Source organism: Tachypleus tridentatus, chromosome 7 (assembly GCF_004210375.1).
Source record: "Tachypleus tridentatus isolate NWPU-2018 chromosome 7, ASM421037v1, whole genome shotgun sequence".
NCBI lineage: Eukaryota > Metazoa > Arthropoda > Merostomata > Xiphosura > Limulidae > Tachypleus > Tachypleus tridentatus.
The window spans coordinates 188,075,737-188,147,825 of NC_134831.1; the positions used below are offsets into that span (position 1 = coordinate 188,075,737).

Here is a 72,089-nt window from a genome sequence, read left to right on the forward strand (position 1 = left end):
ATGACTTGTTTTAATTTGATACAAATAACAACTACAAATCTTCTAGTGACTGTTATCAACTCAGAACCCTCTTTATCTACATATATGATCCATGACTACTTTTAACTTGATACAAATAACAAGCATAAATCTTCTAGTGACTGTTATGAACGCAGATCTCTCTTTATCTATGCATATGATCTATGACTAGTTTTAATTTGATACAAATAAGAAGTACAAATATTCTAGTGACTGTTATCAACTCAGATCTCTCTTTATCTATGTATATGATCCATGACTACTTTTAACTTGATACAAATAACAAGCATAAATCTTCTAGTGACTGTTATCAACTCAGAACCCTCTTTATCTACATATATGATCCATGACTACTTTTAACTTGATACAAATAACAAGCATAAATCTTCTAGTGACTGTTATCAACGCAGATCTCTCTTTATCTATGCGTATAATCCATGACTACTTTTAACTTGATACAAATAACAAGCATAAATTTTCTAGTGACTGTTATCAACGCAGATCTCTCTTTATCAATGTATATGATCCACGACTAGTTCTAATTTGATACAAATAACACGTACACATCTTCTAGTGACTGTTATCAACTCAGATCTCTCTTTATCTATGTATATGATCAATGAATAGTTCTAATTTGATGCTAATGACCAATAGCTACTGAGATTCAGGTAAAGTTGTCCATAATTTTAATCTACTTCTGGAAAAGAAGGCAGTAATTCAACAGTTCTCTCCTCCATGAGGAACTTCTCTAGCTCCATGATCCGATCAATAAGATTAATGTTCCACGCCTGAGTATGCTCATTTGTTTTACACTTCGACCCCTGGGCGCTATGATCCGCTTATCCAACACGCTGACCGCTATGTGACGTCCAACCAATGAATTGCGGCACACGATAAATACGAGGGTTTAGAAAGATCTAAATTAGGTCTCGATACCAGCGATGGGTAAAGCACTACTATGTAGTTTTGTGAAGCGCAAAAACTGGAACTTTCGAAATTATCGAATACGACATAGCTATGTGTAGCCAAGGTTGAAAACACACATTCTTTTTAGAATGGGGCCTGGCCTGGCCAGTTGGTTAAGGCACTCTACTCGTGGTACGAGGGTTGCGGGTTTGAATCCCCGTGACACCAAATATGCTCGCCCTTTCAGCCGTCGGTGCGTTATAATGGGACAGTCAATCTCACTATTATATGGTAAAATAATAGCTCAAGAGTTGTCGGTGTTTGGTAATGACTAGATGACTTTCCTCCAGCCATACACTACTGAGATACAGAAGGCTAGCGCAGACAGTTCAAATGTAGCTTTGGCGCGAACTTAAAAAAAACAACAAAAAAGCAACAAATAATCTGATATAATTTACAATCTTTCTCAGTGTCAATCGAGCCAAATCTGTTAAGTCATTACTTCTTAGCACCGTAATATCCTTCATATCAAGTTACTGAGAAGAATTTCGAACAGACCATAAACAAGAATAACTTGGAGAAACCAAGTGGAACATGGGATCTGAAAGATATGTGGTCCAGTTTCCCTGAATATGTTCCTCACGAAAATAATCTGTAACTTCGTAGTGTAGCCAAAAGTTTGTGGTTTCTCGTCAACTTGTGACCATTGTTCATTAAATTGTAAGCTTTACCAACAGATAAGTCCAGCTTCATCGCTACGACAGGAGCCTAGTTCTAAATTGAGTTGGATTGTGGTTTCGAAGACTTGTAGTATGAGTTTTTCTATTCCCCTGTAAGAATTCGCTTTTTTTCAAATCGTTTTTTTTTTTCCCTCATGTCGTTGATACGTCTCATTACAAATATTTGTTGTGGAGAGCAGCTCTTTAGAAATGCAATCAGATACTAGATACACTGCTGGCCAATGAACATAAAGAAAAAATATGCATTTTGCGTTGTTAGACTAAACTACTTATTTGAGTAGAGCTTCCAAAGATGGCAATAAGAAAAGGAAAAATAAAAATAAAAACTGTTTTAGCATTTAATAGGAAAAATGTGAACACTATGAAATTAGCCTAAATACTAGCTGGTCAAAAGTTTAAGACCATACTGAAACGAAGCGTTAATCGATAAACACCTAACGAAATTTAGTCATTTGTGTTTAAGCACTAGCGTTGTCAACATCTCTCACCGACATCTCCTATGTTACATTGGGTAAACACATGGGAAAAGCTAAAAGGTTGACAGAGTTTGAACGTGGCAGAATTTTCGAGCTGCAAAAGCAAGGTCTCTCTCAACGTGCCATCGCTGGTGAGATTGGGCGTAGTAAAACTGCTGTTGCAAATGTCTTAAAAGACCCTGAAGGATACAGAACGAAAATTTCAAGTGGTCGGCCTAAAAAAATTTCGCCGGCGTTGCGCAGGAGGATTCGATGGGTTGTCCGGCAAGACACTAACCAATCGTCGAACCAGATTAAGGCCCTTACGGACGCAGAATGCAGCTCAAGAACAATAAGACGGCATCTGCGAGAGAAAGGCTTTAAAAACCGTAAACGTCTTCCACACCATGAAACAGTTCGGTTAAACTTTGCTGAGAGTCACCAAACATGGGACGTAGAAAAGTGGAAGAAGGTTTTGTGCTCTGATGAGAAAAAAAATAACCTGGATGGTCCAGATGGCTTCCAACGTTACTGGCACGATAAGGATATCCCACCGGAGACATTTTCTATACGATACAGTAGAGGAGGTTCCATTATGATCTGGGATGCTTTTTTCTTCCATGGAACAATGGAGCATCAGGTTATATAGGGCGTCAAACAGCAGCTGGCTACATTGGCATGTTGAAGAGAGCATCCTCATTGACTGAAGGGCCTCGCTTGTGTGGAAATGACTGGATCTTTCAGCAGGACAACGTTGTAATCCACAATGTCCGCAGGAGAAAGGACTTTTTCATGGCGAATAACGTGATTCTTTTGGACCATCCAGCGTGTTCGCCCAAACTGAACCCCAATGAAAATGTTTGGGGTAGATGACAAGGGAAGTCTTTAGAAATGTATGATCTTCGTGAAGTCATCTTCACCACTTGGAACAATATTCCAGCCATTTTTCTGCAAACGTTTATATCGACCATGCCAAAGCGAATGTTTGATGTTATTCGCGATGACTGCCGTGCAACTCACTAATCAGACCTCTTGTTGGGCATTTCCTACCTTGTTTAGGACTTCTTAGGAGTTCGTAGACAGCGGACAATTTCGCACCCAGGAAAATTGGCAGTGGATGATTACCCAGCCAAGCAGTACATAGTTAAGTTATGGTGTTGTTCATGATGTTACTAATGTTAACTTTACAAAAAACTAACATTCATTTAAAAATTGACGTCACTGTTAAACCTGGAAAAGAACATAAAATGTCTGCGTTTACTGTTAGAACTTCAACACGTAGTCTTCTCGTTAAACTTTCATTGATTTATTTTAAAACAGTTTCAAACAGCCGATTAGTAACATCATGAACAGCACAGTAATTTACGTAACATTAAACAGAGGAAAGCCGAAGGCATGCAACAATGGATACGTTTAATATATGTGTAAAAACGGCTGTTTGGGCTGAGAAAAATTTTTACCTCAACCCAAACGAGCCATTTTTACATATATATTTCTCTACAAGTGGGTTTTCTCGACATCACGGAATAGATACGTTTATTTATTTGATAAGGGTAGCAAGAAGCACAATCAAGTAACTTTCTACATGTGTGAAAATTACAGAAGTTTGCACTGCCCAGCGCGTATTCATGTCCGAGACGATACAGTTACAGCTCGTCTCAAGGAGCACAGCCACGCACCCGATGGACCCAAGGAAGAAGGCAAAGTACGAGACTTTAAATCAAAGAGTCCAACGTATGGTTAACGAATATCAAGAAAGGGATCTTATTCAATTCCTTCGAGGAATTAGCTACTGCTTTAAACTGTGAACAGATGTGGCAGCATGGCTGTATGATATATGAGTCTTTTTTCTTAAACTGTAATATTGATGTAAATATTCGGCTGGGTAATCATCCACTGCCAATTTTCCTGGGTGCGAAATTGTCCACTGCCAACGAGCTCGGCTGTCAAATTGTTGGCTGCCAAGAGTCGGGTGCGAAATTGCAGATGCGAAATGTCGGGATACCATAATACACAATGCCGGTAAATGGATAACATCATTCTTTTGGAGTTTATATATTAACAACACTAGCAGTCATAAATGCAGTAGAGCCCAGGATATGAGGAAATCTGGGATGAAAGACAAGTTAAATTAATGTGAAAATAAACAGTTTAATGACCAACATACATCATATTTTGTTTATGTCTTATTCTATATATATTATTATTATTTCAATTCCTTACATTCAGCTACTACATTTATTTGAAAATATTTATTTATTTATAGTTAGTTATTTTTTATTAAGACTATAAAATTCTATCAAAGTGGGGGAAACCGCATACTTAATGAAATTAATTAATGGGGAGTGAGAAATTATAGAAAAGATTTTGTCTTCCCCTCCCCATACCAGAGATGGGGACCTTGACCCTCCTACTTCAACACCTACGTGAGACTTGTAAGTAGAGATTAAATGTGATACACAATCTATACCGTATTTGAATCCTATATTTATAGATAACTTTCATACTATGATACCTCTCCTTTCTGTTATTACAACACTTTACATTTTTGTATTTTCAACACTTGTTTTTAGGTTATATGTATAACACAGACACACACATCCTTAGATATAGTAAAGGCTATAACTTCAATTTTGACTTCCTTATGCTTGTGACATTTTCTACCAAAGAAATAATTTTTGCTTTATGAACCATTTTTACCTGATTAGCTTACCACCCAAACTTCTCGAAGTTCGAACATATTTTGAAGAAATAATTTAAATTTTGATAACTGTTTCTACATCAATAGCTTGGCACTCAAATCCCTCAAAGTTCGAACACTTTTCCAAAAAATATTTTTAGCTTTATTATAACTTAACACATTAACACCTAGAAGTTCATACCTAGCACAAGACTGTCCTTGTTTGTACTGGTATTGTAGAATCTAAGTTTTTTTCTAGGTTTTTAACATTCATAAAATAATATGTCTGAGTAATTTGCGAGGAATCATTGAACCTTAATTTCAACACGGTTTGATTTCCCCTCATAATGGTAGACTGAACATCCTGTTTATACATACTGCTGTATTAACCAATCTATCCTTGTTTTAACGAATCGGTGGGCCTGAGACTGGGTCGGTTTTGATTTCCTCCCAAAATGGTCGATTGCTACATCCTGTTCAGACATACCGCTGAAATAAACGTCCTCTTTGTGTTCTCAATCAACATTAAACATGCGTGTCAAAATAACCTGTTTAACATTTCCTTTGTATGCTAACATTTTACACTTATGTTGAAACTTGACCATCTCTGTAGATTCTTCAAAACTTGTTCCTAATATTTTATAATTTTGTTAAAAATAATACGGATGTGACAACGTTATTTTCTAATTTTAGATTGAAATCGTTTCTTGGTAGACTTTAAAATTTCACATGTCAAATTTTATATCAATACATTGTTGTTTTGGAAAAAAAAAATAAACGTTTTCAGTATAAATACTATACAGGAAGTACTAAATAGAGTATTATTGTATAACAGCAGGGATACCAGATGAATATAAAAATTAAGTTCCTTCATTTGAAAGTGGAATTCACACACTACATTCTATGTTTGGAAGTGTTTAAAGCTAGCATAAAATTATATCTCACTATGTTTTATTGCGACTAATATATTAACTACTGTGTTTTGTTTTGTTTTTAAACAAGAGTTGAAATCTGCTCAAGTGTTGAATTTCGCTCAAAGAAACGCGAGAGCTATCTGCGCTAACTGTACATAATTTTGAAGTAGGGGACTGGAGGGAAGTCAGCACCACCTTCATCTAACTCTTGCTTCACCTCTTTGCTAACGAAAAGTGGAATTGACCATTACATTATAATGACCAGCGACTAAAAGGGCGAGGATGTTCAGTGAGGGGATTCGTACCCGTGACTCACAAGTTGTGGGTTCTAACCACCAGGCGATGTCAGTAGTATGAAAAACACAACAATGAACTGTTACTATGATAAACTTAGAATAAAAAAATAAAAGCAAGATGAAGATATATTGTTTCGTTTTGTAGTTTACTATATTTTTTTCATAAATTATTTAGACTGACTGTTGAAATAAACCATTCCCAGTGCAAAAAGTATTATTCTAAAAAATCGTAAAACCAGACGAAATAAAACAGTCTTAAAACGTGTCATGACCTAGCAAATATTATTTTCAGAAACGAATTGCATGAAGGTACGGAATAATGGAAAGCACAGTTGAGAAGCTGCTAACAGATAAAGAGAAAGACAATTATAACTGATAGACGAACGAAGCACCTATACTGATGTGATTCGAAGACACGGACGAGAATCTTGTTTATGGACTGTCACTGGCACAGTCATTGTTCTTTACACAGTTTTCTAACTTTTTCTATCCTCCTACTAGACCTACTGTATTCCTTCTTATAAACGTATTCACTAAAGGACTTACAGACCTGAAGCAAATCACTTAACCCACCACCGTGAAAATTTATATCCTAACTCCGGCTTCAAATGGCGTTCGATATCCGGGAGGTAAGCACGTGAGAGTGGAAGAAGCAGCAGAACCTAGGCCCCTATAACGCTAGCGACCGTTTTTCTAGCTTTCCCTTGATCCTTCGGCTGAGTGGGCCTGATGGCCTTTCGTAAGACAGCCGATCGAGGAGCATTACGTTCTTATTTACGGCAATTAGGGATAACGCCCGAAAACATGGTCCCCAGATGTACGACGAGTCCGTTCCTTCTTTTATTGCACTCGACAAAACAGAATCGATGAAGCTCGATTTGTCACAGAATCCGCGTGCGAGGGAAGTTAAGGTTTTATGTTGGCTCGTCTACCTTTTTTTTTATCTTGTTCGAGTCAGTTTTTTCTTTAGGAAAATCTCAAGGCTGACGAGGTCTCTATCACAATTTTCAAAGCAATGTTTTGAAACAGCCACAGGCTTTCATATTAGAACACTTGATAACGTTGTAAGATTAACGTGTATGTATTTATAATCTGTAGAAGTTATCTCTAAAGCAATGTTTATTATATATTTTTACGTTCAACTTAGAGCGGAAAAGAAGGCAGAAAAAAAAAAGAAAAGAAATAAAGGTGGAAGTTTTATACCCGTCGTTAGAGTCCGGTTCAAGATGCACGAAATCCGCCATCTTTTAGGCTATTCATTACCAATAATGGTATTGCCCGTTATATTATAACGTCCTTACGGCTGAAATGGTAAGGATATGAAAGGGATTCGAACCTACGACCCGCAGTTTGCGAGTCGTGCGCCAAAGCCACCAGGTTATCCTCTACGCATTTTGAATTAATCTACAACAATGAATTAATAGTTATTTCATGCAAAAAGTTTCATTGTGATCCCGGAAATACAGTAAAATAACTATTTCAAAGTTGTTTAAATATTAATACAATATAATTAAAGTAAACAGCTAAAAATAGGTATACTCAAATCTCATTAAAATTCAAATATTAGTAAATATAATATAAACTAAAGGGTTACTTACAACCGTGAAACATGGAGATAGGCTATATTCTGGTGTCAACACCATGTACGCAGATTAAAGCTTCAAAGTGATATTTGTGATGTGTCTTAATGTACCTTTATATTTTACTGAGATGTTGTGTTGTGTTTAGTTTTACGCATTCTAATTATACAACTACTTGAACGAGGGGGCGGTTAACAAATTAGTACACTTTAAGTATTTGAAATATTTGATATAAAACTGAATTAGGAACGTAGGCAAACTCAATATTTATACTTCGTACATATTTATACTACAAACATAATTTCATTCTTTTGCTATACAAAACTTATATAGTTATGCTGAATTTCTGTTTTGTGTACCTTCATGTTTTTATAGCCTTAGATTCAGAGTTAAGAGTATGTTTTATTTCATGTCCATCGATCTTGGATTTAGAAAATGCTGTAAATCAGGTAATAAGCTCTCTGGTACACTTGGCGTTTCTGTTATATACTCTCTGACACACTTGGCGTTTCTGTTTAAGGGTTTTCGGAATTATTCTGTTCAAAACCCTCATCTACACTATATATATGATAATACTAGTAACCAAAACTCATTCATTCGCTAATGATTCTGGGTATTACGAGGAGCAAGATGTTTAAACGTTTCTATTATAGTTTTACAACGCTGTAGCTGTATATAAATCATGGCGAAACGTCCAGGAATGACATAAGTTTTGATAACAAACATAATGAGGAATAAAATAAGATACTTGAGTCAACTAGGTGCAGTTCCCTGGTTGTAGAAGATTGTACAGTGTTATTCACCAACACAGAGGAACAGTGTAGAGCTGACACTGTGAAAGAGGGAAAAAAAAAAAAAAAGACTACAATAACAGTCGATGTTATTGGACATGAATTATGCAGTAATTGAGGCCATTTGGTGGAAAACGGTGTTTTGTTAGCTCATCGAGTTACACACTAAGTGAATGTGTGCGGTCAGAAGTAGCGAGGGCAACTGGTGAGGAGAAACCTGCTAGTCACGTGACCCACGTCCGGCCATCCGAAACCTTCGCACAATGAGGGTGTTTGCAGCGGGCGTTACGTTGTATTATGTGTTTGGAGATCTCATTTGGACAATAGATCCGATTCTCTATGACATCTCGCACGGCGCGTGTGAAAAATAGAGGCTATTACTTGCGAAAGAGCTGTCCCTTAGGGCCGCGCCGACTGCAGAGGTGGAGAACCAATTACCAGCTTGAGCTTCCAATAGGATGCCCTATCACTCTTAACGAAGGGTGACGGCTGAACGCTGCTCCAACTGCTGGTCACTTGGGATCTCGTGAAACTCCGAGGTGCACCAACTAATACGTAGTGTTTAGTAACTGTATCATAGGAATATCGTGACGCATCTTTATATATATATACATATATGTATGATACAATCTGCCAACTAGAGTGTAAAACAAGATCCATTTTTCTGTTGGTGCTGACATTAATTTAAAGATAAAAAAAATCTGAAAAAATTAAAGAAGATTCGAGAGTGCACATATATATATCTTATATATGAAACTAAATATATATATATCTTATATATGAAACTAAATATATATATATATCTTATGTATGAAACTAAATATATATATATATTTTTATATATAAAACTATATATATCTTACATATGAAACTAAATATATATATATTTTTATATATAAAACTATATATATCTTACATATGAAACTAAATATATATATATATATATATATCTTATATATGATCAAAAACCGCGAAAATATCTATCTAGTTTATCTAGAAGAACATTTAAAAGAACAACAACAAAAACTACTTGTATTTTGAAAGGAATGATTTAATTTCATAATAATATGTTTATCTATCTTAAAATATATTTAATCTTAAGTTTGCGTTATTTTAATTTTTATCTTGCTCAGACATGTTTTTTTTCAGACTTGAAGCAAACAATAAAGAAAAGAATAAATGCATTTGAAAGAGTATTATATAATTTGTCTGAGATCGGTGTAATATTAGATCAATACAGACTTTATTGTACGTAGTAACAGCCAGATGATGTTCATTCGTTTTTACTTTAACAACATTTCTTTCGTATTGAAATGCCACTGTATTTACTTGTTCGTATTTCGGTGTTAGACGTCTAATAACCGAAAGAAGTGTTTACAATTAGAACAGAAGTCGGTGCTGTGGAGTCATTTAAAGTAATTAAAACATCTTGAAAAGAGTAAAAGGGCCCCGGCATGGCGATGTGGTTAGGGAACTCGACACTTAATCTAAGGGTCGCGGGCTCGAATCCACGTCGCACCAAACATGCCTACTCTTTAAGCGGTAGGGACGTTACAATATGACCGTCAATCTCACAATTCGTTGGTAAAATAGTAGCGATGGGTGGTCGCGACTAGCTGCCTTGACTCTGGTTTTACACTGCAAATAGCCCTCGTGTGGCTTTGCGCGAAATTCAAAAACAAGCAAAAGCATAACATATAAAAAGAATGAGTGAATTATGATGATGAAAAATGCCACGTGGTTTGTTTATTCCTGGCTAGCAACAGATTCGTAGAGGAATACGGTTCTTTAGAGACAGGTTGTACCTTACTAAAGAGAAATCTACAATGATGGATCTTTTTAATGTTTTATCAATTTGATTTTGGGTTACTCTTTTATTTTTGAATATATAAATTGATTATTCCACAAGAACACACCCAGTCAAAATATTTATAGAGAAAGAAAACTATTTCACAAGCACCTAAGAAATATATTTTAATATTTGAATGGTCGGTTTTAAATATTTTAAATACATAAAGTAACAAATTTACAGTATACAAAATAAGGATTCTTTATGTCTGATGGCGACACGATTGAAGGACGTGGCAGAATTTTCTTGTTTCTTATACCACTAAATTTAAAGATTTGTAACGGCTTGGTTTGTTTTAATCTCTAACCTGCTGCATTGTCATTATAATACAGTTTGCTTTCAGACTGTGAGTAAGTTGTATGGTTAATACACTTTGTTTCTGATTGGAAATAAGTTACATGGTAAATACAGTTCGTTTTCTGATTGAGATTAATGTAATAACTGTAGTTAAAATCAATGTCTCAATAAAATCTGTAATTTAAATTCTTGCTAACTTTTTTATCTATCTGCTTATTCCTTCACTTTATTTCACTCTATTTTTACCTGTACGCGATTCTCTATTTATCTAAGGATTAATTTTTACAGCCTTCAGTATTTGAAGTTTTGTCTGTCTTTCTCACCCCACACATATCTCTCTCTCTCTGGTGTTAGGGAGCTACATTATTTCCTGACATCTATCCTATATCCTTTACCTCATCGGACATATAACACCACTTGCAACATCTGCCAAGTCAAGCAGTAGTCAATAGCGGGAGTCCAATAATCGCCTTGATGAATAGTCATTGAGAACAAATTGGCTAGTGTACCGCCCGCACGCCTCGCAATCTGACACGGGCTCTGCGCTCGAAATGATTGGCTTATTCGCTGGCGAGCTCCGAACAGCCTTTCATTTCCAAGCTCAACGCTTCTCTAACCCCAGTAATTTCACGCAATTTGTCTCCAAAACCCGGAACGGCAACGTCGTTAATTGGCTCAGAGTGCTTCGTAATTTGAAAATAAAATATCCGAGTGAAACCAGCCCTGTAATGGGCTTAAAGTCGAGTCGGTTGAGATCCTTGAGAAATGGATAGAAATAGGGTTGTGTTATCCCATGCTACTATATATCGGTCAATAGATTTCCAATGTAATGTCTCGAATCAAAAGACAGTAGAGTGATAACTGTACATCTGCGTTTTTGGTTTAACGCCAAGAAAAACAAGAAAAAACAAAATGAAAAAGAGTTAATTCGAATTTGTTGTAGCAATTCCCTGCTTTTAAATTATGAGTGTTTGTATATATCATACTTTGATAAGTTTTATCTAAAACAAATAATAATAAATTACCTCAGAAATCACAGAATGAAAATCAACAAAACTATTCTGTTCAAAAGAAAAGTGACATATTGATTTTCATAAAATCGATTATTATATGATGAGGTAAAGGTCTCCTGAATATTTTATTTTTGTTAGAATTAAGTAAAGTAAGGATTTAGAGATAATTAGTATAACTTAGTTATATCGAGACTTTTGTAATATTAATAATTCGTAACATAGAAATCACGGACATACAAACATGACACTATTATACAAAGTTATATATCTGTGTATGATGTACACAGACTAAAGAATTGTACAAATAATGTTTTGATCTATGAGCAATCAGCACAAATATTGCACTTGAAGAGCTGATCTTGTATACAGCAGATATATTTAAAATAATCCGATAAAAGACTGTAGCTTTAGCATAATTCAAAAAGGAAAATTATAATTGGATTGCATGTTTTACACTAGTTATCTAACAAGTACGACATTTCGTAAAATATGACTATAACTATAAGTTTCATCTTCTGAATCAAGATTGGTGTATCTAGCTTGCTTTATTTTATTTTATAAGATTGTATCCAGCAGACTGATTTGATTTGGAACGATTATTTATCACTTTATATTACAGTAATCAGTCACACTCATAAAGATTACAGATCTGTCTAAAAGAACTTGATGTGCTTTAACCATCAGTATCACCACTACCTCAGACACGTGGTCTATCTAAAAGAACTTGATGAACTTTAACTATCAGTATCACCACTACCTCAGACACGTGGTCTATCTAAAAGAGCTTGTTCTTTAACCGTGACGAATTTTAACCATCAAAATCACCATTACCTCAAACACATGGTCTATCTAATAGAACTCGTTCGTTAACAGTGATGAAATTTAATCATCAAAATCATCACTACTTCAGACACGTGGTCTGTTTAAGAAATCTTATTCATTGACAGTGGTCTGTCTAAAGAAGCCAGTTTTTTGTTGTTACAATGTCTTTAATCATTATGACTTTATATATGTTACTTCCGACAGAAATATTTAGTTGTGGGTAGTGACTACTGTGGAACATATGTGGACAATAGTTTTTATAATAAGAAAATAGCATTATTTAGTAAGAAACAGTTAAACTTTTAATTGGTCTGTTAATAGCTTAGAGAAAGAGAGATAAAATAAAGAGATAAAATCACACAATCACTAAATTAGCACTGACAGATTAAACTATTAAAATTTTCCTGAATCGAGACAAGTCAATAGTAAGTAAAGTCACCTAGAAGACATTTATATAAGAGTAGGAAAACATTACAACAGGATTTATTGTTTCTCTTATAAGAACAAGTTTCGTCGTGGCTGTATACATTATCGTTAGCTAACGTCGTAAAGAGTAACTGGTCATTATAGACTTTAATATGATTGGTGTAATAAATAACGTTGTCCCTGTGATAGAGTAAGCAACATTGAGGTTAACAGAGAAAACATAGTTGTAAGAAACATAAAGGTTTTGTTTACAGTACAATCAATTGCAGCAAATACTTTGAAGGACTGCGAAGAAATTATATTTTCGTCTTCATGTATTTTTTTCATCTGTCGCTGTAATCCACGAAGACAGACGGAAAAGAACTAATTACTTGTTGCGGCTGAAAAAAAAATAGTTGCACGAAACCTTAATCTGGGAAACTTCCTGAAGTGCAAGAAAAGCAAGAACGGTTATGGTTAAATATGTCAGCATCCAAGAACAGTCTAGTTGAGAAGACTTCAATGCATCTCATTGGGCAGGGTTTGGAAGTCACCATCTTGACAAATTTCCTGCCATCCGTGACGGTTGATTGAGCAAAAATGCTACTGACGATCACTGTTTCTTCCCGCTTCAACCAATAAAACAGCCGGAGTCGGCCCACGTGTTGGCTGAGGTCCACATTCCTAGGTTTTAATGAAGCAAAGTGTCGCTCGTTTAACCATCGTTGGCAGTTCAATTAGACGGTGAAAAATGTATTTCCGCGTAATTTGATGAGATATATCTGCGTAACGGAGATCGGTAGTCTCCAACGCATTCTAATAAGAAGATTGCCATACAGTGTTGTTAGTTTTATTGTGTTTAGTTTCGCAAAGACTTCTAAAAATGTGTATACAAGCTTTATCTCTTAATCACCAGAGTGCTCGAACCTCAACTTAAAAGAACGGTCCTTAAAATTAGGCAGAAACAATTCTTTAGATTATTATTAACTCAAATGATTCAAAGTTTTAGCCAAGGAATGTTCGCTATGTGGTATATGTCGATAAAAACATAACTAAGAATGAGTGGGAGTATTATCTCTGTCAAAAAATATATAGCTGAAGTAATCTTCAGAGGCATATAAGTATGCATTTAGAAAACTCATAGTCTAGAATAAGGGGGCAGGGAGACAAAGGGAATAATGAAAACCCGATAGAGTTTTTTATATAAATTCTAGAGTACCTAGATAAATCCTAAGAGAACATGACTTCACAAATACAGATGTTCACACTTTAATTATTTTCTCAGGACATACAAGCGTACAAATGTGTATTTTTCATATTCTAGGTATTTTTCAATAACTGTGTGTGTATCTGTGTGTTTCTTATAGCAAATCTACATCGGCCTATCTGCTTAGCCCACAAAGAGTATCGTACCCCTGATTTTAGCTTTGTAAACCCGTAGAATTACTTCAACAATTATGGGTATATTAATATAAATGTTCACACATTATATAATTCCTGAGAAATTCATAAACACAACTTATTATTTAGGGATTTGAGCGCATAACTTGAGATTTTCATGCTCTAGATAGTTTCTCAAGGAATGTGGATCCAAATACGTAAATTTTCACACTGCATATAAATCCAGAGGATATTTCAGTGAAAAATAAATATAATATTTTTTACGCTCTAGACAGTTCTTCAGAAAATATGGGTGTTATCATAAGTTAAATAATTTCTCAAGGAATACGAGCACACCAACACACATTTTCATACTTTAGATGATAATTTCTCATGGAATTTCTGAGAGCTATCTGCGCTACTCGTTCTTTATTTAGTAGTGTAAGACTAGAGGGAAGGCAACTAGTCATCACCACCTACCACCAACTCTTGGGTTACTTTTTTATCAACGAATAGCGGGATTGACCGTAACTTTATAACGCCCCCCCCAGCTGAAAGGGCGAACATTTTGGTGCGATGGGGATTCGAACCCGCGACCCTCAGATTACGAGTTGAGTGCCACCTGGCCATGCCGGGCCCTAATGGAGTAGAATGATATACAATAAGTTGTTTCAATTATCCATGTTTGAATTTCGAGAATAATTTATCAGGTGGCTTTTTTTGTTTGAGAACGTTTTTAATGTTCGTGTCAGTAAATATGCATATATTTGTTAGTTAAAATATTACTTTATTTTTCAATAGAAATTAAAGCTTCGGAAATTAAAACAAAACGACACAGATAACTTAACTTTTATTATTATAATTTTGAAATTTTAACCCACAGGATTATATAACATGACATAGTTGTCAGAATATCAGCAAAATGTTTGTTTATTTGTAGTTAACCACAAAGTTACAACAAGGGCTATCTGTTCTCTGCCAATCATGGGTATCAAAACCGGGTTTCTAGCTCACAAAAACACTACCGTGTCACTGGGGAGCTGCCAGAAAATGATATGCTAACTGTAAGCAAACAATGCATCGAACAACCTATAATTATGATACATTGATTTTAAATACATTATGTACGTAATTAATATTATTGACTAAGACTTATTAACGTGGTCATTGGCCAAACGTTGATTCAGGTTACTATGCGGGACAACGCTCGTATTCTGTTGTTGGAAGACAACTATCAAATTTTATTTATGTTCTTTGGGACCAAAATGTTCAAATACATGAGCTAAGGAAATGACAAGAGTTCTTTGAATCCGATATCCAGTTGTGCTCAGTTCCTGTAGTATACGAGTTGTGACAATATGAGCTTTCTAATTATACACGATAACGTTTGTATAATAGTTGTGTTCAAAAAGTATTTGGCAAAAATAGAACAACGCTTTTATATCTAGATTAAACATCATATTTGAAAACGTAGAATGAAGGATGTAGGAAACACATAGGTTGCTAACGCAACTATTTAGATAAGACATCGTATTTGAAGAACGTAGAATGAAGTATGTAGAAAACACATAGGTCACTAAGGTAACAGTTTAGATTAGATGTCGTGTTTGAAGAACGCAGAATGAAGTATGTAGAAAACACACAAGTTACTAAGGTAACCATTTAGATTAGATGTCATATTTGTATAGTTCTATATTCACAAGATGAGTGAGAATTTTTAAGGTGTACAAGTTTCTAGTTTAAGATTAGTTTAATTGTTATGTGTCATAAGAGTCAGTGATCTTGAAGGGACTTATATGAATATCGCAGGTTTTGTAACTCACAACTGAGTTTATACACTAGGGATGATATGAGATTAGAAATGTAGTTTATTCGTATATTTTACTGAGACAATAATTGTATACTATGCCTAAAATACTTCAATTTGTATTACATATGTTATTAGGAAAGCTAAAGAATAACGTAACCTGGGAACCTCTGAAATGTAAATATATACATTTCTTAAAAGGTTGATAATCACCGGAATTCTACTTCAAGCTAATGCCCCTCTGTATCTACACAATAAACAATACTCAGTGAAGTAAACCTTACATTGTTGATCCCATATAGTTTTACAATAAATTTATAAGTTACTATTCACCTTAAGGAAACCTGACATTGTTGATCACAAGAATAAATGTGAGTTACTATTACGTGAAGTGAATCTCATTTTGTTATACAACGTAATTCATCCTATTTTTCAGGTCCCCTAAAGGTCATATCTAATTATGAGTATAATGTTATATGTGGGATACTTTCTTGTCAAACTAACTAAAACTTGCCATGGTTTCCTTCGATATGAAATAATACTAACTCATTCTGGTTTTACCTTGGAGTACTATGGTCGTCAGATGTTCTCTTAATTCTAATAGGTTAATTTTTCGTAGCCCCATTTTAAATGACTACAGAGGGTTTCACTTACAAGTTCTCCAGAACAGTGAAACAAATACGATCTTCTTTCTTAACTCTACATCCGGGTCCATGGTTGAAATGCCACTTATCCTTTACGTTTCTATATTTTTCATCCACCGTTTCACCCAGTTATGTCTCATTCTAAGTTTGTCTTTGAAATTGTGGTATATATTAAAAAAAGGATAATTTCCAGACTTTTCCTGGCTAGGTTGGAGTCCTATGACGATGTCAACACTCAAGTTACAAATTTAAAACAGTTCTGAACATCAATGAGAAGAATGTCAGTTGAAATCCTAACTTTGTTTAAGTTCCGGTAGTTGTTTCAAAAACTTGTGTTGATACACCAGTCATACACGTTGTTACACATGCAAACATGAAATAATTTCTATGATCTGATACACACATAAACATAGAATAATTTATATGATTTGATAATCAAACAAACACAGAATAATTTATATGACTTGATACACATAGAAACATAGAATAGTTTGTGCTCTGATGCATAAACGTAGAATAGTTTCTATGAGCTGAGAAACACAAACATACAATAGTTTCTACACATATCAGCGTAGAATAATTTATAAGATTTAATAAACACACACAAACATAAAATAATTTATATGATTTGATACGCATAAAAACATAGAATAATTTATATGATATGATAAGCACACAAACACAGATTAACTTATATGATTTGATAAACACATAAAAATAGAATAGTTTGTGCTCTGATACACACATAAACAGAAGAGTTTCTGTTGTTGATAAACACGCAAAATAGAATAGTTTCTATGATCTGATACACATAGGGACATGGAATAGCTTTTGTGCTCTGATACATACGTAAACATAGAATAGTTTCTATGATCTGATACACATAGGAACATGGAATAGCTTTTGTGCTCTGATACATACGTAAACATAGAATAGTTTCTATGACGTGATAAACACACAAACATACAGCAGTTTCTACACACGTAGACATAGAATAGTTTATACGACCTGATGAAAACACAGACATAGAATAGTTTATACGACCTGATGAAAACACAGACATAGAATAGTTTCTGTGCCGATCGAAACAAGTTTTATATTTTTTACTTCAGAAATCCCCCCACGAATCTACTAGTATTATGATAGTTTTATTGTACAGGTCATATCAACTTCAGATATTAGATAAACCATTGATTGCAGAGCTTAAAAGTCATTTTAATTTTTATACTTGTTTCTTCTTACACCTGGCGGAGATCAATTTACTTTTAAGTTTTGTTTGTTGAAATGAAGTCTGTATTATCCTGTCAACAGGCTGTCCTGGCCTGTCACGCTGGACACATCTTGTTGAAAGAAACAATGGTAATTGGTTGTACATGTGGACTAGGAACTGACAGCAAGTTGATATACATTCCCGATCGTCACAGACAGCTATAATGGTTTAATAGAAGGATTAATATTTGTATACCAAATAGAAGTATTAGTTATGCTACGTATCTTGAAAAGGTTGAGGGAAGCGGGAAAGAGAATACTATTATATTTAATATTATAAATTAAATCCAGATTCTTCAATACAATAATTAATTTTATCTACGTTTCGTAAAGATGTGAGTAGTTAGGCTTAGTTAGTTTGTTTGTTTGTTTAGAATTAAGCACAAAGTTAGGCTTAGATCTAAGTTTGTGTAAAAAAAATACATGAAGTGTCTTAGACAGTAAAAAGTAAATCAGCTTTAGAATGGAAATTTTCTCTTAATTCTGACCGATTTTAAAATTATTTGTATGACCAAAAATGGAATAAATGACACAAACAATCACATTATTGTGTACAACCTCTGAGAATTGCAAAAGGCTATAAGGACACAGTTACGGATATTTTTGCATACAGGGTTACTTTAATAGCTTTTTTCCTAAATATATTGTTATTTATTTTAACGGTATGATATATCGATATTTTACTCAACATTTATTTATTTAAATTATTTATTTATTTTGCTCACCATGACATTTCAACGTACATTTTTTTCTCTATTTTTATGGATCCTTAATGAAAAAGATACTTTGATAATCAGTAATTCTGAGCATAAGTTAACCAAAGAAAGATAAGCTGGACGCATATCATAATAACAAGTATGAAATTCTCCTAAACCAGTATAACCCAATAACACACGTTGATCAAAGTGTAGATTGTATTTCAGAACGGATGGTATGGGTATTAAAACTTTTATTGATAAGCAGAGAACAACGTTTTGACCTGAAGATGACCCAGGAAAATTGAAGTGTTGTTCTCTCCTTATCAATAAAAGTGTTAATATCCATACCAGCCGTTCTGAGATACATTTTTATTTCAAGTTTGTTTCTCGTCACCAAGAAAATGCAGATTGAACTGGGCATCCCCTCAAGATGGACTCCAAAATTAAACAATTTTCAAAATACTGAGGTTATGTGTTATTGTTCTCAGGGTCTTAACTGTTTAACTGAGTCCTGAGCTAAAACAAAAATTGTTACAGGACAAACATCCACTTTTATGTATTACAGATAAAGAGAAGCCCCTGAAGTATCACCAGTACTGAGAAATATAAACGCAAACTTTTTAGTTTAAAAAAAAAACATGTATATAATGGAAATATCCATTTTAAGGTTTAACATGTTTGTTTAACTTTATATCAAATTTAATACAAATAATTCAAGACTACTGTAACTTAACTTGAAAATATTGTAAAAAGTTTAATTCCAAATAATTTTTGGTAAATCTAGTAGAATAATTATATTATTAACATAATTACAGGAACAATTACTTAAAAGTTTCATAATGTATACAGAATGTTTTATTTTCAATTTCCGAGAGGTGGGCAAAATGGCTAATTAATTGTCTCAAAGTTTTCACTAAACTTATCCTATTTCTGTCCAAGAAGTGTTTTATTGGGAGAACACGACGCTTGGATACTTTCCTTTACCACATTGGCATGGATTTGGAGAAGAAAAACATATGTTAATAAATTATGTTCAGTTACGGACGGTGTTTTTTTCACTAGATAAATCAGTTGCTTCAGTGTCGAGAATACTTTATACCTCTACGATTTCTGGTTTGAACGAGTCTCTGATGGACTTTCTTAAACTTAGCTTTCTCCATCTGATGTACCACATCACACTGAGCTTTTCCTTCCACTTCGCTTTCCCCCCGTTGGTACAGCGATATGTCTGCGGACTTGCTACTCTAGAAACCGGGTTTTGATACCAGTGGTGGACAGAGTGTATGTAGCCCATTGTGAGATCTGTGCTTAACTTCAAAGAAACAAATGAACAAACAATCAAACCTTCTCATTTTCTGTATAAGACTGAGCTTGTTACCCTGGTGAAAGTTATTAAGTGAAGATTTGTTCTCTGATGAACCTTATCAGTAAAATGTATGATTCCTGATAATCAGTTTGTATTGGCCTTAAAACCGAAGTTGAAGACATTGATAATCGCATTGTTTAGTTATAGATAATCACTTTGTTTAGTTCAACAATATGTTTGGTTCCTGACATTAAAATTGTGTAGTTCTTGGTAATCAAATTTTATAGTTTATGAGAATCGAAATATGTGATTTTATAATCAAATTGCGTGTTTCTTGATAATAAAATTGTTTAGTTCATGACAACTATATTGTTTAATTCTTGATAAACAGCATGTGCTGTTCCTAATAATACAATTCCGTGAGCCTTGATAATAGAATTGTGTGTTTTTTGATAATCAAATTGTTTGGTTCTTGATAGTCAAATGGTGTTATTTTTTATAATGAAATTCGTGGTTCCTGATAACCAAATTGTGTGATTCTTAATGATTATATTGCGTAGTTCTTGATAATAGAATTCTGTGGTTTTTGAGTGTACAAATGTGTGGTTCTTTGCCATAATACTGTTTAATTCTATATGATGAATATGTGTGGCTCTTGATAACTAAATTGTATGATACCTGATAGTCGAATTGTATGATTTCTGATAATCATATTGTGTGGTTTTTAATTATCATATTATTAGTTCTTGATAATAAAATTATGTTATTCCTGATAATTGAATCGTATGGATATTAGTAATAATTTTTTTTTCTTAATAATCGTATTGTTTGATCCTCGTTAATCATATTGCTTTGTTCTCGATAAACAATATGTATTGTTTTTAAAAGTATGATTCTTTGACATCCATAATATGTGTTTCACTACAATAAAAGAGTGTTGTTCCTGATAATCAAATTTGTGGTTCTTAATGATCAAATTTTGCTGTTCACTGTAACTGTATTACTTGGTTTTTGATATTACCATGGTTCACTGTAACTGTATTACTTGGTTTTTGATATTACCATGGTTCACTGTAACTGTATTACTTGGTTTTTGATATTACCATGGTTCACTGTAACTGTATTACTTGGTTTTTGATCTTACCATGGTTCACTGTAACTGTATTACTTGGTTTTTGATATTACCATGGTTCACTGCAACTGTATTACTTGGTATTTGTATTACTTGGTTTTTGATATTACCATGGTTCACTGTAATTGTATTAATTGGTTTTTGATATTACCACGGTCCTCTGTAATTGTATTACTTGGTTTTTGATATTACCATGGTCCTCCGTAATTGTATTGCTTGATTTTTGATATTACCATGGTTCTCTGTAATTGTATTGCTTGGTTTTTGATAGTACTCTACTATGTAGTTCTTAATAATCAAGTTGTATGGTTCCTAGCCACTTCCAAGTTTGGTTGTAGTCAAAATATATAGCAACTTTCGTCCAAATTCATTCAGTTGTTTTCGAAAAACCTTGATGGCAATCATGTACAAACTGGCCCGGCATGGTCAGGTGGTTAAGGTGCTCGACTCGTAATCCCACTAATCTTTAGTAAAATAGCAGCTCAAGAGTTGGCGGTGGGTGGTGACAAATAGCTGCCTTCTTTATAGTCTTACACTGCTAAATTAGAGACGGCTAGCACAAATGGCCCTCGTGTAGCTTTGAGCGAAATTCAAAAACCAAAACCAAAACCAAATGTACAAAGTTTGATGACATATGAATTTGCGCGCGGGAAAGAACTTAAACTAAGCCAGAGTAGCGCCAGTACGCTACAAGGTAGTACCGTATTTGGAGAAACAGGAATTTCCGTTTACACGAGCTTTCCGAATGCCAAGATGCTGTGTAACAAAGCTGTTACATTAAATATATATTTCACATTTTTTCATGTAGTACTTTAATGTTTTTGTAGTAATAACTGAGTGAAACGGAAGTCCTGTGTACACGTCTCTAAACACTTTCAATACACACCGTCAAGATAAATGTCGTAGTGGAAAATTTACTACGTAAGATTTCTATTACAATGACACCAAGCTTTTCGACAACACATGTTATATGTACCATAGATTAGTACCTTTATCGTATTTATTAACTAATTTAGTACGTTTATCGTGTGTGTTCATTACTGACAAACAATAAAACAAAGTGGTTTTAAAAGACACATATTTACCAAAGTATATACATATGTATGTATTGGTATATGTGTGTTAATCATATACAAACTTTGCGTATGTGTTAATATTATACAAACTCTATACATGTGTTAATATTATACAAACTCTATACATACGTGTGTTAATATTATACAAACATTATACATACGTGTGTTAATATTATACAAACACTATATATGTGTGTGTTAATATTATACAATGTATAATCGTTTTGCCGCTGTTGACTCTTACGGTTGCAAGTTAATATTTTTATTTTGTTTGAATAGTTCATTATATATACATCAATAAAAAGAGGAGTTAAAAAAAAGATATCATTGTAACAGTTGATCACTGAACGTGTGTGTTTTGATTTTTGGCAAATGTTACGGTTGATCAGAAAATATTTTCTTTCATCTAAGTCATTGAGTTTTGACTTATTAAGGCAACCAGACAAACTAACAAAACAAACAAACATAGACTTTCTTTTCTAATGTCTTTAATAAACAAATCTATATTACATCAGTTTACACATAGGTAAGTATATGACCCATAGTTTACAAAACAAAATAAGTTGTTTCACCAAAAAAAGGTTTATATATATATATGTATATGTATTCAGCTTAGAAAATGTCTTAAAAAGACAATATTAGATGATCGTTTAATTGGAGACCAGTGTTAATTAGAAATTATTCATTTTCTTTCAGAAAGGTCATAGAAGAGCTCCACCTGGTGATACGTGGCCTGGTACAAGCCTGAATTTCCAATACCATCAGCAACACAGAACTTACATTAGAGATTCTAACACGAAACCTCGACCTGAAACACTTTCAATATCACTATTAAATACCGTTTACTATTCATCATGAAGTTTATACGTTCCAGTCCTAGCTTGAAGACAGACAGACAGAAGTGCACAGTTTATATGGATGGTGGAATCACCTTAAGTTAGGGAAGCATGAGTGCATGATGAAGCAATTGAAATGATCATAAGAAAGTAGGTTATCAAAGCTAGAGAACTGGAAATATTCCTGAATAAACACACCAAAGAAAAACTCCACTAGCTCTTGAAGCTACGAACACGTTTCGTGAACTGTGATTTTTCAAAATGACGGTCAAAGTTAATGTCAGTCTGTTCTTTAAATCATTTTATAAAGTACCAACTATTTGAGCATGCGCATTAAAACAAAGACAAAGAATAGTCTCTGAAATGGACTCACTAATGGCTAATCACAGAATAAGTACCATTGCGATAAAGACATGTCAACGTCAGTTGGGTTGTACATCAACCTATAACCAAAGACACATAGACGTCAGTTGGGTTGTACATCAATCAAAGACGGACAATTCTTTTAGCAACTCCTATTTTAATAAATACCCAGAAGGTTCCTATAGCACTTTTTATATACGTTGACTTTTGACTTTCGTATACGTACGTACTACATATACAGATGATTGGGTTGTGCTAACGCACGTGCTATGACTACCGTTGGACGTTCTCCTGCGACTATATGTACTATAGCTTCGGCGTTCCATTGGGACTCGGAAATCTTCGTACGAAGGCCTTAAAGTACAAGCCTTCTATTCACTTTATTAATCTTTAAATTGAGTTGAAAAACAAGCGTTGTGTACACTGGAGCAAAGGTTATTTTAATCCAGATTTATTAGGTTTAAACTAGGCTTAACGAATTACATCAAATTTAGCATCTATGCTGAGATAAGAATGAAACTTAACTATTGGACATCATATATAGTGTTAACAAAACTTCATTATGGGTAGGTACCATATACGGTGTGAACATTAATGAGATCGGCCTAACTGACTGAGAATTCAGTGCAAGCACCTGGTTAAGAAGCAAAGCAAGATTTTGTATTTGAACTTGCCGTCAAACTGCCTTATTTAAAATTTACTCAAGAATATTCCGTTCTGTTTTTGTACTAATATTTCAAAATTAATTATGTAGAAACAAGACATTAATGGCGCTGTACATAATTACCTTAAAAAGTTCTAGGCGTTTAAACATCGTAATTCTAAATATACTGAAAATATGGCTTTCGACTTCCAAACCTGACAAACCTACACATATATTCTCAAAATACAGCATTTGAACTCGTAGCTTGCGAGGCACGTGTATTCCGGATACATGTAATTCCAACACACATCGTGAGAGACACGGCACTATATTTTTAAAGACAAAGATCTCGAAACTTCTTACAGGCCAGATCATGTTTTACGCTTTACAAACACTTCTGTAGAGAAAGGTGGTTTGTGTGTGCAGGCGGGTCGGGAGAGAGAAACAAAGTTTTAAAACAAGAAGACCAGATACGTAAAAGTAGCTAGAAAAAGACTCGTTTATACCTATATATTAGTAAAGAGTTGAAACGCGGTTCCAGTACTGTTTGCTGGCATTTTAGTAGCCAAAAAACTACTCTTTAACAACAATTGTTTCAGTCTTTCTTCAACCGTATCATTTTGATTTATTCGTGTTAACGATTTCGTACACTGCGAAACATTTTCACAGTAGATGAAATGTGTATATTAAAACCATCTGAATTTAGTGTATCAAACACGTAGTCTGAACGAAGTAAACATGTTAATTATTTAACTACTTTACTGGCAACGGAACACTTAGAGGATATTTCGTCACCCAGTTAACACAAACCAACAAGGATACTGAGGCTTGAAGGTTCCTATTATTTCGTTTTGTTATTCGGTTTCTATAGTAACGGCCTAATTTAAATAATACAAACATATCATCTTCATCAAAAGAGGGAGGGATCAACAACAGCCATTACCTGTAAGAACGTTCCTCATCGTTCGTTGTGGGACTTGCGCAGCCATACTTCGATAACCAGGGAAGAAAAACTGTCTGTCAAACTGTTCGAATTATTTGGCACCCAACTTGCAGTATATTGTCCGGCAAGAAGTTCTGACCGTTGACTCCTTTCAACTTAGAACTTCGTCGATACAGCGAAAAAACCCATTAGAAGGGCCGTGGTTTTGTAGTTACGCAGGTAAAGACATATTTACACATGAATCATAAATAATTCATTGGGTTAACTGAGTTTACATTGCACCATAGAAGTTTCCACGATCATCTCGCCTCGTTCACGAGCGGCCTAAATGTGAAAAGTACGGATGTGCCACTCCGAACTGCTGAGCCGCGGATGCGGGAGACAGCATAGCGTACGGGAGACCGGCAGCGCCGGCTGCCGCGAGGTACGGGAACTGAGAGCCATAGAAAAGCCCAGCCGTGGCCTGTGGTTGATAGTGTGGCATGGCTGGGTACCCGTTGGAAAGATTACACGTAGAGGAGGGGGGTATCGTAGGGCTATTGGCATCCATTCCTGGGTTCTGCTTCTTCCATTTGGTTCTCCGGTTTTGGAACCAGATTTTGACCTGGGTCTCGGTAAGTCTCAGTGACAGAGCGAGGTTTAAACGCTCACATACTGACAAATATCGAGTAGTTTTGAACTTGTTCTCGAGGGCCACTAGCTGTTCGTAAGTAAACGCAGTCCTAGCTCGGCGAGGTTTCCCCGCCTTGTTTTCACTCGTGGAGGACTTCTTCTTCTTGCTGGATTTTGTTCCGTCTTTGTCTCCTGATGGCAAGCGGTCACCTTCTGACGTTCTGTCGCTATTGTCAGGCTGGTCATTCGATTCATTTTTAGCACTAGATACTCTTAATACTTCATTCTCTTGGTCAGTGTCCACTGTAAGAGTAAAGAACCATGGGTGTTTTGAAACAATAAAAACAATTACTTAGCGACTTATAAAATAATCCACAGATCTCTTCAATATATTAGATAAGCCAACGCGAAAAGAGAGAATTGTGACTGCTATTCAAAATTTCATTAGTTACTTATTTCTGACCAACGACACATGACACAAAACACGGGCTAAATACCAGGTCATAGCAAGGAGCTTATGTTGCTTAGAGCTAACATGTACGTTATTTATGATTTACATTTACTGTTGACGTGAAACGTGGTGCTCTTTTACCAGTTATGGATGCTTCTACTTGAGTGTTTTGTGAATGCAAAATTTTTACATACTTTTCAACTGAGGTAGGTTTGAAAACAACCAGTTTATTAGTGCTTTGTTAACAAGTAAACTAATTTTCTGAGGCTGAGGGTAATCCAGAAACTAAATAATGAGAAATCCAGAAAATTCCTAACGCACAGACATTAAAAAGACTAACTGTGAATTTTTACCTCACAGATCCCCCGCTGGTACAGCGGTAAGTCTATGGAATTACAATGGTAATATCAGAGGTTTGATTACCATCGGTGAACACAGCAGGTATTTGAGCTAGTTTTGCTATAAGAAAACACACACACACTTTTCCTCGCTCGATAGATGTAATTGCAGTGAAGAAAAGAAATATTGTTTTTTTTTTTTTAATTTCACGCAAAGTGTAAGGCTAGAGGGAAGGGAACTAGTCAATATCACCCACCGCCAAATCTAGGGCTACTAATAGTAGAATTGACTGTAACATTATAACGTTCCCACGCCTGAAAGGGCGAGCATGTTTGGTGTAACGGGGATTCGAACCTGCGACCCTCAGATACGAATATAGCGCCCCCTAACCAGAGAAAAAAGAGTCCACGAATGATAACACAAAACAGTAAAAACCCGAAAAATAAAATAAACCGTATAGGATCATATTTTAAAATAATAATAAATAGAATAAAAATAAAACATTCACTTTCCTAATTTCAGTAATGTGTGAAAGTGTAACACATTTAATCTTACATAGTTTCAGCATTAATTCTCACATAATCTGAAATTTTAAAGTCACACAAGGTTATAGTATTTTTTTATAATAGGCCTTTTTCTTCACTGTTAATGGTAATTAAATAAACGTCAAAATGTGTAAAGTCTTTAAAAGAAAATTTAAAATTGTGCACAAGTAAATGTTATTTCATCTGATTATAACCTTTCTTGTGGTTATTACACCACATGAAGATTATTCTAAATCTGAAAAATATTCCGATAATTCCATAATCTTATTTATAATACGTTATTTTATATAGAAGAGTACGATAGTCCTATCAGTAATGGAAAAGATACCCTTGTATACAAGTATGAGTTTTCACAGATAGATCTAATTCTAACAGTAATGGAAAAGATACCCTTGTATACAAGTATGAGTTTTCACAGATAGATCTAATTCTAACAGAAATGGAAAAGATACCCTTGTATACAAGAATGAGTGTGCACAGATCGAGATAATTCTAACAGTGATGGAAAAGATACCCTTGTCCACAAATATGAAGTTGCACAGGTCATGATAATTCTAAGTGTTATAAAAAAAAGACAATATTATATATGTCGAGTCCATTAATACGCAGAAGCTTTGAAACGTAAACCATAGCTGTACTATCAACATACCAGTGCTTTCATACATGCATATCATATTTTCAATTAATTCATTAACCTTCAAACGAAGGCCATCATTAGTTGATGCTGATACCTACAATGCTCCTGCTGTTTAAGGGTTAATGTCGTTTAATAAAGTTGTCATATTTTAAGATATATGAATATATGCTGAGGGTTAATCACTCTTTGTCTTAAAACAAACTATTCTCCAGGTTCTGCTTTTTGTTCTTGGAACTTTTGTATTCCAGTGTCGACTGAACCCACTATGATGTCCATGATTGCGTCTATATCGTCCAACTCTCGAGTTTCCCTTGTAGCAAACTTCCTGAAAGGAAAGATTAAGTTATTTTGGGCATTTAGAAATTTTCCACATACTTTTCCACAGCGATCTCAATTTTCAAAAAGTCCAAATCACAAACGTCCCTTACAAGATTTTCATCGCAGTGACCTTTTGGGCCGGAAAGAATTCTTTCATCAACCTCGTGAATGGGGGCGTTATTTGGAATTGCAAAGTAATGTGATTTTACAGCTTTCCTAAAGACACTAATGTGTAACTTTAAAGACAGTGATGTCAACTTCGAAACACTGTGCTACGTCAGTATGTCATTTAATAATTCTACATTATTCAAAACGCTGACTTTCCTATCTCTATATCATTTAATAGTTTTACAACATAGATATTCTCAAAACGTTATGTCTTGCAATGGCAAAAATGTTCAGAAACTCCCTCTGTACCAAACCTATATATATAAAACATAACTCCCACGATGCTATGGCTCGCATCTTCGATGTCACACCAAGCAAGTACGTGAATCGTTGCTCTTATAAGAGGGGCACTGATTCTCTCTAGTTTTATATTCTTTATTTTCTAATTAATTTTGTGTGTTTCTTTCTTGAAAGTAAAAGAAAAACGTATAGTCTGTAAGGTATAAAATAAACTTATAAGTAAGTAAGTGGTGTTTCTGCGTTGGTTCTAGTGATTGTGAACCAATGAGAGGTTCAAACTCCATTTCTCTCAATATGAGAACCTTCTTGATACCAGATTTATTACAAGCAGTTGTTAGTTAGTTAATCTGTTGTTGTTGACTTAAAGTTTCTTAATGCTTAGCATAACCAATGACAAATATATCACATTTCTTTACATTGTAGCTTAACTGAAACTTATTGTCACGAGTAAACCTAATTTTATAGAATGGAAGAATTCAACGCTAGGACGTCCGGCATGGCCAGGTGGCATTCGATTCGCAATCCGAGGGTCACGGGTTCGAATCCCAGTAACACCAAATATGACCGCCCTTTCAGCCGTGGGGGTGCATTATAATGCGATGGTCAATCCCACTATTCATTGGTGAAAGATTAGCCCAAGAATTGGTTGTGGGTGGTGATGACTAGCCGCCTTCCCTCTAGTCTTACACTGCTAAATTAGGGACAGCTAGCGCAGATAGCCCTCGTGTAACTTTGCGCGAATTCAAAACAAAAACAAAACACAACGCGAGAGACAATAGTTTGTATTTTATCAAAATAAAATAATAAAAAATTGAATCCACGATTTTCTTGAAGAAAACATGTAAAACATTAATCTTTATTTTCAAATTAAAGAATCGTTTAGAAGGAACAAAGTTGTGAATGATATTTCATTACAATTTAGAAACGACCTTCCACGTATTGTTCTTCGTCTAGAACTTTATCCACCACTGTCAATCCAGATCAGTTTGAAGACAAACGATTGTGTTACTGTTCGGTGCCACAGTTTTCCCAGTACCGAATTTGTATAGAGAACAGTGAGATCAACAGTGAAATCAAATTCTTAAAAACTTCTCATCACTGTTCTCTTCATGTGATCGTTCGCTTTCGAGACCTCTGCTTAAGTAGACTAAGAAGTACAAAAGTCCATTAGAATTGATCCATTGGAATTGCATTGAGAACTAGACAAGTAACGAGTGCAAATGGAATGCTGTAATTTTAGGTTATTCGACCATTTTTCTCGTGAGTAAAAACAAAACAAATTAGAAACTCATAAACCAGTGATTTTTTTGGTCAAACTTTGGTTTATCATGTTTTAAATGGTACCGGAATTTATGCCCAGCTTTATTATAATAGAAGTGGGGGTCGAGAGATTCTCTCTCGCAACACTTCGTGGGTAAGGATGCTAGTCCAGAATGATTTCGATCGTAATCACTGCTGTGCAACTATGCCGTCTGCTATAACAAAACATCGCAAGATTACATTCTCGGAATGCTATGTGATTCAGTTATACATTGTTGAATAATGCCACAAAACGAATACGTTATTAACGAACTAATAATTCTACATGTCCTTCCATAGACAAGTATTGATGTGTTACTGTGAAGTAACCGGCATTTTGTCTAGAAAAACAAACAAACACAGAATGTTGCTCGTGACTCTTCTAGTACGACACAACTAACAGTATTCAACTTATAAGGTGATTTATTTTAATTATTAGATATTCTGAAGATGCCAGTGCATTTAAAACAATAGCAATGTTAAAACCTTCTAAAAATATCTATTGCTAAACTGTTGACCTAAGGCTGTTGTTAAAATAATAATGCAACAACAACAACAACAAAAAACAACAAACAAACCATTTTGATATTACATTGTAAACGTCAGATATTAGCTAGGACAACGGATTTAACATCGTTAAGCGCACTAAACATTCACTTTGAGCTGTCGGACTGGGGTTTAGAACATAGGATCTAATAGGGCTAAACCTAGTAAATAATCACTTTAGAAAAACCCAGAAGAACGCATAATATTTCAACTATATTCAAGTTATAACTAAGTCATTCGAACTGAAAATACCAAGCCAGTACTAAAACTATGTTGTGATCAGAATAAAGACGATTCTTTATTATTGCTTTCAGAACGCTAGCCCTTAACTGGAACAATAAATAAACACGTTCCGAACCACATACAATCTGTAACTTAAAGACGTCAAAATGTAGACAGAACAGTAGATATAACAATAACAAATATTATAGTACATGAACAATAGCGGATAGAAGACATTTGTTTCTAATTATGATTATACATAGATCTAACATTTGTAAACCTGCAACAATACTTCTATTATTATATTGGAAACGTTACAATATAGATAGAATGATAAACCTTATTGTGTAAGCCTATTAGAACACATTTAGTATGGGTTTGATCTAAAAGTGTTAAAACACTATTAAGTGTTCACTTTTAGGTTCAAACATCATACTATAATCAAAACTTTGGTTTGAACAATTCCAACCTTACAATATCTTACACGTTTGATTAAATTTGTTAATGAACTTAACAGCGTTGTTTCTATAATACAATATCTATATTGTGATACCGAAGACGTTAAACTATAGCTATAATGATGGGTCTAACAATGCTATTCCTACTACAATATCTGTATTGTTATAGTGTACTGATACCAATAGACATAACGATTGATCTAAAGGTGTTAATCTTATTAGAGCAACTACTTTAATTATCAGTCTTTAGCTTGAATGATAGATCGAACAATTTAAATTTTGCTATAATACTTACACTGTTATACTGTAGACGTCAGGTAGGTTCAACGAAATACTTCCAGTGTTGGTTTAAAATTTTGGACAGTGACTAGAGTTATGGTAGGAATAGTAAAATATCTTCAATACTAATTCGATAGAGTGGAACTAAACCACCGGATATAACACGGTCAACCCTTAATTTTACAACCACTAATTTTTGAAGAAATTGCCCTACGGCTGAAAAGAGAAAGTTAGAAGTCATAAACGTATTTAACTCATTACCATTTTAGATGGATGACGTCAAACTATAACTTGGATGATAGACCTATTAACACTTTAAACTGTTAATAGAATATCATATAATGATTTGATTGTAGACATCAGCCTATAAAAAGAACAATAGATTTAATAGTTTTAAATCAGAAAGAACATTTTATAATGATATGATTGCAGACGTCAGGCTATAATGTACATAGATCGAGGTAACAGTCTTAAGACTAGTGGACTATTTTATAATTATTATATTGTAGACGTCAGGCTATTACATAGAAATATAGAGATAACAGTCTTAAGATTAATAGAATATTTTATAATTATTTTATTGTAGACAACAGGCTATTATATAGAACGATAGAGATAATAGTCTTAAGTCTAAAAGGACATTTTATAATGATTTGATTGCAGACGTTAAGCTATCTTTAGACTAAAATAATGTTGCTATTTGTTCTTGATATCGACTGGAATTTCAATGTCGCCATGAAGATAGAAGAGAAGTTAAAATCCAAAACTAAAATTACTATTATCCAAATCGAGATATATATAAAACCAACGTCGTTTGTTGATGAAAGATGTCTGTAATTTGTATTCTTTACGACTTTTAGTTTCAAAACCCTAGAAAATAATTACACCTAAATCAAAACCAATCGTAGGGAAACTTATTTTTAGACTCACTTCGGTTTCCTCTTGCACAAACAAAAGGATATTTCAGCTGAGCTAAACTTGAATTTAGGTTACACGTTTGTCTCGATAGTACAACAGTACATTCACGCTGTTGATACACGGTAGAAGCTGTTCTGCGTATTGGTTAAACGGTTTCAGCAAATAGGTTTGAGCTTCTGAAACACCTTAACATAAACAGATGTTGCTCAACATTTAATATTTTCTCTCTATAATGAGATATAAGTTTGTGTATGTTGTAATTAGTGTTTCTATTGTTTTATCTTATGCTAACTATATGCAGCGGCAAGAGAGAAATTTAGCATTAGGGTATTAGACTGTTTTTGTTTTTTTTAGGCAACCGAACTGGAACCAAAATATCTGAGTTACACTCCAATCGCACCAGTCCTACTTGGCTACACATCAAAATGGGATATGCAATGATTATACAAAGTAAAGTTATCAAATATTTATTTCTATTTGTAAGTGTTACCTCTCGAGCGTCCGGCAGGGCCAGGTGGTTCAGGCACTCGACTCGTAATCCGAAGGTCGTGTGTTTAAATGCTCGCTCCTTCAGCCGTGGGGGCGTTATAATGTTATGGTAAATCCCACTAACCGTTAGTAAAAGAGTAGCCCAAGAGTTGATGGTGGGTGATGATGACTAGGTGCTCTCCCTCTAGTCTTACACTGCTAAATTAGGGATGACCAGCGCAGATGGCCTTCGTGTAGCTTTGCGCGAAATTCAAAAGAAACCACACCAAATCTCTTGAGGCAACACAGCAAAAACACAACTCGTAGTCTTTACGAAATTGACAAAACACAAAAAACAACAGCCAGAATTATATACGAATGGCACACTACTCCAGATTGCCCCATCGGCAAAATTTTTAGGTCTAACCTATGATTCAAAATTAACTTGGATCAATCATGTTAACGAAATTAAAAGTAAAGTCTGGCGAAGAACTAATTATGCTGGGAGTCTAACTGGTAAAAACAGTGGAGTATCTACAGACAACATACTAAAAATCTACAAAACATGTATTAGACCAGTAATAGATTATGCAGCTCCAGCATGGATAACTGTAAGCAATAAAATAATTAAAACCACACTACAAACAATCCAAAACACACTTCTCACAACTGCATACAGAGTTCCAAGAACTATATCATCTCAATTCATACACAAATATTCGAACATACCAACCATACCAGATAGACTCTTACATAGTAAAATAATGTACTTTGATAAGAATTGGATGAAAAACGAATTACTATGCGAACTAGATAGGTACCTCATACATGATGAAGCTAGTCCTAAATATCTCTCCCCAGTTAATTTATATTTTAAACATAAAAATAAATAAATACATAAATAAAAATAATAATAAATATTAATTAATAAAAAGTGCCACCAAGTTTGCACCAAATACATGGACATTGCCCTGAAAAGGATAAAAATAATATTCAGTTCTACAATTACCAATACCAATACGGCAAGAACATAGATACGGGAAGAAGGAAGAGGTTATAGAGAACCTAACCCTCCAGGGTATGAACTTTTTTTATCCAAACACCGAGAGAGAGAGAGATCGAGGTATCATTTAATAGGACAAAACGTATAAGAGAAAGAAGTGATAACGTAACCTTACTTTCTAGAGGTTTCGACGTTAAGGGGATTATTTAGCAATAATAGAAAATGAGCTGTTACCGTTTATTTTAAACGAGCAACAGACTTAGTTACTTATTTATTCAAAACTTCATCAGTTATTACATAAAACTGGTAACTTGTTTACATAATTTATTAGACCTGGCCATTTTACTGCCACGTATAGTTGTAATTACACCTAAATTACCTTAACCATGTGGGAAATAAATATGATATGTATTATGTCATTTTAACACATAAAACTGGTGCAAAATAAATCATTATTAAAATGTGGGTTTGTCTCGTTAATAAACGAATTTAATTACTGCACAAAGTGAGTCATTTTTTCAGAGATAAGTCGTTATAACAAGTCTGTTAAGAGATAAGTCACTGTAACACATGAGTCTGTCTAGTGAGAAACCATTGTAGTGAATGTGTTAAGAGATAACTTACTATAATAAACAAGTTTGATGAGAGATATTTCGGTTTGTTACGAAAAGGGTATTATAAATAAAAAAGGCCTAATGAGAAACAGGTCACTATAATATGTCTGTTACGCGAACACTCACTGTAGCAGACTATTCATTCTGAATGAAGTACATAACCACTGAAATACAAGTCACTATAATATGTCTGTTACGTGATAACTCACCGCAGCAGACTATTCATTCAGAATGAAGTGCATAACCACTGAAATACAGGCTGCTTTAACAAACAAGCTAGATGCAAGTTTAGTGACTATAGCAAATACCCATGACGTATACAGGTGACTTTAAGAAACAAGCCAAATGCAAGTTTAGTGACTATAGCAAATAACCATGATATAATGCAGGTGACTTTAAGAAACAAGCGTAATGCTAGTTGCTATGACAATAACCGTGATGTAATACAGGTGACTTTAACAAACATGCCTAATGAAAGTTTAGTCACTGTAACTACTATGTGAGGCCGGTCAACTGAACTAGTGAATCTGGTGTAAATTAGGTTTTTTAAAGTTGTTCACATATTCAAATAAAGAAACGCAAAATAAAATAAGATGAAACATTGAATACCTTTATCTTTCAAACTTCCGACAGTAATCTACTGTGAACTGATAGGTAACAAAATGAAACATTCGAATCCATGCTGCATTGGAGACAAAAACACTACAAGAAGGTTAATGGTAGTAGTCATGGAAACGTTATTGTATATGGGCTTGGGGCAAAATTACGGAAAAGTCAGAAATGACATAAATGGAAAACGAATAACAGCTTATAATAAGCGTTTTATTTGTTGGATTATTCTGAACATTTATGTAGGAGATTATAAATAGATAAAGACAGTTCAAAAGAAAGGCGATTTCTTGTTTATATAGTAAAAAAAAAACATTTTGTTTCAGACTGCAGGCCAATCTAAAATAAAACTATTTTTATTGTGTAATCCCTTGAAGTTGATAGTTTTACCTGTATTTAATTAGTTAAAGAAACTACCTACTAGCGTGGCCACTTTTGCAAATTGTCACTATCAGTGGCTCATCGTAAAGTGTGCAGACTTATAACGCAAGAAACCAGGATTCGATGCCCCTGGTGGGAACAGTAGGATAGGCCAATTCTTTAATTTTGTGTCTAAGTACAAACAAAACCACTCATTAATTATTGGTTTAGTGTTTTGTTTAAAACCTTTTCCCTTGGATACTTTCTATAGATGACGTTTTGTTTCTTTGTGGGTTTTTTTGTGTGTTGTTTTTATCTTACTTTTTTAATAAGAAGGTTCGATTTTTTAAGAAATCTTGAGAGCAACCGGCCTTTAAAACACGTTACGCTTAGAGTAAACTGTATTGTTTTTAGTGTTCACCTAGAGAATAATAAGGCAATAAAAATATTTACTGGCGAAAAAACGACCAGTTCGTTATGTTGGCCCGGCATGGCCAAGCGCGTAAGGCGTGCGACTCGTAATCCGAGGGTCGCGGGTTCGCGCCCGCGTCGCGCTAAACATGCTCGCCCTCCCAGCCGTGGGGGCGTATAATGTGACGGTCAATCCCACTTTTCGTTGGTAAAAGAGTAGCCCAAGAGTTGGCGGTGGGTGGTGATGACTAGCTGCCTTCCCTCTAGTCTTACACTGCTAAATTAGGGACGGCTAGCACAGATAGCCCTCGAGTAGCTTTGTGCGAAATTCCAAACAAACAAACAAAAATCGTTATGTTATTAAAAAAAACCTTTCAGAATACGTCATTCAACAATAAACCAGCACTTATTTCAGTGTTGGCCTACAACAATTGTTCTCTTGACTAGTACCTTTAATGTTGTTGCAGTGTCGCTTCAGTCTCATGCATCAGTTACAATAAATAACCGTCAGATGAAATCTTTAGTTGAAGTGCTGTTATTATGAAGGAAGTTAGGTCATTGTAACAAATGAGTTGACGTAATAATGGTCACTGGAAAAAGTGAGTTTGTAACGAGTTAAGTCATTGTAACGAGAAACTGTGAATCAAAGTTAAATAAATGTTCGAGATAAAATTCAATTCAAATGAATAAATCTACAAAATTCTTCTAAACGTGGAACGTGTAAGGCGAAACGTTAAGTGTCGAACTAAACCAGAACAACAGTTTGGTATTATAACGTTGTTTATTACTAGTATTAAAATATCTTCTATACACCAGTATGCACTGCAGAAAGTAAATGAAAGGTTGTTTCTTATTTAAGCCTATTTAATGCAGAACACTTATTGGTGGTCAATAAAGTTAAAAAAGTAACAGTTTTAAAAAGAGAAGAGAGAGTTACTTCTTTATCTGTTATACAGTACAGAGTTTCTCATCTGTTCTCTGCCCATCCTGAGTATCAAAAGACAATTTTTAGAGTTATAAACGCTTAAACAGGTGGGCTCTTGAGTAGGCGACCGATTCATTCATTACTGGAAAAAGGGAGTGAAAATTATTTCGGTTAATAACAATAATCCAATCAAACAGCGTCAGCGAACATAACAGTTTGTAGGTAAATGGAGAAAATTCTTACAAAATGATGCAGCTAAATCCATATTCCAAACTTAACTGAAATAACGAAAATGAAATTATTTAGCAAGATAAGAATCTTTGTTTTAACAGAGGTTTGATTTAACTCCTACTGGGAGTCGAGAGTCCTAACTATCTAACGATGCCAGGCCATTCCAACAAAGGAAAACAGAAATCAGGTACTCAGTTCGAAAGCGTTTAATTAGCATAAACATATTTACTTATCATAACTTGACCAGCTAACAAGTAAAACAAATAGTTTACTAGTTGAGCTGAGGGGATAACCAGATAGCGAATTGCTCGACGTTTCCCCCTTCCCCAAATATCATTGCAATTTACTTCCTAAAGCCATCAACTAACTTTCTTGGATCGCTGTGTAATTTCAACAACGAATAAAGTGAATAAATGTTTTCAAACCTTCATAATTCAAATAACAGAAAATACAGCAGACGACACAACGACGTTTGTAAACTACTAATAATTAGTAAATGATTAGAACTTACTTCGTAAGGAATCGCTAATTTGGTTTTATTCACATGGTTTTTTAACCTAATCTTTTAAAAACTTAATTTAAAGGATTAACACTACAACTTAAAAAGTTGCCAACAACAACAAACAAACATAGTTTGATTGGTTATTACATTAACTGAATCAAATTATTTTGCCTAGTGAACAAATAATTTAAGTAACAAAAAGAAACAATAGGGAATTCTCAATGGCTGCGGCACTTAAAATGATTGCAAGCAGGATTAGAGTAAATTAATTTTTGAGATCTTTTTAGCCGCGACATAGCGGCTCATGGGACGCCTCTTCATTTTTGTTGTCGTTTTTCTCGAGTACAAACGTTTAGGTCATAGATCTTTCGTCTCTTGACCGATTTGATATCCAATTACAGTTTTGAACTTAGGGGGTTAAACCTATTTGATTGATATATTTGACCACGCCCAAAGTTTCATATAATTTCAATGTGAGGGTTGGCTGGTAGAAATCTCGATGAGTAATTAGATCTCAAATCGGTCAAGAGATGACGAAGTATGAGCTAAAAATTTGTACTTAAAAAACACAAAAACTTAGAGCCGTTAAACCACGACTAAAAATAAATTAAACCTGTCTAAAGCTAAACGCTGAAAATGACAAATGATATTTGTTGAACTGATATCATAACTAAGTATTACAAAACAAGTAAACATAATTTGATTAGTAAGCGTTCTTAATGGTGCTAGATTATAACTCAGCTTGTAAAAAAGGAGAAAACCAACAACAAATAATTTAATTGGTTAACTACATAACTGAGCTTACAAAACTTTATGAACACCATGTTGTTAAGAATTGTCAATGATTTTCTCAATGTTTTTTGTTTTTTTTTATGAAGTGAAGGGTGTCTTTAGGGAAGCCGTCTTTTTTCTATTTGTAAAACCAGACGAATTTAACAATTGGGTTTCTCATCATCAACAATGTTCTTATTTTATTCTATAACTTTGCGGACAATAACATTCAACCATTTGTGACCCAGCTTACCTCCTTCAGCTAAATCCAGCCCTCTACTTCTGTTAGAGGCCATTACGCTTTCTTGAATGTAAATGTACAACCACTTGTGACTCAGTTTATGTCATGCCTTTATGTTCAAGCCTTTACTTGAGTTAGATGGTTATCGTGCAGGTAGGACTGAACTGATATATTTACGCATGCTCACTTGAGCTGAATGTACGTCATTCATTTATAAATGCTCGTACGTACACGTGTATCCAAGCTCATCGAGACAGGTACTTGTATACAAATGCACATTATGTTTTAGGTAACAAAGTGTAGGAATCTGTTTATAATGGATATAGTGAGTAAAAGGAAAAGTCTAAAGCTGATCAATTATAAATCCATTTAATGTATCTTTTCCTATTCTTCAAGAAATGAAACGTGCATCTGAAACTTCCTTTTTTATAGATTACGACCTCTCAGTGTTTCATGTGCTGATGTTTTCCACGATTATCATACATAAACAGATAATAGCAATGAAATATAAAAAGCCTGATTGTGTTGCTAAGTGTAGAAACGTATGTTTAAAAATAGTAATACGATTATTATAATATCAAATTGAATACAACTCGAAATTTACACTTAACATATAATTAGCAGAATTAACCTTCTATGAGTCAATATCGGTATATATTTCATGACATAATACTTTTCTTAAATGCCGTATTAAACTGAAAATATATTACAAGTTCCAAAATCATTATTTCTACACATTACTTAAAGAAACTTAAGATTTTTTTTTTTATATTGAATACATGTAATCGAAAAAAAATATTCGTGAGCTTTTATTTTCGGCTTGCTCCTACGTAAATTCAGTTATTAATTTATAATCGAACTAATATACTTGATAGATATTTATAGGTGTATATGGATGATGGAGAACCTGTGGTGTAGTTTACAGCTGTATCTCGCTAAATATTGTAATAAAACTTTCTTTTTAATTAGACATAAAGTGATCAGTTAAGATGTGTTAATTAAATATTAATCAGCTTATATCTCGAAAAACAACTGATAGTGGAATTATTAATAAAAAAAGTAATAAATTGGAGTAACATAGATGCGTTAGTTTTAGTAAGTACTGATGTATTATTGAAGTGAAGAAAAAACTGACAAACAGCTTTATTTGTGGGTTGTATGCAATGCGTCTGAATTACAGCTAGAAAGATTAATACGCACGTACTGAATTTAGAAAATCAACCGTCTGGTTGGAATACGAAACGTACTACCTGAAATATGAGACACTTTTTAACCCAAAGCTACTGGAAATGCGCAGGTTGAGTTAACCCTAATGTTAGCAATACCTTCACAACACTGGCAGTTTGAGAATATATATGAATATGTATTTGAGTTTTTTACGACCTGAGCAAATCCTTAAAGACACATTATAGGAAACTTTCAAGTTCAGGCACAGTTGTTACTGATTTGAAACTGTTGACTAAAAGGGGCAACTGGTCTGTAGACCCACTCTCTAAATGGCTACTCTTAATCACATCCACAACTTGAAGTGTGGATCATGTACAGCTGTATTTTGTGGGGGTTCGAACCTTAGACCTTCTGATCCGTAGATTTCTACAACTGGCCTACGTGAATATAAACGCTGACGTTTTGAGCGTTAAGAAATATAAGTATTTAAATGCAATACCAACCTTAACATAAGTTACAAATTAAAAACTTACTTTTTTACATAATGTAAACAATGAATATTAATGCAGTTAGTGCTTTTAGATATTCGCCATACCTAAGAAAGTGATAAAGAATAAATTGATCGTACAGTAGGGAATATTATATCCAGAGAACCTTTGTATCATACTATTAAACCAGTTATAATCCAGATAATCTTTATATCATACTATTAAACCAGTTATAATCCAGAGAACCTTTATATCATACTATTAAATCAGTTATAATCTAAAGAGCCTTTATATCATTCCATAAAACCTGTTATAATCCAAAGAACCCTCATTTCATGCCAAAAAAAAAAAAATACTCGAAAGAACTATTATATCATAACAATACAAACTGTTACAATTTTACCATAAAACTTGTTATAATTCAAAGAACCCTCATATTATACCCTGTTATAATCCAAAGAACCATCATTTCATACAAAAAACATATTATAATCGAAAGAACTATTATACCATACTATAAAAACCTGTTATATTCAAAAGAACCCTTATATCATACCAAAACAATCTGTTATAAAGTAAAGAACCCTTAAATCATACCATAAAACCTATTTTAATCCAAAGAACCCTCATACCATATAAAAACTGTTATAATCCAAAGGGCCCTTATATCATACCAGAAAAAGCTCTATCTTCAGCTGTTATAAACCTGATGTATCCTTATTTTGTGAAGACCATAAATTATTTTGCCTGGCGTGTTTCTAAAGCCTCTAGGTTGTCTCCGTCATACATAATACATCTACAAATCTCTGCATATCAGCGAGTTTAGTTGCTACATTCAACAAACACATTGAAGCTAATCAACAGTTTTGAATGTTTTTCTTTTAAGGTACTGAATGCTTAAACCAATATAAGGTTGTATTCAACATATATATATCCGTCGTGGGCAAAACGTGTGTAGCTTTGTACCTAACTTCAAATAAACTAAATTCAATATATTTTCTATTTTAATTGTCAAGTCAACCAAAAAGGCTTACGAACTGAAAAAATGAACTATATTTTCCCCATGTTCTTGCTTTCAGTTGTTGAACGAACAAGCAGAAGCTTACGTAATGAATTTGTAAATTATTATATTCAACATGTTTCGATTCCAGTGGCACGACGGCGTGTCTGTGAACTTATGATGCCGAAAATCTGGTTTCGATACCAGTGTTGGGCAAAACACAGACAACCCATTGTACAGCTTTCTGATTAAGTACAAACAAATCAACGTGTTTCTGCTTTCAATTGTTTAATGAGCTAATAAAAGTAGTAAAATAGACTAACTGTGAATTTTTACGTCACGGGTCCCTCGCTAGTTTTGTTTTTTTTTAATTTCGCGCAAAGCTACACGAGAACTATCTGCGTTAGCAGTCCTTAATTTAGCATTGTAAGACTAGAGGAAGGCATCTAGCCATCATCACCCACCACCAACTCGACTACTCTTTTACTAACGAATAGTGGGATTGACCGTTACATTATAACGCCCCCACGGCTGAAAGGGCTAGTCAAACACCTCAACCACCTGGCCATGCCGGGCCTTTCCCGCTAGTACAGCGGTAAGTCTACGGATTTACAACGCTCGATAGACTCAGCAGATAGTCCAATGGTTCTTTGCTATAAGAAAACACACACAAACTAAAAAAGGCATACGGTAATGAAGTTGTAAGCTATCGTGTTCAACACATATTTCTGTTGTTTGGGTTTAATTCTTAACGTCTAATGTAGTTTTGACAACAATAACGTTAATTTGGGGGGGGGGTGAAGGAACGTTTTGAATAAAAAAACTTTATTGTCTTGACATATTCCTCTTGCAATTGGTTAGCACATCTTGTATATGGAGAATGCCTTTTGCTCTATCAGTGATAAAATTTATTATTTTATCTTAAATTATTTCATACAGATGGTTTTTTTAAAGGAACATATAGAAGAAATTACTCTGAATTTTATAGTTATACTTAGCAGTTGTTTCTGAAGGTTAAAGGTCGAATATAAAAAACAAATCCATCTCTTTACACTTGTTTTATCCGGATTATTTACAATAAATATGCCCAGTGTTTCCAAATGTACATGGAATTGAAGTTTTGGTCACCAAAGTGAATACAGTTTGTTAAGCCTAACGGAGGGTTCAGTGTTTAGAATGAGTCGAACATTAGTAGTCGTTTGTTTCCAGAAAAAGTTGATCATGTTCAATATAGACATTTTTTTCCGATTTCGGCTTTTACAGATCGTATTAGGCTCGGTGAGGGATCGGATTTGACGTGTCTATACAAACACATGAAACTTCTAACGAGCATTTTTCTCTAAAAAACATCAATATTACATTAGAACAAAATCGTCGAAGTGTTGTAAGTCTGAAGTAACATAGTGGTAATTTGAGTAAGAAATAATATACAATACACTAAATATAAATATATCTGTCTAGTGATACGAGGCAGTTTGTGAACGAAAATAACTTCAAGTGTACCTATGGAATTAATTACTTCATTACACACAAACTATATCTGTGTAATAAAATTAAACTACAACTAAACAATAATGTACTCGTTTTGGAAAACATCCATATGTTTACTGTACGTATGTATAATACAGCATTGAAGGATTAAGAAACTTAGATAGACTTTACTCTAAATGCGTAGGACAGTAAAACAAGCACATAAAAACAGATGAAAGATAAGATAACGAATATGAAATACACAAAAATAAGCAAAGGCACGTGCAGATCGATTTTTTACTTGTGTGCAACACAGCTTATAGTGCTAATGAATAGACAGGCATGTGTGTAACAACAAAGTAAACATAAGTACAGATAACTTTATCGTACGTTAATCAAGACGCGCAAAAATGCCAATATAAAAGAAGGCGTTTCGCGTGAGAACATTGCTGTTTCTGATTAGAAAATTTCACTTCAATAAACTAACGATAAAGCGTGAATTGTGTGTGAATCGTTGTTGTTGTTGTTAAGGGTATTTCTAAAACACAGAAATGACCTGTACTGCACAATATTTAACACGCTCTGACATTTATAAGTGTATTTTCTTTCACGAGCGATGAGAGCTGTCCACGTGTTAGTAACATACTTGATATATAACAGTTTAAAGCTGATTTTAATCGTGAAATAAACAAGTCATTGGAGTCCTCCGTATGCGTTTCAAATACATTCACAATTATTCATTTATGTCAGTATTCGAGCTGCTAGATGTGCATTACACATATGACATCAAATATCTAAATTTCACGTTCGAAATTATCGGGTTCACTTTCTTTAGAGAGATTACTAGTATTATATGTCACAGTTTATCTTTTTTACTGAGGTTTGTAGAATGATATGTCTGTTTTATCTTTAGTAAGGATAGTAGAAAGATAGCCTTGTTTTATCTTCTTTATAAGGATAGTAGAAAGGTAGGCCTGTTTTATCTTCTTTAGTAAGGACAGTAGAAAGGTAAACCTGTATTGTCTTCTTTAGTAAGGACACTAGAAAGATGGCCCTGCTTTATATTCGTCAGTAAGGACAGTAGGAACACAGGCATATTTTATCTTCTTTAGGAAGGATAGTACAAAGATATGTCTGTTTTATAACCAGTTTAAATGAACTTTCTTCAACAGGATGTCAAACAAATCACGTCTGTAACCTATAGGCTGGTTTTACGGTCTTAGTTCACTTGGTTTATATCCAAGTAGTATTTTAAATTTTGACGAATTTTCTTAATTATTTCTTATTTCGCTCTCTCGTACGTATAGCAGAAATCTACTATGTAGGCTAGGCCTATTTCTATAGATTAACAACAACTACGTACTCGTTAATCGTATACTAAGCATTTAAACATGTTGAAATGATGCATAATATGTAACTACAACCCAGAAACCCTACATAAGTTATCAAAAAACATGCACTTCTATAGAAGAGAATATTACAACACAAAGCTATCGTATGGCAGTTTAGAATATGCTAAACACATAACGGAAACTCTAGACTTTATATAGAAAAGCATTTGCTAAATAATACAAGAAGGACGTACATAAACATTAAGTTTGGAAACTTAATGAACTACAAATGCCTGTAAAAAGGAGACAACGTTTCGGTTTATTCACTGAATTTGTAAATACAAGAGCCGAAACATCGTTTCCTTTTCTTTTAACGGGCAGTTGCAGTCCATCAACTTTCTCAAGCCTACAGTGTCTACTTTGCAACAACGTGTACGTAAACAGATTACATACTATCTGCTCACAGAGCACTTGCTACCACAAAACGTGTATTGGGCAAGATACACAAACGTGATACGATACAGCTACTAAGCACGAGATAGAAAATCGAGCATGTAAACTGGATACAATACCGTCCACGTGCTGTTCAGCATCATCTCCATCTTCCTCTTCTAGTTCCGAGTCCGTGTGGATTGCTGGGAACCAATGTAAATGGGAGCTGGACGTTCCCCTAAACTTAGTGGGATCTAAGATATCGTCTACAGAGAAAGGTGTCATTGTGTGCGGATTACGAGGCTGTGGCCTAGTTCGCTTTGCTTCGGCCAGTTCTTGAGCCGATTGGCTACGAGTAGCGTCCACTTTGTGTGCAAGCGGACTAGCACTATCTGAGTTTGCTCCTTTCTGCTGACCAAAACTTAGTGTTAGGTCCATACTCTCTGAAGAGGACACTCTTTGATCTGGTTGTAGCGTTCGACCGGTTGTCTGGCCAAAACCGGCTCGTGCGTGAGGACTCGCCAACGTCATGTGGTCAGCGTCTTGACCCGTCTGCATCTGACTCTAAGCTGTGAGTATGAGGCACCCACGTGCCCTGATGATCGACTGGTGATGCTTGAAGGCTTGTCTGCAGACAATGCAGGGTCTCGCTGGTTGGCTGCTCGTTAGCCTTCCATGCGTCGTGACGTCACTAAGTTGTTGTCGGAGGCGGGAAGTCGCCCGCACGCTTCCACAACCGTGCTTCGATCATAGTAATTGGTCGACAAATTAATTGACAGCTGAAACGATACGCGTCACTATTGTTAATTTAAGCCATTAACGCCTTCCAAACAACTAGTTATCTGTGACTCAGACCAGAAAAGGGGATAGTTTCTGAGGATGTAAGTCCCTTAATAACCGGGCTAGAATACATTTGGACTTTCAGAATGTTCAGATTTCTATTTGAAATAAATAATCGCACGCTTGAATCAATTATTATGATTATTCTCTTTGTGTACTTGTCTTGAGTACAAACGTTAACGTCCATTATTCTAAACCGACTGTTAAAAGCTAAGGGTTAATCTCTAACATAAAGCACAACAACTTATTATATTTTACACTCGTATATTTAACTCTTAAGCCTAACTGTATATATACTATCGATTATTGTTTTCAAGTTTCTCTCTGTCTAAAATCTAACCTGTCAGAGTATAATAATCATTGAAACCCAATCTCTAACAGTGACACTTCGAAGTAATCTGACTGTAACAGCATGCTTTCTTTAAACTGAAATCTCGCCTTTAAGACTGTACAATTAAAAGTAATGCGAATGTAACAATACACTATTCATTGAAACCGAATTTCTAACACTTTCAAATATCTGTAATTAAATCCTATTCTTTAACAATTCAAAGTAATTAACCTTTTATTAAAACCACATTTACCACTCAAAGCCCTGTAACAGCACATTTTCCACAGCCTTTCATAGTACAATATCCAAAGAATCTGTCTTGTGGTGTGTTTCTTGTTGTAGTAAACATCTCAGATTAATTCATATTCTGAATGCATCGAAACGAGATTTCGTAACGTAACTGTTCACTAGCATCGTGTACAACGTTATTGAAGTACGCTAAAAAGAAACTTCTACGTTTCAAATCTTCTACCAGACCTGAAACATTTATGTTACTTCAAGAAGGCTTTCGTCCGAAGCGTTGAAATATTTCTACTTCTTGTTTTAAGTGTTATACCCCAACACTGCTCCGTGTTAAAACAAAATGCGGTTTCGAACTGTTTTCATGTCACTTTACTGGTAAGCTTTATCTGTCTCTCTGTAAATTATTAGGTGTACCGCTAGAGGCCGTTTTTACTTTCTCATACGTCGTTTCGAGCTCTTTTTTTGCGGACTAACCTCTTCCCTGAAGACCCTTCATTAAATTTTGGTTAAGAAGTTAGCAGACAGGATCACACAAAAGTTGTAACGTCCTACTTAAACAACAACTAAAACCAAAATTAAACCAATATAAAGGAACACCTTTATATTAACCCCTATATTAATTTAAATCTAACATCCACCCTACAATTCCGTACCCGTTTATACTCTCGTCCCTAAGATATGTGTCCGTCAATGGTCACATTCAAACTCTCTCTTTCTTAACCTGAAGATGACCTAGGAAGGTCAAAACATTGTTCTCCCTTTATCAATAAAAGTGTTAGCACCCATACCAGCCGTTCTGAGATACGTTACAACTTCTTAATGATGAGAAACCTACTTGAAATAAAAATGTAACGGCTGGTATGTATTAACACTTTTATTGATAAGGAGAGAACAACGTTTTGACCTTCCTAGGTCATCTTCAGGTTGACCTCTTTGTTGAAACGTTGTTCTCTGCTTATCAATAAAAGTATTAATACCCATACCAGTCATTCTGAGATACATTTTTATTTCAAGTGAGTTCCTCGTCATCAAGAAAAGTTGTAACGGTTTTCAAACGAGACCCAAAACTCTAGCGATTTCGAATAGTTCACTCTTCTCGTACAACAGAATAAAGAAAATCGTTTGAAATCCGTGGCTACTCGTTAACCTGTTGTTCTCTTTCTTCCTGAGTGGTTTATTTTCATATTGCATTCTTAAGCTCCTTCCATAACAATACGGCTCGCCATAGCCAGGTGGTTACGGCACTCGACTCGCATGTTCGAATCCCTATCACACCACACGTGCTCGCTCTTTCAGCTGTGGGGGCGTTGTAACGCTCAGTCAATTCCACTATTCGTTGGTAAAAGAGTAGCCCAAGAGTTGAGGGTGATGACCAGTTGCATTCCCTTTAGTCTTTTACTGCAAAATTAGGAACGGCTAGCGCAGATAGCCCTCGAGTAGCTTTGCACGAAATTAAAACCAGTAACATACTTTACGTTAAGATTGTTAACTATTACCATACATATTTGAGGTCCTTTGTTTTCTGTGTTTCTCGATTTTTTTTTACCAGTTGTTTTCGGTTTGAACAGAAATTGAATCATTTTGTTGGTTTTGTATTTGACTATATTGCATCTTTCTGCGACATTTTTAAACCACTGGTACTGATAAAAAAACACAAAATATGTATTGTTTCTATTGTTAAAACTTAAAATTAACCCAGTTTATCCCGGCACCATTTCCCCTTGCTTTTATCTAGAGTCACTCTGACCCTTTTAAAAAATAACAAAAATATATTAACTGTTACAATTAATACACATGAAAATCTTACGTATGTTATTCGTTAGCATTTACATTAAATATTAGCACCTTGGTAGTCAGAGTCTGTTACCATAGGTTTCGTCTATTGTGTGTTCATATTTCATGTTGATACTTGTTACTGTAGGTTTTTCTCTATTGTGTGTTCATGTTTCGAGTCGTTATCTATTATTGTAGGTTTCATCTATTGTGTGTTAATGTTTCAATATTGTTGTCTGTTATAATAGGTTTTTTTCTATTGTAAGTTCGTGTTTCATATTGGTGTCTGTTACTGCAGGTTTCATCTATTATATGTTCATGTTTTATGTTGGTGTCTGTTACTGTATTGAATTGTTAATGTCTGTTACTGCATGCTTCAACTATTGTATATTAATGTTCCATGTCAGTGTCTGCTACCGTAGGTTTACTTTATGATTTATTAATGTTTCGTGTTAGTGTCTACTACCATTTGCTTCCCCTATAGTACTTCACGTTGATGCCTGTTATTGTAAGTTCCCAATTTTATAGTAATGTCTATCGATGATGAGTGATTAAAGTTTGATTCAGAATTTTGAATTATGTACTTTATTGGAAGTTATTTGTTAAAATTGCTTTTATTTTTCGCAGAGCAGTATTATCTTTAGAGTTCAAAATACTAGCATTATCAGTGATGGTAAAATTCTGATAATATAGACGGCATATGTTTCCTGTTTCTCCGATATAAACATCACTTAAATATATACACATTTACCCTGACTAGTCGCGTTACTGGTGAGTAGGGGATCATACGTATTTGTTCCTTCACCCTCAGTCCCCCTTTAGTACAGAAGTAAGTCAACGGATTTACAGCCCTAAAGTCAGGGGTTCGATTCTCCTTGGTGTGTTCAGCAGATAGCCCGATGTGGCTGTAACATAAGAAAAACACACACTCCTTTATCCTGACTAGTTACTTTACTAGTAAGTAGGTGATCATACGTGTTTGTTAATTGTTTTGGCCCGGCATGGCCAAGCGCGTTAAAACGTGCGACTCGTAATCCGAGGGTCGCGGGTTCGCATTCCCGTCGCGCCAAACATGCTCGCCATTTCAGCCGTGGGGGCGTTATAATGTGACGGTCAATCCCACTATTCGTTGGTAAAAGAGTAGCCCAAGAGTTGCCGGTGGGTGGTGATGACTAGCTGCCTTCCCTCTAGTCTTACACTGCAAAATTAGGGACGGCTAGCACAGATAGCCCTCGAGTAGCTTTGTGCGAACTTCAAAAACAAAACAAGTTATTTGTTTTTAGTGATAAAGGAAAGTGATTAGGTTTTCTGGAATTTTCATTTCATTCAAATGATATTGTTGCGTGTATTGTTTCATTTGTGTTTAATTTTTTCCAGTTTTTACTTCATTCTTTGACACACTTGAAAGTCAACACGAGACCATTTTCCCTAATGACTTTCATTTGACTCGTTGAAACGTATCAAACATTTTTCCGAACCTTGATTTTTTTATCGATCTAAATAATTTATGATGGTTCAAATTCATAGACTCTGTTTATGTTAATATTTGGTCAATTATCAGTTCTAAGTTCTTAATTGTGATGGTAAAGAAGAGGCTATAACACAAGTCAACCACACTACCTCTGCCATATCTATATGTAAGCAGACGAGACCTATCTTCAATACCAGTACTTTCCAGACTGGCCGTGATGTGGCAGACAACGGACTGAAGTTTTAACAATGGTCATACGTTTAGTTTTTCATAACATTACTTAATTAGTTAGTTAATTAATGTACTGTTATAATGAGCTGAACCTTGTAGTTATAATATTCTTCGGGGAAGTATGTTTATGTTTCACACGAAGCAACTTTAAGAGTATCGGTGGTATTAGTCCCTAATTTAAAAGTAATAGACTAGAGGGAAGGCAGCTAGTTAGCACCACCCCTTAACAACACTTGGACTATTTCATAATAGTTAAAAGTGTAATTGATCGTCCCATTATAATTACCCCACGGCAAAAAGGGCAAACATATAGAGGGCCAGTAACTACTGAATTCCATATCGACTGCCAGCGAATCACAGATTGTGTCTTGTGCCTTAACCTTAACCATATAGAGGGCCAGTAACTACTGAATTCCATATCGACTGCCAGCGACTCTTGAATTCCGTATCAAGGGACGGTTACTATTGGATTACAATTCGAAAAGTAGTGATTCTTGAATTCTATATCTAGGATTAGTGATTCATGAAGTTTATATCGAGAGCCATTAACTCATGAACTTCACGTATAGGTCTAGTGATTGTCATATTGTATATCAAAGGATAGTAGTTCTTATATTCCATATCGATGATCAGTGACTCTTGTTGGATTCCATATCGACCGCTATTAACTCTTGAATTTCATATCGAGGGTTAGCTACACTTGGACTCCACATTAAGCTATTAACTCTTGGATTACATACCGAGGACCAGTGGCTCTTGGATTTAAATGAACATTGAAGAAAGTGTCCCTTAGGTCGGTGCAACTTCTGCTACAAATAAAAAAAAACATTTTTGTGGAGCATCATAACGAATTCTAAATGAGCAGACACTAATGAATTATTTTTATGTTTATCCATCAATGATAGATATATATAAATAGCAAATATATATATGTATATCACAGTGAGAAAAAACAACGCTTCAGCATTATTAATTATTTTTTATCAGCGGTTCTTTTAGCCATAGAGGGCAGTACTGTAAAGTCTATCAGTTCATGTGTGATTGACGTAATACTTCGACGAAAGTTAGTTCACTGGGAGAAAGAGAAGCAGGGTAAGCGAAAATAAAGGTAAGTGGTTAGAGTCGAGTTCACGTGTTTGTCACGGACAGCTTCTAGTTAGAATGTTTAACGAACTTAGATTGATGGTTAGATTTCAGAGCAGGCATTTTTGGAGCTTTGTGAAATACAACCGTTAAAACTGGTAGACGCCAGCAGTTATTGGTGATCTGGTTAATCCACGTCTATAAAGATAATTTATTTTCGGTGTATTAAATGTTAAAATATTATTCAAAATTAGCTACATATCTGTCGTTTAAAACGATAGTTTTAAACAACTTGGTCATTCGTCCTTAACAGAAATTAAAAATACACAAAAACGCTTGTAATGATAAAATAGTGCAGTTTCACATTGGTCCTAAGTGTCACTGTACGAGGTACTCGTAAAGGAGTGTAAATTCACACTCTTTATAATAAATTATGTTACACTTTTATTTATGTGAAGTACTAATACAAAAAGTACACACACTATGAATTTATTCAATTCAGTGTGTGTTTATGTGTTTTTCTTATAGTAAAGCCACATCGGACTATCTGCTCAGCCCACCGAGGGGAATCGAACCCCTGATTTTAGCGTTGCAAATCCGGAGACATACCGCTGTACAAGCAGGGGGCTTATTTAATTCACAATAAACGATATCACAGTTTTATGTGTGTGAAGTACTAATACAGGTGCTACATACACAAAAATATGAATTCACTTCATTCAGAATAGGCTCAGCATGGCCAGATGGTTAAGGCACTCGACTCGTAATCCGAGGGTCGCGACTTCGAATCTACGTTACACCAAACATGCTTACCCTTTCAGCTGTGGGGTATTATAATGTACGGTCAATCCTACTATTTGTTGATAAAAGAGTAGCCCAAGAGTTGGGGTGGGTGGTGATGACTAACTGCCTTTCTTCTAGTCTTACACTGCTAAACTAGGGACAGCTAGCGGAGATACCCCTCGTGTAGCTTTGCGCAAAATTCAAATTAAATCATTCAGAATAAACGATTTCACACTTTCATGTGTGTGAAGTACCAAGTAGATACATACCAAATTATACATTCATTCTATTCAGAGTAAACTATTTCACCCTATTTTGTGTGTGCAGGGGCGTAGATTTTTTACACCCGATGTGGGGGATGATTTTTGCAACCACTTATGTGGACTGTTCAATTTGCAAATTGGTAATCTCTGATTACGTGAAGCTGAAAGCTGTAAACATGCAGTCACAGAGTAATCTTGTTTCCACTATACTTGCATGTATACTTAGGCCTACTGACTGATACTTACGAACTATCGCTTAGATCAAAAAGCTTAGAAGCTCGGCTATATTAAAGATGTACATTTCGGCTACTGAAAAAGCCTACATCTAGGCCTAATTATGTAAATCGATTGGTAAGAACACGAGAATCACAAAAACAAACACACAATTTGTAGGCCTGTGATGCAATAAAACAGTTCAACAGACCAAACTGTAGGGTTAGATGATTGTATGCACCATATCCCCCACCTAACATGAAGGGAGGGATGTATACCCCCATCCCCCAGGATCTACGCCCCTGTGTGTGTGAAGTACCAATACAGTAGATACACACACCAAATTATAAACACATTCCGTTCAGAATAAACGATTTCACACTTTTATATGTGTGAAGTACCAATACAGTAAATACACACTCCAAATTATAAATTCATTTCGTTCAGAATAAACGATTTCACACTTTTATATGTCTGAAGTACCAATACAGTAGATACACTCACCAAATTATAAACTCATTCCGTTCAGAATAAACGATTTCACACTTTTATGTGTGTGAAGTACCAATACAGTAAATATACACTCCAAATTATAAATTTATTTCGTTCAGAATAAACGATTTCACACTTTTATATGTGTGAAGTACCAATACAGTAGATACACACACCAAATTATAAACTCATTCCGTTCAGAATAAACGATTTCATACTTTTATATGTGTGAAGTACCAATACAGTAGATACACACCCCAAATTATAAATTCATTCCATTCAGAATAAACGATTTCACGCTTTTATATGTGTGAAGTACCAATACAGTAGATACACACATCAAGTTATAAACTCATTCCGTTCAGAATAAACGATTTCATACTTTTATATGTGTGAAGTACCAATACAGTAAATATACACTCCAAATTATAAATTCATTTCGTTCAGAATAAACGATTTCACACTTTTATATGTGTGAAGTACCAATACAGTAGATACACACACCAAATTATAAATTCATTCCATTCAGAATAAACGATTTCACGCTTTTATATGTGTGAAGTACCAATACAGGAATTAACACACACCAAATTATAAACTCATTCCGTTCAGAATAAACAATTTCGCACTTTTATTTATGTAAAGTACCATTACAGTAAATACACACCCCAAATTATAAATTCATTCCGTTCAGAATAAACGATTTCACACTTTTATATGTGTGAAGTACCAATACAGGAATTAACACACACCAAATTATAAACTCATTCCGTTCAGAATAAACAATTTCGCACTTTTATATGTGTAAAGTATCAATACAGAAGATACACAAACCAAATTATAAACTCATTCCGTTCAGAATAATGATTTCACACTTTTATCTGTGTGAAGTACCAATACAGGAGATACATACAGGAAATTATAAATTCATTCCATTAAGAATTAACGATTTCACACCTTTATGTGTGTGAAATACTAATACAGGAGTTACACGCAAAAAAGTATGAATTCATGTACTTCGTCGGAAAAACCGACTTCATATGAACAGAGAGCTATAAAACACAAGCAAAAGTACCACTTCCTAGAGACAGGAAACGTCCAGGTTAAACTATCAACTTAAATTATTTCACGGACTTTAAACAGTTTGTGGGCTGCTCTTGGTTTCATTCTGAGCCAGATTTTTGAGCTATTGACACTACTACTACAAAAAGTAATTTTTGAACATTTCACTTATGCTAAAAGCCATTCAACAATAACATATGGGAAATTTACATTTTTAATCATCAAGTTACGTCAGGTTTTGAAATATTGTGATTGGTTCCTAAATAATTATTGTAGAATATTCTGCTTGTTAAATAAAATTTGGCATCAACATTATTAATGTCTGTTTTACTGTCATTTTGAAAGAGAATGTTAAGCTTTGTCTTGGTGCACAGTTTTTCGTTTGTTTGTTTGTTTGTTTTTTGGAATTTCGCACAAAGCTACTCGAGGGCTATCTGTAAGACTAGAGGGAAGGCAGCTAGTCATCACCACCCACCGCCAACTCTTGGGCTACTCTTTTACCAACGAATAGTGGGATTGACCGTCACATTATACGCCCCCACGGCTGGGAGGGCGAGCATGTTTAGCGCGACGCGGGCGCGAATCCGCAACCCTCGGATTACGAGTCGCACGCCTTACGCGCTTGGCCATGCCAGGCCGCACAGTTTTTCAAACGCAGAGAAGCGGTCGCCGTAAACAGGAGACAGACGAACACTCTGATAGATGAAACAGTTCGTAATATAAATATATAAAGTTAAATAGTAACATTTAAATGAAATATACTTTATACAAATAACTTTAATTCTCATTGTAAACATCTGGAAGAGTTACTATATTCTAAAATAAAGATTATGTTAATAAACATTAATTAGCCATAGAATGATCTTAATAAAAGAGATTCGTTTAAGTTTTCTCTTTAATTTCACATATCGCCAACATGACTTTCCGACCTGCTTTACATACGCAACATGATTTGAACTTTTATTAGTTCTACACACACCTTTAAAAGTAGGTGTTCTTTTCGTTGTCGCCAAAAAAATCGAACTACACCCTAATCACACTTCTTTTTCTGTGTGAAGTCAACAATATATCTAGCCACACATTCCCATTAGAAACCACATAATGTGTAGTATAATCCCTAACCAATCAGAAACCATAAAATATACACTAAAACACCTAATGCTTCTCATACATCAGAAGCCATGTAATATCCAGTATAAACCTATTCACTGTTCTACATTAGAAATCACACAAGATACAATAAAACACTCAATTAATCTCCTACGCCAGAAGTCACTTATTATATATTAAAACACCCAATTAATCTCCTACACCAGTAGTCACTTAATATATACTAAAATACCTAATTAATGTCTTACATCAGTCGTCACCTAATATTTACTAAAATGCCCAATTATTCTCATACATCACCAGGTACTTAATATATACTAAAACACCCAATTAATCTCCTACACCAGAAGTCACTTATTATACATTAAAACACCCACTTACTATATACTAAAATACTCAGTTAATCTCCTACACCAGTAGTCATTTAATATATAGTAAAATACGTAATTAATCTCTTTCACCAGTAGTCATTTAATATATAGTAAAATACCTAATTAATGTCGTCACCAGTCGTCACCTAATATTTATTAAAATGCCCAATTAATCTCCTACATCACCAGCCACTTAATATATGGTAAAATACCCAATTAATCTCCTACACCACAAGTCATTTATTATATACAAAAATACCCAATTAATCTACTACACCAGAAGTCACTTACTATACAATAAAACACCCAATTACGATCCTTCACCAGAAGTCACTTATTATTCATTAAAACACCCAGTTACTATATACCAAAATACCCAATTAATCCCATACATTAGTTGTTAAGGATATCGCATCCAACAACTTTTATTTTTTTTTCATGTAGTTTATATTTAAAAGCTTCGGTTTGGGTTACACGATTATAAAATAGTTTTGATTTGAATCTGATGTACAAAATACAAGTTGATGTCTTATTACGTTGTAAACAACAAAACAACATACAGATTAAGATACCACTTGCTAGAAAGGACGATATAACCATGTAATGTTTTGGTGATTTTCAGCTCTTGGAATAGCATAACCAAACTGCGAAACGTTTACAGTATTTATGTATGGTGGTGTAACCCTAAACGATTATTGTGTTCAGTTCTACTTACTTAAGACTTTAAACATATATCTAAGGAAAGTTTTATATGTGTATTCGTATATATTTATTTCTAGGAACAGTTTCAATTAGAAATACTAAAATTACAGAAAAAAGTAAAATTGAAAAACAAAACAAAAAATCGCAGGGTCTAAAATAGTAGTGTTAAATTTATATGTATACAATTGAAACACACCACTTTCAACTGAAATCGTCTTTTAATGCGATTTACTGAAAGTGTGTTAGTACTAATGCGTTATAAGATAAAGTGAGTTTAAGGCAATTAGGAAAGGCATAATGGCTGTTTTTGAAAAGTTTGGTGTAATAAATAATTACTAGAAGAGCGCAAAAAAACATCCAAGTTAAGTGTGAAGCCAGAAATATAACGTTTCCAAAACGACAATACTAAAACCGTCTAAGCCCTGGAGGCGTTTTCTTACAGTATCGTTTCCATTATATTATGCCACAGATGGTGTTTTACTCTTGCTATATTATCTCTTGCACCTGTTTCATCTGATGGAAGAGGACCAGTCTGGACCACGTGATCAGACGTCTGACCGCGGGGTGTTTTTCTAAGTAAAATTAAGTCATTAAATTCGCTGCCAATCGGTTCCTGCCCACATCATCGCATTTTCGAAAGAACAGAGCCAGCTATAGAAGAAAATCGGTCTACATATAACAGGGTCGTTCTTATCTCGTGCGGGTCGCTATTCGTACTGCTGCTGTCGATTTCTCTTGATTGTAGAGAAGAGTCCCTATTGAAAGGAGCTTAGCCGGCGGCGACAGTGGCGCACGTGGTGATCGTATCAACATGTTCTCACAGGAAGATAGACTGGAAAATAGACCTGGTAGATAAGCATTGCGTACAATTGTTAACTATTTCAAGCGATCCGGTTACATTAGTGCAAACAGATAATAAGCTGATGGTTTAATTAAATCTGTGATACGTGTAACAAGAGAACGACTTGGATGTCAACAACCAGAATGGGTTCGTACGACAAAATGTGAATTAACCCGCGATGAAGAGACCCATAGTTTCAAAAATAATATATCCGACTCGGAGGTCTCACAGGTTTGTTCAAGAATACACAAATAACTGTTATATCGAGTATTTTATCCGAGCCGTATGATACATGACGTACATGTGTGTGGGGAGGGGGTGTCCTTGTGTTTTAAGGAGAGCTAATAGCTGATAAAACAAAGCATAGTAGCTAGTTCATACAAGTAACAGTAAAAATAAAGAGAATAAATTGAAATAAAAATACAATTAATTTCTGCAAAAATAACATTAAATAAGTAAAACAATTCAATGTAATCAGTAATACAAATCTCATTGTTCTTATATTGTAAAGAAAACAGAATTTGTTTGTTTGTTTTGAATTTCGCGCAAAGCTACTCGAGAGCTATCTGCGCTAACCGTCCCTAATTTAGCAGTGTGAGACTAGAGGGAAGGCAGCTAGTCATCACCATCCACCGCCAACTCTTGGGCTACTCTTTTACCAACGAAAAGTGGGATTGATTGAAATATTATAACGTCCCTACGGCTAAAAGGGAGAGCATGCTTAGTGCGACAGGGATTCAAACTCGCGACCCTTGGATTACGAGTCGAACACCTTAACGCGCTTGGTTATGCCGGGCCAAAGAAAACCGTGTAAGACACGTGAAGGGTCACGTAACGAACAACCACAACATGAAACCACCTCGTTAAATAAGTCTTATTATCCTGAAATTATTTGAGGCGATCGAGCATGTGAAGTAATTTGATTAAATTATTTACATTGTCGAAATGACGCGTAAATAAAAATTTACGTAATGCTAAGCTGATCTCGAGCTAAACGATCGTACAAAGTGGGAGTGACGTCAGTTATTGGCCAGTGATTCTAAAGCACCTAACATACGATGTTTTATGTTTACAAACACATCTTAAGTTTTGTATAAGATTACCACAATAAAACATAGTTATAAAGAGTTTATTATGCTACTTAAAAACAACCAATTAACGCCTGTAAAAAAAAGATTTCAAGAGAGAACCTGGTACACTAACAATACACTAATAATATACTAGTAGAGAATGCTTGTGTAAACTAATCCACAAGTGAGGTTTTATCTGTTCCTTGTTTGGACTTTCTTTTGTTGAAATTGTTGGTGAAATGTCTTGCTATTTTTATTAATAAAATTTAACACTAATTTTTATAATATTTATATTTCGCATTCTTGGTTTAACGTACCAACTTAGAAAGCTGTTGTTTATATGATTCATACGCAAGCAAAGTTTAATATCGAAACGTTTTTTAAGCAGTTACAACAGTAACGTTTCAGCCCAAATCGCGGACCATCTTTAGGTAATGTGTGACTTCTAATGTAGGTAATAACGTTGAATGTGATTTTAATTATGTGAACTTGTTATAAGACAATAATATTATGCATATTATATTTAATAATAACTTTTATTCAGTCCTTAGAGTTTTTCGAGAATAATAACACGATTTAATTTATACCACAACAATGGTTTTGTAACAAATGGGGGCCCGGCATGGCCTAGCGCGTAAGGCGTGCGACTCGTAATCCGAGGGTCGCGGTTTCGCGCCCGCGTCGCGCTAAACATGCTCGCTCTCCCAGCCGTGGGGGTGTATAATGTGACGGTCAATCCCACTATTCGTTGCTAAAGAGTAACCCAAGAGTTGGCGGTGGGTGGCGATGACTAGCTGCCTTCCCTCTAGTCTTACACTGCTAAATTAGGGACGGCTAGCACAGATAGCCCTCGAGTAGCTTTGTGCGAAATTCCAAAACAAACAAACAAACAAAAAAACAAAAAAAAAAACAAATGGCTTATATTAATATTGTTCGGACCACAACTGTGTTTGATGTATTCCAGATGGTCTGATGTGCTGTGGATTGAGCGAAACGCATAGTTAACTATAGACGTGGTGGACAAAGTGTGATTGAAATACTACTAAACAATAATATTATCATAAAATATGCTAATGGACTGAATAAAAATGTAGTGTTAAGGCTATGATAAGTCTAATATTAATGTTTTACAACAAGTATAATTAATAATAATGCTGAATATATTTATTTTTTATATTTATTATAATTCATCTTTGTACTTTCATTATAACGATTATCCTCCATTATTGGTTTACTGTTTAAACGGAAGACTAACTCAAATATCTTAGGTAGACCGAACCTTATGAGATAATTTTGGGTTTACGGACGAAAATATCGGTATCTAACTTATGAAGTAATGCGTGATTCGTGATGACGAGAAACCTGCTTGAAGTAAAAATGTATCTAAGAACGGTTGGTATCGATATTAAGACTTTTACTAATAGTGAAATAATGCATCATAATCTTTGTAAGTAGGAACACAGGAGTCTAATTCTGATAGCTGTACGGATAGCTGTACTCGTTGATGTTTGAGTACTTTTATTTATTTTACTAAACAGCTTAAGCAAAATTTCGTGTTGGTTTCATATATATTCCAATGGCATGCTCCACAGTTGACCATTCATCTCGACTTTCCGGAGACCATGGTTATAAGCTATTGCTGAACACCTCAACTACTGCTATACCAGCTTCTGCGAAAAACGGCGGGCTCATCTTGTCCATACGTCCTTTCAGACTTTCTATAGATTCTAAACTGCTCTTGTTCTAAGTTTTCAAGACGACACTTTAGAAAGACTAAAGGCACAAAAGTCTATTGCAGTTTCATCAGAGGACTACATCATAATAGGATTAAAGGATTACTGTAATTCCAGTTTTCTTTTCATAAATCAACCGTTGATGTTAAGATGCGAGTAGAAAGGGTGCGAACCTTTGGTTTGTAAGCCTTCGTAATTTCAAATTTAATTTTTATCTTCTTAGTAGTATTAGAAGCTATGCCCAAATTAATTGAAATGGTTTATATGGGGCGAAAGATTCTCTTTCGTAACAGCATTCACTTTGTGTTTGAGGTGCTTGGGTCAGTTTTGGAGCATATTGTTCTGGTAAACATTCCACAATGCAAGTTTGTTTTGCTTCCATTGTAAGTTCTGTTTTCTGATTCACTATTTCTTCTGATTCCTCTCCGTTTAAAGCTCTTCTGTATAAACAATCCTTCCTCGTAAAGAGCTGTCTTCTTACCTCCAACTAAAGGTAACCGTGAATTACACTATTAGATGATTGGATATTCATCTCACACATCATCCCAGGTGTTAAGGTGTAACTTGTATTTGTGTTAAAAATCTCTAATGACAGAGAGACGGTTTGTTTGTTTGTTTTGGAATTTCGCACAAAGCTACTCGAGGGCTATCTGTGCTAGCCGTCCCTAATTTAGCAGTGTAAGACTAGAGGGAAGGCAGCTAGTCATCACCACTCACCGCCAACTCTTGGGCTACTCTTTTACCAACGAATAGTGGGATTGACCGTCACATTATACACCCCCATGGCTGGGAGGGCGAGCATGTTTAGCACGACGCGGGCGTGAACCCGCGACCCTCGGATTACGAGTCGCACCCCTTACGCGCTTGGCCATGCCAGGCCTCAGAGAGACGAAGCAACAAAAAAGAAAATTATGTCATGACTTGGTTCTTTGTTATATGCAAAAATAAAGGTTCTAATAATAGAGACAGAGGAATGGAACAGTAAAAACAAGTCGTATCATAATGTATTCGTATCGTATACGAATATATGACGTAAAGATGGCAGTATCTGTGAAATACAATATATTTGATTCTAGTACGAAAGCATTTGTTTTGCTTGTTTGTACTCAAGTCTCAAAGCTATATAATATTAGGACTATCTATGCTGTTAAAACGATCCGGTCTTCAGGCTTAATATTGTGTCACTAGGGGTTACTGTGAGGATAGCACCCCAGTGGTACAGCTGAATGTCTGCGGACTCACACGACTAAAAACTAGGTTTCGATACCCGTGGTGAGCTGAGCACAAACAGCACATTGTGTAGCTTCGCGCTTAATCTCAAATAAACCAAACCAAATTATGGAAATAAGAACTGTGCAGTGATCAATGGATTTCCTTTCTGACTTCAGCGATCAATGGATTTCCTCTCTGACTTCATGGAATCTATTCATTATGAAATTTCATAATCGACATAAAAGCAGTGTAATGATTTTAGTTTCTGGTAGTTTCATTGAATTTTGCAAAATATTCAGGTATCAATTTTTATTCCCACAACCATTTTACAACCATGTTACAATTAATCAGTATCAGAAATAAGATAAATAATATTGTATTATTAAATCTTGCCATAGAATATGATTTGTAAATCACTTTAATAAAAATATATAATATAATAAAAATGATAAAAATCACTTTAATAAATACAATTCGCTTGATTAATTTGGTTTACAATAACAGTTGTTTTTGTGCAACTTTGTAATATATATGTACATATCAGAAACGTTTCAAATGAGACCAAATAAGAAAAACTTTTTTTCTCCTTTCCTAGTCCTTATTGCTTTCATTAACTTATAGCTCAAAATGTCTCTGGCTGTAGCTCCAAACGCGTTGGATATATTTTATGTATCAGACAAGTTCCAAACACAGATTTGATACTAGCCAGAAACTATGTGGAATCAACTAAAGTTAAGGGTTTAGTGCTTGAACCCATACAATCTCAAGTTCTACTAACTATAGTGAATCAGTTAAAGTTAAGGATTTAGTGCTTGAACCCGCAACATCTTAACTCCTACTAACTATAGTGAATCAGTTAAAGTTAAAGATATATATACATAATACATTGAGTACCATTACCTATTTCCTGGCCAGGCATGACCATGTGGGTAAGGCACTCGACTCGTAGTCCGAGGGTCGCGGGTTCGAATTCCCTTCATACCAAACATGCTCGCCCTTTCAGCCGTGGAACCGTTATAATGTTTCAATCAATCCTACTATTCATTGGTAAAAGAGTAGCCCAAGAGTTGGCAGTGGGTGGTGATGACTAGCTGCCTTCCCTTTAGTCTTGGGGCTTGGCATGGCCAAGCGCGTAAGGCGTGCGACTCGTAATCCAAGGGTCGCGGGTTTGCGCCCGCGTCGCGTTAAACATGCTCACCCTCCCAGCCGTGGGGGTGTATAATGTGACGGTCAATCCCACTATTCGTTGGTAAAAGTGTAGCCCAAGAGTTGGCGGTGAGTGGTGATGACTAGTTGCCTTCACTCTAGTCTTACACTACTAAATTAGGGACGGCTAGCACAGATAGCCCTCGAGTAGCTTTGTGTGAAATTCCAAAACAAACAAACAAACCTTTTAGTCTTACACTGCTAAAATTGGGACGGCTAGCGCAGATAGACCTCGTGTAGCTTTGTGCGAAAGGCCACATCGGCATAGAATATAGAAGTTATGGTTATCATTTTATTCTGTATTCGCTTTCACTAAAGGATTTTTAGAAGAAATACTTTTTGATGGCCAAAACTGAGATAAAAATGATAAATATTTATTTATTTTATATTATAGTTTTATTACATTTAAGAATGAAATATATCATTGAACCCACTGTGTGTTTGTTATTACTATATGAATCTGTACTAAATCTAAGTATTTATCGATTGTTGAAGTAATTAATATACGTAAACTTTTATACATTGATAAAGTAATTTTTATATTTGAGTTTTAGCTAAAAGCGTTGTGTTAATATTCTGGGATTTCCCAAAGTTAGTAAAAATAACTGATACAATTGTATTTTTTTAACTCATCAATCCATGCGTTACTGATTATAAATGACCACTTTTGAACAGAGAAGGTATTTCGATTTTGAGGCCCGGCATGGCCAAGCGTGTTAAGGCGTGCGACTCGTAATCTGAGGGCCTCGGGTTCGGGGATGCACCAAAAAACATGCTCGCCCTTTCAGCCATGGGAGCGTTATAATGTGACGGTCAATCCCACTATTCATTGGTAAAAGAGTAGCCCAAGAGTTGGCGGTGGGTGGTCATCACTAACTGCCTTCCCTCTACTCTTACACTGCTAAATTAGGGACGACTAGCGCAAATAGCCGTCGAGTAGCTTTGCGCGAAATTTAAAAACAAACAAAAACAATTTCGGTTTTGAGTAAGAAAATAAACACGGCTCTTCAAATACTGGTTCAACAATATACATAGTTATATACTGGTTCAACAATATACATAGTTATATACTGGTTCAACAATATACATAGTTATATACTGGTTCAACAATATATATAGTTATATACTGGTTCAACAATATACATAGTTATATACTGGTTCAACAATATACATAGTTATATACTGGTTCAACAATATATATAGTTATATACTGGTTCAACAATATATATAGTTATATACTGGTTCAACAATATACATAGTTATATACTGGTTCAACAATATATATAGTTATATACTGGTTCAACAATATATATAGTTATATACCTGTTCAACAATATACATAGTTATATACTGGTTCAACAATATACATAGTTATATACTGGTTCAACAATATACATAGTTATATACAATGGTTCAACAATATACATAGTTATATACTGGTTCAACAATATATATAGTTATATACTGGTTCAACAATATATATGGTTCAACAATATACATAGTTATATACTGGTTCAACAATATATATAGTTATATACTGGTTCAACAATATATATAGTTATATACTGGTTCAACAATATATATAGTTATATACTGGTTCAACAATATAGATAGTTATATACTGGTTCAACTGGTTCAACAATATACATAGTTATATACTGGTTCAACAATATACATAGTTATATACTGGTTCAACAATGTACATAGTTATATACTGGCTCAACAATATACATAGTTATATACTGGTTCAACAATATACATAGATATATTCTGTTTCAACAATATTCTGGTTCAACAATATATATAGCTATATACTGGTTCAACAATTTATATAGTTATATACTGGTTCAACAATATATATAGTTATATACTGGTTCAACAATATATATAGTTATATACTGGTTCAACAATATATATAGTTATATACTGGTTCAACAATATATATAGTTATATACTGGTTCAACAATATATATAGTTATATACTGGTTCAACAATATATATAGTTATATACTGGTTCAACAATATATATAGTTATATACTGGTTCAACAATATACATAGTTATATACTGGTTCAACAATATATATAGTTATATACTGGTTCAACAATATACATAGTTATATACTGGTTCAACAATATATATAGTTATATACTGGTTCAACAATATATATAGTTATATACTGGTTCAACAATATATATAGTTATATACTGGTTCAACAATATATATAGTTATATACTGGTTCAACAATATATATAGTTATATACTGGTTCAACAATATACATAGTTATATACTGGTTCAACAATATATATAGTTATATACTGGTTCAACAATATATATAGTTATATACTGGTTCAACAATATACATAGTTATATACTGGTTCAACAATATATATAGTTATATACTGGTTCAACAATATACATAGTTATATACTGGTTCAACAATATATATACATAGTTATATATACTGGTTCAACAATATACATAGTTATATACTGGTTCAACAATATACATAGTTATATACTGGTTCAACAATATATATAGTTATATACTGGTTCAACAATATACATAGTTATATACTGGTTCAACAATATACATAGTTATATACTGGTTCAACAATATATATAGTTATATACTGGTTCAACAATATATATAGTTATATACTGGTTCAACAATATATATAGTTATATACTGGTTCAACAATATATATATTGCTATATACTGGTTCAACAATATACATACTTATATACTGGTTCAACAATGTACATAGTTATATACTGTTATATTACTACTGGTTCAACAATATATATAGTTATATACTGGTTCAACAATATATTAGTTATATACTGGTTCAACAATATACATAGTTATATACTGGTTCAACAATATACATAGTTATATACTGGTTCAACAATATACATAGTTATATACTGGTTCAACAATATATATAGTTATATACTGGTTCAACAATATATATAGTTATATACTGGTTCAACAATATACATAGTTATATACTGGTTCAACAATATACATAGTTATATACTGGTTCAACAATATACATAGTTATATACTGGTTCAACAATATACATAGTTATATACTGGTTCAACAATATATATAGTTATATACTGGTTCAACAATATATATAGTTATATACTGGTTCAACAATATACATAGTCATATACTGGTTCAACAATATATATAGTTATATACTGGTTCAACAATATACATAGTTATATACTGGTTCAACAATATATATAGTTATATATTTATGGTTCAACAATATATATAGTTATATACTGGTTCAACAATATATATAGTTATATACTGGTTCAACAATATATATAGTTATATACTGGTTCAACAATATATATAGTTATATACTGGTTCAACAATATACATAGTTATATACTGGTTCAACAATATATAGTTATATATACTGGTTCAACAATATATATAGTTATATACTGGTTCAACAATATATATAGTTATATACTGGTTCAACAATATACATAGTTATATACTGGTTCAACAATATACATAGTTATATACTGGTTCAACAATATATATAGTTATATACTGGTTCAACAATATATATAGTTATATACTGGTTCAACAATATATATATAGTTATATACTGGTTCAACAATATACATAGTTATATACTGGTTCAACAATATACATAGTTATATACTGGTTCAACAATATATATAGTTATATACTGGTTCAACAATATATATAGTTATATACTGGTTCAACAATATATATAGTTATATACTGGTTCAACAATATATATAGTTATATACTGGTTCAACAATATATATAGTTATATACTGGTTCAACAATATATATAGTATATACTTATATACTGGTTCAAAAATATAAATAGTTATATACTGGTTCAACAATATATATAGTTATATACTGGTTCAACAATATATATAGTTATATACTGGTTCAACAATATATATAGTTATATACTGGTTCAACAATATATATAGTTATATACTGGTTCAACAATATACATAGTTATATACTGGTTCAACAATATATATAGTTATATACTGGTTCAACAATATATATAGTTACAACAATTCAACAATATATATAGTTATATACTGGTTCAACAATATATATAGTTATATACTGGTTCAACAATATATATAGTTATATACTGGTTCAACAATATATATAGTTATATACTGGTTCAACAATATATATATTGCTATATACTGGTTCAACGATGTACATACTTATATACTGGTTCAACAATGTACATAGTTATATACTGGTTCAACAATATATATAGTTATATACTGGTTCAACAATATATATAGTTATATACTGGTTCAACAATATATATAGTTATATACTGGTTCAACAATATATATAGTTATATACTGGTTCAACAATATATATAGTTATATACTGGTTCAACAATATATATAGTTATATACTGGTTCAACAATATATATAGTTATATACTGGTTCAACAATATACATAGTTATATACTGGTTCAACAATATATATAGTTATATACTGGTTCAACAATATATAGTTATATACTGGTTCATAATATATGGTTCAACAATATATATAGTTATATACTGGTTCAACAATATATATAGTTATATACTGGTTCAACAATATACATAGTTATATACTGGTTCAACAATATATATAGTTATATACTGGTTCAACAATATACATAGTTATATACTGGTTCAACAATATATATAGTTATATACTGGTTCAACAATATATATAGTTATATACTGGTTCAACAATATACTGGTTCAACAATATACAACAATATATATAGTTATATACTGGTTCAACAATATATAGTTATATACTGGTTCAACAATATATAGTTATATACTGGTTCAACAATATACATAGTTATATACTGGTTCAACAATATATATAGTTATATACTGGTTCAACAATATACATAGTTATATACTGGTTCAACAATATATATAGTTATATACTGGTTCAACAATATACATAGTTATATACTGGTTCAACAATATACATAGTTATATACTGGTTCAACAATATATATAGTTATATACTGGTTCAACAATATACATAGTTATATACTGGTTCAACAATATACATAGTTATATACTGGTTCAACAATATACATAGTTATATACTGGTTCAACAATATATATAGTTATATACTGGTTCAACAATATATATAGTTATATACTGGTTCAACAATATATATAGTTATATACTGGTTCAACAATATATATAGTTATATACTGGTTCAACAATATATATAGTTATATACTGGTTCAACAATATATATACTGGTAGTTATATACTGGTTCAACAATATATATAGTTATATACTGGTTCAACAATATATATACTTATATACTGGTTCAACAATTTATATAGTTATATACTGGTTCAACAATATATATAGTTATATACTGGTTCAACAATATATATAGTTATATACTAGTTCAACAATATATATAGTTATATACTGGTTCAACAATATATATAGTTATATACTGGTTCAACAATATATATAGTTATATACTGGTTCAACAATATATATAATTAGATACTAGTTCAACAACATATATAGTTATATACTGGTTCAATAATATAAATAGTTATATACTGGTTCCACAATATATATAGTATATACTGGTTCAACAATATATATAGTTATATACTGGTTCAACAATATATATAGTTATATACTGGTTCAACAATATATATAGTTATATACTGGTTCAACAATATACATAGTTATATACTGGTTCAACAATATATATAGTTATATACTGGTTCAACAATATATATAGTTATATACTGGTTCAACAATATATATAGTTATATACTGGTTCAACAATATATATAGTTATATATTGGTTTAACAATATATATAATTATATACCTGTTGAACAATATATATAGTTATATACTATATAATATATGGTTCAACAATATATATAGTTATATACTGGTTCAACAATATATATAGTTATATACTGGTTCAACAATATATATAGTTATATACTGGTTCAACAATATATATAGTTATATACTGGTTCAACAATATACATAGTTATATACTGGTTCAACAATATATATAGTTATATACTGGTTCAACAATATATATAGTTATATACTGGTTCAACAATATACATAGTTATATACTGGTTCAACAATATATATAGTTATATACTGGTTCAACAATATACATAGTTATATACTGGTTCAACAATATAACAATATATATAGTATATACTGGTTCAACAATATATATAGTTATATACTGGTTCAACAATATACATAGTTATATACTGGTTCAACAATATACATAGTTATATACTGGTTCAACAATATATATAGTTATATACTGGTTCAACAATATATATAGTTATATACTGGTTCAACAATATATATAGTTATATACTGGTTCAACAATATATAGTTATATACTGGTTCAACAATATATATAGTTATATACTGGTTCAACAATATATATAGTTATATACTGGTTCAACAATATATATAGTTATATACTGGTTCAACAATATATATAGTTATATACTGGTTCAACAATATATATAGTTATATACTGGTTCAACAATATATATAGTTATATACTGGTTCAACAATATATATAGTTATATACTGGTTCAACAATATACATAGTTATATACTGGTTCAACAATATATATAGTTATATACTGGTTCAACAATATATATAGTTATATACTGGTTCAACAATATATATAGTTATATACTGGTTCAACAATATATATAGTTATATACTGGTTCAACAATATATATAGTTATATACTGGTTCAACAATATATATAGTTATATACTGGTTCAACAATATACATAGTTATATATTGGTTCAACAATATATAGTTATATACTGGTTCAACAATATATACTGGTTCAACAATATACATAGTTATATACTGGTTCAACAATATATATAGTTATATACTGGTTCAACAATATATATAGTTATATACTGGTTCAACAATATATATAGTTATATACTGGTTCAACAATATACATAGTTATATACTGGTTCAACAATATACATAGTTATATACTGGTTCAACAATATACATAGTTATATACTGGTTCAACAATATATATAGTTATATACTGGTTCAACAATATACATAGGTATATACTGGTTCAACAATATATATATATATACTGGTTCAACAATATATATAGTTATATACTGGTTCAACAATATATATAGTTATATACTGGTTCAACAATATACATAGTTATATACTGGTTCAACAATATACCTAGTTATATACTGGTTCAACAATATATAGTTATATACTGGTTCATATACTGGTTCAACAATATATATTTATAGTTATATACTGGTTCAACAATATATATAGTTATATACTGGTTCAACAATATACATAGTTATATACTGGTTCAACAATATATATAGTTATATACTGGTTCAACAATATACATAGTTATATACTGGTTCAACAATATACATAGTTATATACTGGTTCAACAATATATATAGTTATATACTGGTTCAACAATATACATAGTTATATACTGGTTCAACAATATATAGTTATATACTGGTTCAACAATATATATAGTTATATACTGGTTCAACAATATATATAGTTATATACTGGTTCAACAATATATATAGTTATATACTGGTTCAACAATATATATAGTTATATACTGGTTCAACAATATACATAGTTATATACTGGTTCAACAATATATATAGTTATATACTGGTTCAACAATATATATAGTTATATACTGGTTCAACAATATATATAGTTATATACTGGTATCAACAATATATATAGTTATATACTGATTCAACAATATATATAATTATATACTGGTTCAACAATATATATAGTTATATACTGGTTCAACAATATAAATAGTTGTATACTGGTTCAACAATATATATAGTTATATACTGGTTCAACAATATATATAGTTATATACTGGTTCAACAATATATATAGTTATATACTGGTTCAACAATATATATAGTTATATACTGGTTCAACAATATATATAGTTATATACTGGTTCAACAATATATATAGTTATATACTGGTTCAACAATATATATAGTTATATACTGGTTCAACAATATATATAGTTATATACTGGTTCAACAATATACATAGTTATATACTGGTTCAACAATATATAGTTATATACTGGTTCAACAATATATATAGTTATATACTGGTTCAACAATATATATAGTTAAATACTGGTTCAACAATATATATAGTTATATACTGGTTCAACATATATACTGGTTCAACAATATTAGTTATATACTGGTTCAACAATATATATAGTTATATACTGGTTCAACAATATATATAGTTATATACTGGTTCAACAATATATAGTTATATACTGGTTCAACAATATATATATACTGGTTCAACAATATATATATATATACTGGTTATATATAGTTATATACTGGTTCAACAATATATATAGTTATATACTGGTTCAACAATATACATAGTTATATACTGGTTCAACAATATATATAGTTATATACTGGTTCAACAATATATATAGTTATATACTGGTTCAACAATATATATAGTTATATACTGGTTCAACAATATATAGTTATATACTGGTTCAACAATATATATAGTTATATATTGGTTCAACAATATATAGTTATATACTGGTTCAACAATATATATAGTTATATACTGGTTCAACAATATATATAGTTATATACTGGTTCAACAATATATAGTTATATACTGGTTCAACAATATACATAGTTATATACTGGTTCAACAATATATATAGTTATATACTGGTTCAACAATATACATAGTTATATACTGGTTCAACAATATACATAGTTATATACTGGTTCAACAATATATATAGTTATATACTGGTTCAACAATATACTGGTTCAACAATTATATAGTGGTTCAACTATATATATATAGTTATATACTGGTTCAACAATATATATAGTTTATACTGGTTCAACAATATATATAGTTATATACTGGTTCAACAATATATATAGTTATATACTGGTTCAATAATATATATACTGGTTCATATACTGGTTCAACAATATACTAGTTATATACTGGTTCAACAATATATATAGTTATATACTGGTTCAACAATATATATAGTTATATACTGGTTCAACAATATATATAGTTATATACTGGTTCAACAATATATATAGTTATATACTGGTTCAACAATATATATAGTTATATACTGGTTCAACAATATATATAGTTATATACTGGTTCAACAATATATATAGTTATATACTGGTTCAACAATATATATAGTTATATACTGGTTCAACAATATATATAGTTATATACTGGTTCAACAATATACATAGTTATATACTGGTTCAACAATATATATAGTTATATACTGGTTCAACAATATATATAGTTATATACTGGTTCAACAATATATATAGTTATATACTGGTTCAACAATATACATAGTTATATACTGGTTCAACAATATACATAGTTATATACTGGTTCAACAATATACATAGTTATATACTGGTTCAACAATATACATAGTTATATACTGGTTCAACAATATATATAGTTATATACTGGTTCAACAATATATATAGTTATATACTGGTTCAACAATATATATAGTTATATACTGGTTCAACAATATAACAATATATATTATATACTGGTTCAACAATATATATAGTTATATACTGGTTCAACAATATATATAGTTATATACTGGTTCAACAATATATATAGTTATATACTGGTTCAACAATATATATAGTTATATACTGGTTCAACAATATATATAGTTATATACTGGTTCAACAATATATATAGTTATATACTGGTTCAACAATATATATAGTTATATACTGGTTCAACAATATATATAGTTATATACTGGTTCAACAATATATATAGTTATATACTGGTTCAACAATATACATAGTTATATACTGGTTCAACAATATACATAGTTATATACTGGTTCAACAATATATATAGTTATATACTGGTTCAACAATATATAGTTATATACTGGTTCAACAATAGACATAGTATATACTGGTTCAACAATATATGGTTCAACAATATATATAGTTATATACTGGTTCAACAATATATATAGTTATATACTGGTTCAACAATATATATAGTTATATACTGGTTCAACAATATATATAGTTATATATATACTGGTTCAACAATATATATAGTTATATACTGGTTCATATACTAGTTATATACTGGTTCAACAATATATATATATACTGGTTCAACAATATATACTACTGGTTCAACAATATATATAGTTATATACTGGTTATATAAACAATATATATAGTTATATATTGGTTCAACAATATATATAGTTATATACTGGTTCAACAATATATATAGTATGGTTCAACAATATATATAGTTATATACTGGTTCAACAATATACATAGTTATATACTGGTTCAACAATATACATAGTTATATACTGGTTCAACAATATATATAGTTATATACTGGTTCAACAATATACTAGTTATATACTGGTTCAACAATATATATAGTTAACAATATACATAGTTATATACTGGTTCAACAATATATATAGTTATATACTGGTTGAACAATATACATAGTTATATACTGGTTCAACAATATATATAGTTATATACTGGTTCAACAATATATATAGTTATATACTGGTTCAACAATATACATAGTTATATACTGGTTCAACAATATATAGTTATATACTGGTTCAACAATATATATAGTTATATACTGGTTCAACAATATATATAGTTATATACTGGTTCAACAATATATATAGTTATATACTGGTTCAACAATATATATAGTTATATACTGGTTCAACAATATATAGTTATATACTGGTTCAACAATATACTTATATACTGGTTCAACAATATATATAGTTATATACTGGTTCAACAATATATATAGTTATATACTGGTTCAACAATATATATAGTTATATACTGGTTCAACAATATATATAACAATATATATAGTTATATACTGGTTCAACAATATATATAGTTATATACTGGTT

At 33.1% G+C, this 72,089-nt stretch overlaps 1 protein-coding gene across 1 annotated transcript; it reads right to left on the reverse strand.

Moving 5' to 3' along the window:
• Positions 1-22,590: 22,590 nt before the first annotated feature.
• On the reverse strand, positions 22,591-44,550 carry LOC143257517 (uncharacterized). The gene is made up of 2 exons (XM_076516288.1): positions 44,059-44,550; positions 22,591-25,778 (listed from the first exon to the last, which is right to left on the reverse strand). The coding sequence occupies exons 1-2, from the start codon at positions 44,474-44,476 to the stop codon at positions 25,177-25,179; spliced, it is 1,020 nt and encodes a 339-aa protein (XP_076372403.1). The 5' UTR covers positions 44,477-44,550; the 3' UTR covers positions 22,591-25,176.
• Between the last annotated feature and the right edge of the window lie 27,539 nt (positions 44,551-72,089).

Bases quoted from the DNA above. Each gene is read 5' to 3' on its own strand.
- LOC143257517 (XM_076516288.1), bottom strand. From the start codon at position 44,476: ATGCAGACGGGTCAAGACGCTGACCACATGACGTTGGCGAGTCCTCAC. The intron at 25,779-44,058 runs GTATTGTATCCA...TTACTCTTACAG, and splicing joins TGCTGAACAGCACGTGGACG to TGGACACTGACCAAGAGAAT.